Raw genomic sequence first — 72,089 nt, 5'->3', positions numbered from 1 at the left:
TACTAGTCAGGAAGTAGTAAATGCAACGTTACTGAAAGTATGGGAATGAGGCCCCTTCAGTAACATAGAGTACTAGTCAGAAACTAGTAAACAGAGCGTTACTGGAAGTATAGGAGCAAGGCCCCTTCAGTAAGATAGAGTACTAGTCAGAAACTAGTAAACGCAGCATTACTGGAAGTATGGGAGCAAGGCCCCTTCGGTAACATAGAGTACTAGTCGGAAACTAGTAAACGCAGCGTTACTAAAAGTGTGGGAGCGAGGCCCCTTCAGTAACATAGAGTACTAGTCGGGAACTAGTAAACGCAGCATGACTAAAATATGGGAGCGAGGTCTCTTCAGTAACATAGAGTACTAGTTGGGAACTAGTAAACGCAACATTACTGGAAAATAATCATGTAGATGCTTTATTTGGCTAATTAACGGGTTCCATTGGTCATTGCTAAACGAGGCGACCACTTTTGGTAGTCGCATGGCTCGGCTGTGATATGGTTCCTTGAGCTTAGCCTTGAAGAAGTTGGATCATTTTATTCTTCCTAAGCTCATCCCCGTTGGCCCTATCCTTAGCCCCTGAGCATGGGTAAAAAAGGATTGTGACATGAGGAATTGGTGATAAGAGATCGGCTGAGGAATTGGTGATAAGAGACCGGCTAAAAAAAGGTTGCACTAATTAGACTGGACATTCATTGGGCACGTCTGAGAGTAGTATGGCGAGGAAGTCATGATTAACCCAAATAATAAAAATAAATAGCGACCCTAACTAAGTGGTAAAAATGGGTGCTTTTAGGTTTACAGAACCCCTTGTTTCGAGATGTCACACCCGATTTATAAGAACATAAATCGAGCGATCATATATGCGCCAGGATCAAGTCACGCATATATACAACAGATTATCAAGATATCACAACACATGTCACGAATAAAAGCGTATAAATTATAAAAGGAATGTCTTTATTACAACTGAATCAAGAATCAGTTCAAGGAATGCGGAAGCGTAAAATAAATACATGAAGAGTGGGGCGCCACAGGGACGTCAACTGGGAGACAACACCTAGAAATCGTCGAGTCCGCCGATGTAGTCCTCCACGTCGCCTGGTACTGAGCAGCAGTCGAAGATATCCAAGAGAACAGAAGAGTAGAAATGCAAGAGTGAGTACAAACTAGTACTCAACAAGTATAACACAAACTATGAGGCTCTAGGTTGGCTGACTCAACTGCATTAGCTTTTAGCCTTGGCAAAGTTTTATTAATGCTGATTACTACAAGTGGATGAATTACCATAACCCAAGTTGCATAAGAAATTAATTAGTATTAATTAAAAACTACTGAGAACCATCCGAACCAAAACCACCCGGGGAACCTTCCCAATCAAAGGTTGATAACCCCACTAATCAAATGGAGGATCTGGGCTGCTCATGACTGTGAGCACAGCTGATATATCAGTTTTACACTCTCGAGAGGTTGCACAACTTTACTCACAAGTCGTGAGCTACGCTAGTTGTTCATCACACTTCCTTAGGTGAGATGGCTAGCGAGCACACTACGAGACCGTTACAAAGGATCACGTTGGTAAGGTGTAACCGCTAAGAATTCTGGATCAGCAACGATGGGGCCCACCTCCGGGGGTACAAGACACACAGCACAGACCAAGCCGGAGGAGCAGGGACCATTGAAGCTTACCACCCCTCTTGCCCACGCAGGTAAGTTACTCCCGAACCAACACGACCTAATTAGTAAGTCAAGACCGTCCCATTCCAGTCTTGTGGTTGCGCGGTTGTCCCAGGTTGTCGCTCTATGAACCGGTCCTTATGGAGAGTGGCCAACCAAGCACTAAGCACCGTGCTGGCCCCCAAAACCAAGTTTCTAACAAAACATCTTTTACGGAGACGTGAGCCACTCAAGCACACAGCACAGAGGGCCACGCTCAGGATTAAGTTGTATAAGACCATTAATCAAATTTAATTAAAAAGGACCAAGTTTGTTATAGCGCAGCAACCTAGCACAACTAACCAAAATGCAACCCAAGGATATATATATAGGATATAAAGTGGCTAGGAAAGTCCTTATAGGCATACAGTATTAAAATGCAGTATGAAATTGTAGTTAAAAGTGATAGGATGTTCATGTTATACTTGCCTTCCTCAAAGTTCTCCTGCTGCTGCTCAAAAGCTTCAGAAGATGGTGGCTCCAGGTACTGGTCCAAAGGCTCCGCGTCTACTCACGATCATCAAGCATGGTCCAGACATACACACATGCACAAACAATAGCAAACTATAAGAAAACAGTACACCAATACAATAGAACAGCATACAAAACTGGCCTACAACTATTCTACGCGTTACAACGATCGCGTGGACATAAAGAACACCTAAAACGGAGCTAAGACGCGAATTCTACGCTTGAAACAAGATCCAGGGACCTATCTGCGAGAAAAACTGGACTACAGGGGGGTTCTGGACAAAAACCAGGGACCTAAATATAAATAAAGGGTAGACACAGGGGCTAGCACGTGAAAACCAGGGGCTTGGACGGCGGGCACTAAAACTGGAAAGCTCAGGGGTCTAAACGAGTAAAATAGGACTAAAACGTAAATACTCTTGAACTAAAGAGTACTGCGGGTTGATTTCTCTAAAAGACAGGGGCTCTTTAACAAAAGGAACGGCTGAAGGGGTATCTCCAAATCTGGGCCCTTGGATCGCCATCTAACGGCTCAGATTAGATCTATTACGCGAAAGGGTACGCGCGGTCCTCACCCGTTGGATCTCGATCCCACGCCCCGGACTCTCTCTACTCTTGATCCAATCACGACCGCTGGATTTCAAACCGACCGCTCAGATTTAAAACAGAGCCGAACCGGTACCTCCTAATCAGGATCGTTGGATCACGGTCCGACGGCTCTAATCTATCACGGCTCGATCTAATCCTGTCCGCTCACCTCGCATCCTACGGCTCGGGCAGATGGGCGCGCGGGACGGCGGCGCCGGCCACCGGAGCTCGGCTCCCGCGGCGGAGGCTCGCGGGAGCTGGCCAAACTCAGCCCTCCGGGCTCGGTTTTGAATGACATCAAGCCCCAGAGGTAGAGCGCGACACGGAGAACTCGTCTAGGGGCTTGAGAGGGCTAATTAGGGTTTGGGTCAGAGCTCCCCACGGCAAGGGCGGCTCGGGATCACTGCGGCCAGGGGGACGCGCTCACGCGGAGGGAAAAGAAGAGGGAGGAGGGGCACGGTGCGGTCCTTACCACCCCAGGGTGCTACGACGATGATTTGCGGCCGAGGATCGGGAATGCTGAGGCGGAATCGGGGTGGCGCCGGGCTCGGTCGATGGCGGCAGCTCAAATCCGAGCGGCGCAAGGGCACGGGGAAAAACTGGAGAGGTAGTGGCGGCTGAGGAGGAAAACTCGAGAGAGCTGCTTCAGCTAAGAAGGGTGGGGGCGGCCTCGGCGTGCGGGTCGCCCGGCAACGGGTGCCGCGCATCCCGCGGGCCGTTGCGGTCCGACCTAATCCAAGCGCGGGCGGGTTTCTAGAAGGGGGAGAATGCTCGGTGCCGGCTAGTGGGACCTTGCGAGCGCGGGGGAGGGAGCCCGGGGGTGCTGCGGAGTGGCCCACGGTTAGCGGCAGAGCGGCCGGCCGGTGGAGGGAGAAACAGAGAAGGGGAAGGAGAAGGGGAGAGCGGGGGCGAAGCTGTCGTGCGGGCCCCGGTTGGCAGAGGGAGAAGGAGAGAGAGGGGGAAGAGCGAGCGCACGTGGGCCGGCTGTTGAGCACGAGAGAAAAGAAGGAGAGAGGGAGAAGGAGCTCGGGCTGGGCAGTTGGGCCAGCAGGGCCCATGCAGGGGGGAAAAAAGAAAAGGAGAGGAGTGGGCTGTGGGGAAGAGAGTCGGCCCAAGCGGGAGAGAGGGAAGGGTAGCAGGCCGGGCCAAGGAGTTTGGGCTGCCTTTCTTTCCTTTTTCCCCTTTTCTTTTTCTACACTCAAACCATCCCAACAATTCTATTTGAATTCAAATGAATTTGAATTCAAACCCTATACACTCCACACAAACAAAACCAATGCTCCAGCATGAATGCACAAACACTTTAATCCTATGATAAATTTTAATTACTTGCGTTTTAAAATTACTTTAAATACAAGGTAAATTAGAGAAAGCCCTGAAAAATTTATTTGAGCCCAAACAATTTCTTTAAAATTTTGGGAAAATTACATTAGGGTGTTACACGAGATATAGTCCGAAAATAATGGTTGAACCAATGAAACACCTAAAAGACCCTCAGAAAACCTCCTTGAATCGAGTACTTAATTTATATATAAATCATTATTCGGATAGTCCTATCGCCTTTCTTCATAATCTTTGTTGAGTGGCGGAGCTCTCAGGACCCTCCGAAGGGTTTGACATTCGAAAGTGGAATGCTTGCTCTTCGGGTGCCATGGGCATCGCTTGTGGAGAGCCTCCTCGAATCGTTCCTTCGAGCTGAGGGCTTTCTTTCTTTGGGTTGGTTGTTCCCCGACTTCTGGCTTGTGTTTTCGAATTGTACACAGGTAGTTGAGGGGGATATGATAGTTGGTGGGGCTGTAGGCCTCCACCTCATCGCACTCCTACTACCTGGCGATGATGATGTTGCAGGCGTCCTGGCCGTCGTTGATGATAGTGCGGAGGGCGCTCATGGAGCAGTTGTAGAGGTTGCCAGGCTGATGTTGGTGTTGTTCTGGTACGCGCTGCCTGCGCATAGCACGCTTGGCGTTCCTAAGCTTATGCCGCTCTTTTTGGACATCGTCTTCATCTTCAATCTTCACGGTTCCCACAATGTCGAGAGCATGTGCAAGTAGCTCGTGATGGGCGAATGCCCCCGGTGCATCTGGATCTGAAGCGGCTGTGTCAGAGATGTAGTCATCGTTATCGATGTAGTAGTCATCCAACTGAACATACTGTGATCCTTCCTCCCCCGCATCCTGGATTTCCTTGATGAACGCCATGAACACCTCTCGATCCAGCGTTGAGTGCTTGGTGGGTTGCTCCTCCTCTCCGTTAGAGGGATTGAGGGGCCTGCCTTCCTGGAACGGGAGCTCGTCGGTGTTGATGTCATAGAGAGGTAGGCTAATGTCGAATAGCTCGAAAGGTTCCGTGCCCTTCTGACGCATGAGCCCGCTCGACTAAGTTGATGCGATCGTTGGGCCTTGGCAGCCGCTTATTAAGGGCCTTGAGGAGTTATCGAAGAAGGGAGCCTGCTGGTGTACGATGGCTTCTCCTTCCCCAAGTTGTAGCGGGTAATCCAAGTCCTCCTCCAATTTGGAGAGAGGCTTAGTGCACGTGGCCTCGAATCGAATCGAATTGGGTCCAAGAGGCGGTAGCTCATCAAGTGCGTCGATGAAGTCATCAAGGTCACCATCGAAGATTGCCATGAACGCTTCCAACTCTTTAGAGTTGGAGTGCTGGAGAGTAGTTTCCGCGAGCTTGATTCATTTGGTGATGTTTCGAGCGACTCGATCGATTGAAGAAAAGATGTCACTAGTGTTGGTGAGAGGGTAACGAGGTGTTGTAGGGCGATTCCGGGTTGAGGGACCCGAGTTATCATATTGTTGGAGAGCAGCCTCCGCAAGCTTGATGCACCCGACAATGCTGGAGTCCACCCGATCTATTCCTGTGAGTAGGTCGCCGTCGCTGATCCGGGGATGAGAGATTGCCTTAAGGCGGTTTGCGTAGCTTTTGATTAGATCGAAAAGTTGAATTCTGCCAAAACCGTTAGTGATAGCGTCGATGTCTCGACAGAGTGTTGGAGCAGATGCCTTCGACTCCCTGGGCTCGGCGAGGTGGCTGTTGAAACCTCCACATCCATTGGCGATGCAGATCCAGGAGCCGAAGGTTAACATGGTGCCCTCATCGAGCACGACACTGGTGAAGTTGAAAAGTGTCATCGAGTTTGCCGGTGGATGCTCGATGAACACCCCTACCTAGCGCACCCGCTATCGGTGTTTAACCTCCAAGCCCACCGAAGGATACCCCCGAGGTGGTAGATTGTAGGTGGGTGTCTCCGAGATTAGAAACTCGAAAGTGCAAGGAATACGAAACTTTAGACAAGTTCGGGCCACCAAGAGTATAATAGCCTATGTCCTGTGTAGTGGTTTGTATTGCCTTAGATGATGTGTTGTTTGGAGGGGGTCCCTGCCCACCCTTATATAGTCTGGGGGATAGGGTTATATGGAAGTTCTAGCCCGATACTAGCTTAGGAGTCCTAACCGAGTACTATCCGGGTAGTTTCCTTCTATTCCGACTAGTCCTACTCCTGTACGAGTAGTTACAATTAGTGTAGAGTGTGGGCCATGTCCCACCTCTTATCCTAGAATATGTACGCCTTGTGCGTAGTCCCGTGACCCCGGGTATGACAAACACTTAATTAGAAAAGTTATGGATCCAATTAAGAGGTGATTGGGTCTATCATTGTGATAGACTCCTAAAAATGTACATTTTATAAATGAATCCTTATGTGAACCCATTTACAAAGGTGTACAATTCTAGCAAAACTTACTTTGTGCGATTGGTTCGATGTTTTAGTTCTTTTTTACCAATTTTGAACTTCCTCATAATGTATGGGGTCCATTCCTTTGCAGTGCAAAGTGAAATAACAACCTAATGGCAAAAAAGGGAATTCACACCCATAATTCTAATGGCTCTTTCAGGACCAACACGTTCAAAGTGAATCAAGTTATGAGAACCATATCTCAATGTCAATGTAGTCACAAGGTGTGACACCCAACCCAATTTAGATGTGGTTCAATAGTGCTCCATGAGTGGTGCATGTACATATTTAGTACCACCTTGCTAATTGAGTAAGCGTGGAGCTAACTTATAAGTCTTTGTCTTTCAGCCATAGCACCTTTGGGTTAATCATTTTACACAAAGCGATGATGAAAGCGTAAGTAGCGTGCTATGTGTATGCGTCCCTCGGAAGGGCTCGTCAGCGTGGCTTTGGAGGATAGGGTGTTCCAAGGTGTAAGTCTAGATAGCAATGGCTGATTTTAATATCTGCTTTCATATAAACACTACTCTTACTATGTCCTTGATCTTGTTGTTGATTTTTCTTAGTAGTCCTCCATCTATCTCGTCCTTGATGCTGCTATTGCATGATCCGGTATTCTGCCTGTTTATCCCCTCCTTTCATTTGCTTTTTGCCTCAAGGAAGATGGAACTATCTATACAACAAGTGTTATACATCTTGTCCCATCTCTGCTCCTTGTCACAAGTTTTTGTAAATATCGGGATGGGATTCTTGTTTAAGCGGGTAGTTTTGTCACATCCCAAAATATTTAATTCTGGGATGTGAGCTTAACACTAGTTAATACAACATTTTCTCATAATTTTAAATCTTTCTCAATATTTATATTAATTGTCACATTATTTAGTATAGGAAAAATAATTATATTCTAAGACTAAATTAATATTTTTTAGGGTGCTTTTGTGTGTGGTTTGCTTTCATTTGATTTGTATTGGGTGTTTCTTGAATGAATAGCTTTTAAAATGTGTTTATTGTTTAAGTTTCTCCAAGAATTTTCCATATTTGAATTTGTTCTCAATTCTCTAGAGCTAATTCAATATTTGAAAGCTTCTAGAAACCCTTTTATGAGCTCCAAATATTTTATTTGGACTTCTCGTGTCCCAAATCATCTTTAAGAGTTTTTTGAGATTTTTGCGGAATTTTTTTGCCGTTTAATTTTTTTGGAATCTTCTTGAATTGTTTTGGAATTGAAAATCTTTTGAAATCAATGTGTTTGCAATCAAGAATACTTCACGTTGAAAGTTCAAAATATATCGTGTTATGACTTTGAGGAATCAAATGAATGATGAATAGGAATTTGTTGACTTTGGTTTTGTGACATTCAGGTACTTAGAATTATAAACCCTAGAGTTTAAAGTAAAGTGTGCATGTTTGATCTTGTGTGTGTGTGTTCAAATTTAAGTGCAAATGGAAAAAGGGTATTTATGTAATTTTGAAAAATGTGGGCCCTTTAGTGTTAATTGGGTAAGAATGGGAGGTAGAATAAAAAAACATAGGAAGAGTGTGACACTCTAGGTGTCAAATTTGTATCACAATAAGAAAGAAATTGTAATAGATATGTTAAATTCTATGAAATTTGGGTGTCTATGTGAAAATAAGGACCTAGATGTGATTAATGCAAAAGTATGGGTCCTTTTAAGCAAAATGATTAAAGTATAAAAGTCACTTTCAAAGTTTACTTAGGATCAAAATGTAAGAATGCAAGTCATCATGACAGTGCATGAAAACTTGCAATTATGTCCAAAATTGCATGAAATCTACCTTAGTAAGGACAAAACTTATTTAAATACAACTTTGATTAAAATTTTAAAATTTAAAGCTGTGTACCCTGATTTTTTAACTTGAACTCTAAATCAATGTGGTAGGGTTTGAAAAACTCTACAACTTTTATTTTGGTCACTTCTTCATTAGAGTTTTAGATCAATGGAGAATTTTGCTTTACTGTGAGGTCCCTAGGATTTCTGTATTTTGCAACTAAGTCCTTGGAGAACCCCCCCCCCCCCCATCTCTTCTTCCTCTGGCACCCCTCTGCTCTCCTGCTCCTTACTGCCGCCGGTGCAGAGCACCTCCCCGCCGCCGCTATGCTACCGCTCCACCTCCTGCTTGGGCGGTCTCCACGCGTCACTCTTCCCCTGTCCCGGTCCTGTTTCCCCTCGGTGCTGTCCTCTTTCGCGCGCGCCACGACTACCCGAGCCTCCGCCGGCCGCCACCTCGCTGCCGCCGTGTTCCGCACGCGCGCCTGCTCTTCTTCTCTCCCCTTCTGCTCAGCAGCTCATACTCAATCCGTTTCCATCTCTTTTCCCTTGCCGTGTGCACCCCGAACCCCCGATCACCACCGCCGCCCGCTCCTCCCTTCTGGTGAGCCACTGGCCGCCGTGGACAGCCGCCGTTGACCGCCCATTGCCCCCACCGACCCCCTAGCAGGCTTCCTCCACCCCTGCTCATGCTCACCAGCCCCTAAACGCCGTCGAATTTCAGCCGGAGAGCCACTGCCAGCGACCGCCGCCCCCTGCTCGCCGTGGAGCACCCCTTCCCGACCCTCTTCGATTCCAATTGACCCTACAACTAGCTCCCCCACATCACCCTGAAGCTCCCCAACCCCTTCCTCGCCGCTCACGACCACCGGAGTGCCGCCTCTGCCGTTCTCCTCCGCCGCCGACCGCCTGCTCTCGTCGCGCCGCCGCTACAGGCCACCGCGACCCCAAGTCCGGACAGCCACAAGTGCGCAAGGACTTGGTGATGCTTCCCCGCCCCTCCACCCTCGCCGCCGGCGATCACCGTCGCCGGATTTGGCCGGTCCAACCCCTGCCCCCCCCCTCTGACCACGGCCAAGGGCCTCGGGTTGAAAGATACAAAAGCCTAGGAGGCTGTCTGCGAAGCTTATGACTCAGATGAATAGTGCCTATAGGGACCCCCTGTGTTATTTTTCTGCAAACTTTGAAATTCCATAGCAATTCAAGGAAAAATCAGAAAAATACAAAATAAAATTTGTTGGATTCCTTATTCTAAAATATACAACTTTCCTTACAGGTTGACTTTCAATTTCCAAGTAGTTTTTACTCTAATTTAAATGCTAAGTTAAGTAGTTATAGACTATGAAAATGCTTAGTAAATAGTAGAAAAATGGTAAAAATGTAAAACCAATTGAGTTAGTTTTGCTTTGACATGTAGTACCTAGGAAAAATAATTAAATTAGTTTTTATATAATATTTTATAATGTATGGGTTTAATCATGAATGATACTTGTTTAATCTTGTGTAATTAATGTCTGCAGTTCTAGATGTTTAAAAATTATGAAAATATTTTGTGGTATTGAACAGTAGTGTAACCTGTGCACAAAAATCTAGAACTAAATCTTGTGTGTATATACAGTTATAAATAATACTTAATATGTTAGTGCTATTGTTATTCATCCTTGTGGCCTAATTTTTGTAAAAATAAAATCTTGATAAATTTACAATGGCTCAGACATAGCTTAATCTATAATTTCAACCCCAGTGCTATGATAATTTATTTTGTAAAAAAATAATACATGTTGTCTAATGTAGCTAACTAGATTAGTTTATACCCGATAAATGACTGCCCAGTAAAAGAGTAAATGATACGTGTGATGAGTGGACTGTGTTTTCATTAGATTGCAACTTTATTGTGAAATAAAATAAAAGTATATGCATCCGTTAAACTACATCTCTGCATAACATATAGACTCAACTACTCTCGCCGACGGAGACTACGAACTGATCCCGGAATTAGACGTGGAAATTTCTGAAGACCCCGGGAATGTCGTCGGAAATGTAACTGAAGCTCCGAACCAAAGTTCGGAAAACTTTGACACTTCTGCCCCCAACCCCACACAAGAAGGCAAGCCCCAGTGCATAACCCAGTATTTCAATTTACTACAATCTTATGCTTATATATTATATCTTGCATTAAGTCTAAGAATCGAAATGGAACCCTAGATGCATTGATACTAGGAACCTATGTATTATGCCTGAGTCCTTATCGCATAGCTGCTATGCTAATAGGACCGGTAGAAGTCGAGTGATTTCCTGTCACTCGCGCGATATAGGAATTACTATGTTTACATTCCTGTAATCACTACAAGGATGATGGACAGAATTTATGTGAAGTATCATGGTTGAGATGATACCCCGTCTGTGTTGATGAATTTGGCTAAGGTCGCAGTGTGTGGTAGCAGTGGTTAAGCATTTGAAAGTACTAGCCACATGCCGTGAAATATGGTAAGCGGTAAGCCTAGTAACCAATCGGCCCGAGGAGTGGACATACCTCCCACCACTTATATTTGGTTTTTTCGGTTACTCGCTTCGACGTGTGGGAATACGTGTTGCAGGGCAACCAGGAGTATGGTCATGTAGTCGCGCTACAGATATACGTCCTGCACATTGGATGTGCGTATGGTCCTGCAGTCGCTTGTGGTGGATCTGATCCACGAGTCGGAATGAAAGGCAAACTGTTGCTTCGGAACAATTGTTGGATGTTCCAAGCGTGTGAGTTAGGTTTACCCTTGCAAGGTTGAAATTCGATTCAAGAATCGTCCGTTTCTCGCGGAGATTGAGACTAGTTGATCCCTTTGCCACATAGAGTAACAAGAACAACTTTATAGTTATCAAAGATGATATTTGCCTAAAGATTCTACCATGCTTGAGTAGTTATAGGTGCTTACCTAGAATGAATAATTAACTAGAACTTGAAAGCTAAAATTTGAAATTAAGGATCTACTCTTTGTTGCTTTTCAGCTGAAAACTTTACCCATAACCATTTAAGCCTTCATAAGTCTAGTTACATGGCTAAATATACCATGAAACGGGTAAGCCCTGCTGAGTATTAGAATACTCAGTCTTGTATTGTGACTTTTTATCCAGGTATTCCCCCTGAAGACTCTACTCTGCCTGTGCCATGGCCTTACACTCTGCCCGATGGTTGGTCCGTGGAGTGGGACCCGTCCCCGGCCAACACTGATCATACCAAGTGATATCATGCTAGGGCTTAGCATGATATCCGTACTGGCTACGTGTACAGTGGTTGCATTTAAAATTCCGTTGCCGTAATCTTGAAAACTTAAACCGGTTTGTAATAATTCCTATCAGTTTGAAACTGATACTACTTTTGACAACTCGTGTAATATGAATGCCCGTGATGTAAAATATGACGATGATTGTATCTCTGGACTCGCTTTCGTGCGAGGTACCTTGTTTGATCCTGCATCGGTGGTTTATCGGAACGTTACCCAACAGGCCAAGGGATTATACCGTTTGAAGTACGTTGGAGCCCTCAGAAGTGGACTCGCGTACTTGAGCCGGTGTAATTTAGGTTGGTTCTGCCACAGGTTTTTCTCCCCACCTACTTTCACATCCCAATACAGGTTTGATTTTGAGAAAACATATGTAGTTTGAACATGGAATACTGCATTTGGCTTTACTAGCTATCTCTGCAAAAGTTATGAGAAATTGAACATTAAAGATATTAGCATGTGAGAACCGCATGCATAAAAGAAATGTAAAGTACTCACTCCTTCCAAATTATAGGTTATTTTGATTTTTCTAAATGCATGACGTACATCTAGGTGCATAATAAATGTTGTGTATCTAGAAAAGCTTAAATGACCTATAATTTGAAACAGAACGAGTAGAAGACTATTAGTAAGGCCTTTCGATAGTGATCTTGTTAACCTCTAAAATGCTATTGAAATTTAAACAAAATTCTGCAATCTCTTCCATCCAACATTGTATTAAGCGATGTTTCAGAACAATCCAAGAAAGATGTAAATTTTGCAAAACCATCCCACTTTTACATTACTGCTTCATTTTCTAACCGCTACTGCATATGACAATTTTTGCGTGAAAGGAAATCAGTCTGGCCAGTGTCTGTTCCTTGCAGCAGACAAAAGTCAAAGAAGCGACTGATGAAGATGACAAGAAAAGCAAGGGGCGCCTCGTAAGTGTATCTCAAGGGGCAATTATTTGACTTGACAGAATGCATATCAGTATATACAACCAATCAGATGGATGCCGCGTTTGTTTGAACACTCCCCATGAGGCCATGATCTGGTAGAAATCCAGTCATAAATTAATCAAGGCTAGTCGGAATGCGTTTTTAGGATCAGGCTACAAATGATTGAGATTATAGTCGCAGCTTCACCGCCATACCTGCAAGAATAAATGTTTTCAGATTCGACGGTAGAGAATTCCCCTACCACAACGAAAAAGATCGCTTGTGCAGCACTTTGTTCATATTAAATGGACGTTGCGATTGGGATTCAAGAAAAGCGAAAAAAAAGCAGGAAAACTAAAAGACTGGCTGGATCCATGGATCGGTTGCTTTGGGCAAAAGCTAGGGCGGATCAGCTGCCAGCTTCAAGCTTTTTGTGGCCACGTTGTGCTCACATGTCTGACGACCAAACTCTTCCGACACCCCCGGATCCTTCCTCCCGTCCAATTGCGTCTAACTACTGACACAGATGGAACAGTGGGCACTTGTGTCTTACGAAATGCGTCAGCAGGACATGTGAGCATTAGAACCAGCACCATATAAAAATTTATCAGCAAATTATAAACTAATTCTCGTGCCAACCTCATCCTCATAAGGTACTATCAGTCTAATCCCTGCATATCTAAACATTCTGGATTTCCTCTCCATGCAACTTAACCTGGTCAGGTAGCTTATCCCAGATTTTTTTCTTGTTTCACCATGTCAGCCAAATTATTGTTTAACTAAATTACCAAAAAAGGACCTCTAATTAATGAATTATATATGAATAAAATACCACAAATTTCGGTAGCCGCTCACTAAAATTTATTTCCAGATCAAGCAATGGACCTACCACAAATTTGAAACCTTGTAAATTATGATCCTTTGACTGTTTTTCATGAAAAGAAAGGATAAAATATGTTACTCGTGCCCTAGCTTGCACAGTTTAAGAACAATTTGTTATACACCACTCTTAAATAAAGCCTGGTTATGCAACTCAATGCAGAGTAGTGGATAAAAAGGACATGGCGGCTCTAAGCTTAATTACGTTAGCTCGAGGAATAATCCTTGGTAAAAAAAATATGTCTTCCCTGGATTCGCTATGAATATCCTCCGGCAATATGGTTCCCCTTGGAACTAATTATAGTCAATGAACCTTTAAATTAAGAACAACACTTTGATGAAACATTATCAAATACAGAGAACATGCTCGCCGATTAATAAGATTATGGAATCGCAACAGAAAGACTATATTTATTTACATCTAAAATTTTATAGTTTTAATCAACCCCTCAATGATTAGTTTAGTTGTTCTTCTAACTAGATAGTTGGGTCACGTATGAAGCAGCAGCGTCCATATATCTTCATCCTGGCTGCAAACCTACCATAATGAACGACCTTTGCGGTTGCTGTCATAGTTTGTTGGACATTGTTTGTCTCAACAATGCGCGACCCGGGTTTGTTTCAATGGACCACTGATGTTGCACACTAGGAAGGCCAATTCAGGTCCACATCGATCGCTGTTGTGTTGTGCTTGGGCATCATGGTTTTGTGTTGATCGCCTTTGAACATACAGTTACATCGAATTTGCAGATTTTGTCTAACAAAGAGAAAAAAATCTGTGCCGTGTAGCGCGATCTAGTTGTTGATTGTTAATTACTACGTTTTTTCCCCCAACATGCAGGATCTTTTGGAGATGAGCATGGTCAGCAAGTGTACTGAAACACCTGCAACAAGTATTCATGAGAGCAAAACGTGCAGCGTACTGGCAAACAAGTTCATAAAGACTGCCCTGTTACACATGCATGTGCACAAGTCAAGATCAGCTCTTGAGTGAGCCGGATCACATTAATCTTCAAAGGCTAAACTTCACGGTAAAATCCAAGTTACAACACGGGCCCATCTCACTATTGGAATTTGTTTGCATCCAATTAACCTCAGACTGTGTTTTTAGCCAACCCATTGCCACTAATTCCAATTACTGTATTTGCATTGGTTCTAAATTAGTGAAGGGTAGTATAGTACCTAGCACTACACAATATACCTCTACTTCACAAAGGCATGCATGTAGGGTTATGAATCAGATCGGGAGGTGACTTCTGCAAGGAAGCAAAGCTGTGGCCTTTTTCATCTTTTAATCTCAGCTGGGAATTAAAAGGAAAAAAAAAGTTGACATTCCTTGCTGCCCCATCCATCCAACCAACCCTTTTGAATAATAAGAGTGGGGGAGGGCAGAGAACATGCAATAATCTTGCTTGCTTGCTGATCAGATGCATGTGAGGGACGGGTCATGTTGGGTCATGGCATATTATTTAGTGGTCATGTGCATGCTGGGTTGTGTACTAGCTGTTCCTGTGCCTATTCACTTCTCTTGACCAGCTGTCAAGGGATAGGATAGGAGATGCTCCTCTATTCTCTCCTCTCCTCTCCATGCTTGGTGACGAAATCTCCAAGCTGCAGGCCTTAGTGGTCATGGATGCTTTAATGAAAGGAGCACTGCACTGCCCACCAGTTGCTCACTTTGCTACAGGTGCCGGTGGGTACCATGGTGTGGTGTGCTGGGTTGGGCATTTTACCCTCCACATGCACCCATTTATACTTTACTTGTTCCTTAGTTATACCACCTTTGAAAGAAAGGGTGTGGAAACTTCCATGTGTCCAGCTGCAAGCTGTGATGTGTGTACTGTTCTTTTTTATTTCTTTTAAAAACCCACAGTATCAGAAAAGAGAAGTTGAGTAAAAGGTTTCCTAGCACGCGCTAGGCTATTATGACAAGTTGTGGAGGCTTTGGATTAGTGGGTTTTCTTCTACTTGGAAAGAAAATCATTTTATAAACATACATAAACTTCCTGAAATTTAGGTCAGTTTTGCTCTCCCTTGGATTTATCGGCTCATAACCTCCTAATCACTGTTTTAGATGCCGAAATCCAGTTAGAATTGAGGTTCTGGTTAAGTAGCATGGAGGAATGGCAGCGAATTGCATCAAAATAATGTTAGAAAGATGATGATTGGTCTGTTGGACCACCATTCAGTGACTAAGAAAAGGACTGAAAATATTCTAGTTTCAAGCTACTTAAAAAAGGAAGAGACGAAAATATCGCTTTTGTAAATTTTCATGACTTATGTAGGTAGATAAAGCAACGGTGTGCCAAGCATACATATGTATGCATTGCTTGGTTCCTAGGAATCTATTTCCAATGTAATTAATTCTAAAAATGAGTAAATCTTTTTCAAGCAACTTTGAAGGCTGCTGGTGTCTAGTCAGACAACTAGGACACATCAATTTTTATTTAAATTTTGCAGTTGGATAACATTGTTATCCTTGATGCACAACAACAAAGTTTGGTAATGCCATCACAGGAACAAAACCTGACATGTAGTTTGTGGGACCAAGACATTGGTGCCTCGCTAGTTGGACTCACTAGAAACAAGCTAGTTGACGAATAGAGCCACAATTTTAAGTCGATGCAACTCCCATGAGTCATCACTGTTCGTATTTTTAAGAAGAATAGTGCAACCGATGAAAAACTCCACACTCTGTCGGCACGGGCACGCAGTGAAGCACCGTTATGACTTAACACTCAATCTCTATTGTACCATCTTTGAAGGGTGTGTTGAATTTTTTTTGTGTGTGTGCCCGGCGAGCTATGCTTTTTTGTACACTTCCTTTTCCTTTTCCTGAAACGTTTTGCAAAATGTAATTAAGTTGAAGGTGCAGGACATAAATTTTTCGTACGAAGTTTTTCAAGAATAAGTTAGGACAAGTTATTAGAAGCTTTTTCATGAACACTCGGTACAAGAAGCTATGGAGTGTTGACCATTGGGTGTCCTTGGTTTTAATTTCCTACCGGACTAGTCATGCTTTCAAAGATGTTGTGGCTTTTATCAAACGGATGAGACAATTAACCATCTGTTCTTCGCCGCATTGTGCAGTCCATGATACAAGCTGGCTTCAAGACATTCTCAACCTTGTAATGTGTCACGTATGTTTGGAACTTGACTATAGAGAATTATAAAGAAATTGAAAATGTTAGTACTATTAGAGGCGGTTGCCACTTATTGCTGGATATGGCTGTGCATAAATAATACTTCCTATGTCCTAAATTATAGTCGTTTTGGTTTTTTCTAGATTTATAGGTTTTGCTATGCACCTAGACATAATATATACGTAGATGCATAACAAAAACTATGAATCTATAAAAGTCAAAACGACTAATAATTTGAAATAGAAAAAAATAACTCTTCTCCTTTGTAGTTATTTATCGATACATAGCCTCCATTCATATAGTCCTACGGAAGCCATCTTTGTAGGATACGGTTGTGATGGCGTTGCAACAGTGATGCAAGTTGCCAAGAAATTTTTACAAACACTTGTGCTATTGTCTAGTTTATTGTCTAGTACAAAATAGCTGAAAGTTTCAAATGTATTCTCTAGATAATTCAAGTTTCTATTTATGGGTGTATTGGAAATAATAATAATAAAATTCAAAATCGGTCCAAAAAATCTAAAACTTTGCATAAATTACTTTTATAGGTCAATAACCATGTCAAAAAAGTTTTGACTCCAATTAACAAGTTAGAATATACATGTTTCACAAATTGATGCATCTGTCACGTAGTCTCATAAACTTTAAGCCAAACTTCGAAGTTTATACATCTTATAACTTCCTTCTAGTAATTTACACGCTAAATTATTTTTCACAAGTAACAGACTAAATGTAAGTCTTGTTGTAGGATTCTCAATTTTTCAAAAACTTATTTTCTAATTTTTAGTGACTAATAATGTTCTTTCAGGTTCAACTAAATGCTTTGTGCTGCCAGATCACCCACGATACCACCGGTAGTTTGTGCTGGCAGGCGACATAAGCTTCCGGCCATATGCTCATTTATGTGGCCAAAACCAATTGCCAACGCTGTAAATGGGAGGCGCTAGCAAAAATCTTTATGTAGTAGTGAAAGGTAAAAAGTAAGCTAACTGTCCTCAATCAATGTGCCCAAACAAAGAATTAATCAACGGGAGGGGTCTGCACTAGATGTTACCCCCAAGATTATGTTGTTGTCTGGCTATAAACTCCGCAAAACTGATATTTGGTTCGAATGGTTTTTTTTTCCTTCAAGATAGTGTCACTTTTGTTACTTAACTTGTATGCCCAAGCAAATAGTACAGATGCAATTGGTTGTACACTTGTACGTCTAGTCAGCTAGATTTATGGATTGATTGCTCTTGGCAAACAGGAACTACTTACTGTACTGTACTATGCGTTTATTTATTGGGCTCTGAGCAAACTGAAAACTTCTCCTAACTGATCTAATCGCACTAGTAATAACAGCTTCTTATTCTATTTTGCAGACTTGTTAATCGTGAACCAAAGTTCCTTTAATTTGACAAACCACTATGTTCCTCGTGGATCAGGCTATGATGGTCATCATTTATAAATATGACAAATTTGGAATACCATATCCTGATAGACCTAGTCATATGAAATCGAGTTCCATGATAGACCTAGTCATTCTAAAACTTGAAAGCACAACGAGTTAAATAATAGAGTATTAGGTTTTTCTATCATAGTGCAAGTCTTGAGAGCCCATGGAAGAATTTTATTTCTTCCGCATAAAAATACCATCAGTAATTAAAAAAAGTTGGAGCTTATGATCCAGGAAATTTCTGGTGAACACTACACATGGCCCTTTTGATTGATAATTCCACAAGCTAGTGGCATAATGTGGTCCTCCTCACCCACATACATTCCAGGTAGTGTCCATGACTAGGTTTATTAAAAAAACATATAAGAAAGAGCAAAGCAGCAGCAAAAAAGAAGGGTCAGGGAAAAACAAAAGAATCATAGAGGTCAGTTATCCAGCCCATGCTGCATGGTGTATTCTGGTACAGCTAACTTTAGACTGTCCACAACCAAATCTCACCAGCAAGCTTCCCCTTGGATCATATAACTTTACTGCTGCAAGGAAAAATTAAAATAAATAAAAATTGTTCTTGACGCCACATGAGACTCACTAACCACCAGCTGCATCTCGATGTGAAAGTGACGGGGCACTTTTTTTCTTCACAAAACAATATGATAATGTCGATGTGTGTGAGAGGGGGCATCTCAGGTACACGTACCTGCTCGCCATAAACAAGGCGATCAATCCAGTCGCTGTTAGGGAGAGGTGAAGAGTTGGCATCACCCATATAACCCTCTCCCCCCTGACCAAATCGTGCACCTGTTTAAACCCATCAGTCCTACGCCTCTTCTCCGTTTGCCAATGGTGTGTGTGGCAACCGAATTGACGCCCCAGCTGCTTCTTGCGAGCTTGCTAGGAGTGTTGCTTCAGCTGTCTGTGTGCCATGAGTGACGTCGCCATGCTCATGCTTGCGTCTTGTTACTTCGTTCCGACTCCAACAAACGACACGGATAATCAGATATCTCCATCCTGCGATGGCAAAATTCTGTGTTGCCACAGGTTGCCATGTGTTTTCTACTTTGGTGAATGGTAGATAGAGTGGGGGTGAAGCTAGGGGGGTGGTTCAAATCAAGAGGGGGGAGATGGGGACTGCATTATTTGTTATGATTGAATGGAAAAAGTTGCATATCATGGAACGAGATTCTTCTTCGATCTAACGGCTTGAGTTAATGCTTGTTCTTCCTCAAAATTTCTTGTGTACTTTATAGGTTGTCGTCAAGCCTCAGTCCAAATGGCTTTTGTCGTTATTAAGCCTCGCGTATGCTAATATATCGTAGCCCATACTGAAATAGTGAATTCGAAAATAAATATAAATGATCATGGGAGATAATTTATTGTTCAATTTCAATCCAGAAAGTAGTAGTCAAACTTGTCGCCTACATTGATGTAAAATTAAAAACAAATAATATTAATGAACACATGGCAACCAACTTAGTCTTATTTACTGAGAAAATAACTTTAAAATTGAATCATAACTTGTTGAAATAGTTCTTTGGACATGCTCAATTGGTACTCATATTCTTCGCGATACAGATGGATAGCTGATCGATAGATCATAATCCAAACAACTAGTCTACCTAACATATTTATGATGTGGTGAGGATGAAACTATGAGCTTGGGTGAAAGGGCCAAGGTTTTTCGACTCTGAATAATATTTTTTTTTTGTTCTCTGTTTTGGTGAATGATAGAGTGAAGGTGAAGCTATAGGGAGGTCCAAGTTAGGAGGCCGGAGATGGGGACAGTGCTGTCTTAGCAGTTGAAGGCCAAAGTTACATGAAACAAGATTCTCGGATCTAACAGCTCGAGTTACTGCTTTTAATGCATGTTTCCCGCCAAGAAATTGATAGGTTGTCAATCCTCGTCAAAAACAGCTTTTAGCCCCCTTAAGCGACATAGAAAGGCGACGACCGATTCAACAATTCTGGTAGTTAGATCACCCTAGAACTATTTCATTTGGGAAAAAAACACTTCCACATTTGAACTTATGATGCTCGGTTGAATTGCTCACTAATAAATAATTCTTTCTTTTATTTTGAACTGCACAACTACAATTGTTTTGTTTAAGGGACTGTACCGATTTGATAATGTACTCATATTTGATGCATATCTGCTAGCCGTTGGGCACATTGAATCCACATGTCCAAGAAGAAAGCACAACAATTCCATTTATATATATATAAATAGTTCATGAAAATTACAGAAAAGAAATGTGAGTATGAGAGATAAAACTACCGTACATTGTGCCAATCCAGTCAGAAACAAAGCTCGCCCAACTTGCTGACTACATTGATGGCAAATTAAATACAGTGATTATTTTATTTCGCGGATGGGAAATAGCTTGCATTCATACTGAAGAAGAAATAAATCTCGGAACCAAATGTGCCCCTCCGGATCTACCCAATCATTGTTTTTATATTTGTGATGCAAATGGCTCAGAGTGACTGGGTGACACTTCCAAACCGAATCATGTCTGGAAAATGCACGCAGATAGCGGTATGACCCTGTTGGACAAAGCCAGGGGGCTGGGCAAGCAACGCAACAAATGGTTGGTACACCATGGAGCTATAATAGAAGTTATCCTAAGCCATTCATCTCATTTGGATCTACGTGCCATCTTGTCTCTAGTGCTCGTATTTTAATTGTATTTGTATTTTTCTTTACACCATACATGTAGGAAGCAAAGCAAAGAATTTTATCAGATTAATTTGACATAAAGAGAGTGGTTCCTGTGAAAAAGCTGTCCCGTGATCAGATCCGGCAGCCCAACTTTACAACTCATGTACTCCTCTCAAAATTTAAAAAATAACCGTTGCATGCCTCTGCACAATTTTTTTAGAAACTTTTATTATGGTATTATGCTGCTATTAGTACAAGAATTAATAGTCCACGAATATAAGGATAAGGTACCACGGTGATTTTGAATGTACAAAAACAATATACACCACTAATAACAGAATGTATTGTTTGAACATGCCGGTACACCATCAAAAGGTTTAAAATAGCTCATTGATATTACACAGTATAAGATATTACATGTATCAAAACATATAACACTTAATTTACATGAGTCTTGTACATTTATCCTAGAACATGTATATACACGAGATCTGGGCTTTGACCTTGTCTACCAAAACCTTCTAGCATTCACCTTGCCAACAATAAAAGAAAAGAAACGAAAGAAATTGTTTGCATCAATTCATGCATAGCCGGCTAGCCGCGGGCACAATCCCACAAGAAGCTGGGGGTAGAATCGCAGGTAGTACCAACCAGGACGAGAGGCCCATGAGCTCATTAAGAAAAGCACATCCTATTCCTATCCACTCACCAAGCTAATCTTATCATCAAGCACGGATGGCCGGATTGGCAGGCGAGCCGACCGCTGCCGGATTTGCCCACGCCTCCCGTCGCTGGTAGAGGCGCTCCACTTCGGCGCGCACCTCAATGAGGACGTCAGCCAGTGCCCGTCTTCGACGGCCCCGGCGGCGGCACACGGCTCATCGATGTGGACTGCATCGCGCGGCTCGATCCACCACGGCAGCGACGGCGATGCAGGTCAGTGAAGAAGGCTCCGCATGCGGCGGCGGCGTCGCCCAGGGAGAACGCCTCCTGCTACTCGATTCGGACTTTGCGACCGCGTCGGGGACCTCGTCGACCCGCGTCTCCGGCGGCGCGTTCAACGCCGCGAAGCTCACGCGTGTCGTCGATTGCGCCGGAACGGGAGCAGTCACCGGCGCCGCGGGCCGCGCCCCAGCAGCTGCATTACCGCCATCACCACCACCAGGCCACTCTGCGGGCGTTCCTCCCCTCGGTGCTGGCGGCGGCGGAGACGCACCTCGTACTCACGTACCCGCGCGTGCCCAACACCGCGCAGCTCCCTGCCTCGCGCGATCGAGGTCCGAGATGCCGCCGCGGGGTGAAGGCCTCGGCGCGACCGGCAGTGGGGAGGGGCGGCGGAGCCGGCTTGCCTCCACCTCACGCACCTCCGCCGCCGCTGCCGCGGGCATCAGCATCACCCCCACCGCCACGGGCATCGGCGCCGGAAGAGGTGTTCGCCGTGGAGTAGCACCGCGCGCGACCGCATCGGAGTACCGCCGAGCGCGTGGAACGCCAAGGTACACCTGTTGAAGCGGGGGAGCCGCCCGACCTCCACCGAGGACTTCGTCGCTCCCATCGTCGGCGGCAGCTCCGCCGTGGCCCATAGGAGCCCAGCGTTGGCGCCGGCCTCGCAGGACCTCGGCGCCTCAGATCCGGCACCACCATCGCCGGATCTAGCCCCGGCGTGGCAAGATCTTGTGGTTAGCTCGCCGCAGCATCTGGATCTGATCCGCCGGCGAGAGAGGAGAGAGGGAGGACGGACGGGAGAGGGGAGAGAGAGACGGTGGTTCAAATGATTTTGAAATGCACCCCGTCCTGACTCCTGCCCACCCATATCATGTACTGGTGTACTGCACGGGAGCCGAAAATACGTATGCATACGGTGGTCAAAAAGTAGCGTACATTGATGGAACATAATTCAGACCATAGAGGGGGTGTTCGTTTCCGGGTACCTAAATTTTAGAGGGGTCACATCAAAGAGAATCTTATCATTTAGAAGTATTAAATAAAGTCTAATTACAAAACTAATTGCAGAACCCTAGTGCTAATTCGCGAGACGAATCTAATGAGGTATATTAGTCCATGATTAGCGAACAATTACTGTAGCATCACTGTGGCAAATTATGGATTAATTAGGCTCATTAAATTTGTCTCGCGAATTAGCATCTAGCTGTGCAAAAAGTTTTATAAACAGATTTTATTTAGTACTTCTAAATAACAAGATTCTCTTTGATGTGATGGGTCTAAAGTTTAGATAGGAGGAAACGAACAGGCCCAGAGGTGGACAGATTCCATCCTAGGATCAGATCGATAGTCCAGATAAGACCTACCATGCCTCCATGGTGTATTATATCTTAGCCCCCTTTGGAATGGATTTCAGAATCTAAAAATCTGGGATTTTGTATATATTCTAAAAATCTGAATTCCAGATGAAATATGTTGGACTGTTTGGAGATCTGGATTTCAGTAGCTGATTTTGTAGATATCTATATATGCATTCCTTACATTTTTTTTTACCACCAACAAATGTAGTACTTCTCGTGCGAAGCGGTGTCCCCTACTGTTAACCGAGGTGTCCACTACTGTTAACCGAAAAAGACTTCTGCGGGCGGAGGTAGCCTCAAGGGTAGGGAAGTTATCAAGGCCTCATGGGCGGGAGGAGGATGGAGCAGCCGGGCAGGCGCCGGCGTCAGCGAGCTAAGACGACGGTCGCGCCTCCTGGCCGGTCGCGCGAGCATCCTGACCGACCGCGCGAGCCTCGCGGCGGGAGCGGCGGCGCCGGGCTGGCCACGCGAGCCTCACAGCAGGTGGCGGGGAGCGGCCGGGACAGCCGCCCGACCGAGGAGGGGCGGCAGATCGGCTGCCCGGCACGGGGATGGGCTGTGACACCCGCTTTATTTTGAACATAAATCGAGCAATTATATATGCGCTAGAATCAAATCACGCATATATACAACAGAATCATTAAGATATCACAGCACGTATTTCAAAATAAAAACGTATAAATTATAAATGAATATCTTTATTACAACTGAATCAAGAATCAGTTCAAGAAATGCGGAAGCTTAAATAAATACATGAGGAACGGGGCGTCACAGGGACGTCGGCTGAGAGACAGCGTCTAGAAATCGTCGAGTCCGCTGATGTAATCCTCCACGTCGCCTAGTACTGAGCAGTAGCCGAAGATATCCTAAAGAGAACAGAAGAGTAGAGAAGGCAAGTGTGAGTACACAACTTGTACTAACAAATATAACACGAATTATGAGGCTCTAAGGTTAGCTGTCTCAACTGCGTTAGCTTTTAATCTTGGCAAATTTTATTAAAGCTAGTTACTACAAGTGGATGAATTACCCTAACCCAAGTTACATAGTAATTAATCAAAATTAAGCATGAGACTACTGAAAACCAAGCCATACCACCAAGGTAAATACCCACTAATCAGACGGAGGATCCGGGCCGCTCATGACCGTGAGCACGGCTAGTATACCAGTTTTACACTCTCGAGAGGTTGCACAACTTTACCCACAAGTCGTGAGCTACGCTAGTTGTTCATCACATTGCCTTAGGTGAGATGGATAGCAAGCACACTACGAGACCGTTACAGAGGATCACATTGGTAAGGTGTAACCGCTAAGGTTTCTGGATCAGCGACGATGGGACCCACCTCACGGGGGTACAAGCACACAGCACAGACCAAGCCGGAGGAGCAGGGACCATTGAAGCTTACCACCCCTCTTGCCCACGCAGGTAAGTTACTCCCAAACCAAAATGACCTAATTAGTAAGTCAAGACCGTCTCATTCTAGTCTTGTGGTTGCGCGGTTGTCCCAGATTGTCGCTCTATGAACCAGTCCTTATGGAGAGTGGCCAACCAAGCACTAAGCACCGTGCTGGCCCCTAAACTATGTTTCTAACAAAAACATATTTTAAGGAGACGTGAGCCACTCAAGCACACAGCACAGAGGGCCACTCTCAGAATTAAGTTGCATAAGACCATTATCCAAATTAATTAAAAAGGACCAACATGTGTGAGAGCGCAGCACCTAGCACAACTAACCAAAATGCAACCCAAGGTTTTTATATAAAGGATAAAAGTGGCTAGGAAATCCTTATAGGCGTACAATATTTAAATGCAGTATGAAATTGTATTTAAAAGTGATCGGATGTTCATGTTATACTTGCCTTCCTCAAAGTTCTCTTGCTGCTGCTCAAACTGCTCTGCAGAAAGGGGCTCCTGGTACTCGTCCAAAGGCTCAGCGTCTACTCACAATCGCAACGCCAAAACATGGTCCAACACATACACATACATGAAACAAAGACAAAGCATAAGAAACAGTACAACATTACATAAAAATAGCACACAAAACTATGATGGAACTATTCTACGTGTTACAACAATCGCGTGAGCGTGAAAACCAACTAAAACGGAGCTAAGATGCGAAATCTAGGGCTAAACAGGGTCTAGGGGGTTTTCTGCGAGAAAACAGAACTTCCAGGGGGTTCTGGGAAAAAACTAGGGACCTAAATGTAATTAAAGGCTAGACGCAGGGTCTAACACGCAAAACTACTAGGGCTGGATTGCGGGTTCGATTCCAAAGAACTCAGGGGCCTAAACAATAAAAATAGGACCTAACTGGAATTATTTTTGAACTAGAGGTGGACTGCGGGTTGGTTTTCGAAAAGTGCAGGGGCTCTTTAACAAAACTGGCGGGCGAACCGGTATGATCTAATCTCATCCGTTGGTTACAGATCTGACGGCCCGTGGAGATTGGGGACGCGGGCTGGCGGCGCTGCGACGCCGGCGACAGATTCCGCGGCGGCGCGGCTCGGGGCTCGCCGGAGCTCGACGTTCCTGTCGCTCCGGTGCCCCAACCTTCACGACTTCAAGCCAGGAAGCATCACCGCGGCTCAGGGGATCGACCTAGGGCTACAGCTGGGCCTAGAGGGGCTCGAGCTTCGCGATCCACGGCTCGGGGCGGCGGACATCGCCGCGAGCAACGTTCCAGGGGCTAGGGCGGGTCCTAGGCTACAACAGCTAGCGCATAAACTTCGGGGAAGGGATGTGATGCTCACCAGGGGCTTGCGGAGGCTGGAGTTGCAGCGTAGGCTAAGGTCGACGACAGCCGGCGGCGAAGGAGGTCGGGTTCTCGCGGACCGGCGGCTACAGACGGGCTCCGAGGTTCAGGTCGCCCTAGATCGCTTCAGGAGGCTCCTGCGAAGATGACTGAGGGGCTAAGAGGGTGCAAAGATCACCGGCGGCGAGGAATTACCGAGGCGGAGCTCCTCACTCGCGACGACGGTCGTGGCGGAATTCCGGTGATGCCGGGGTCTAGGGCTCCAATGCTGGGCCCGAGAAGCTTCCAGGGGTCGAGGTGAGGTGTTTGCGAGGGTCGTGGTGGTCTGGGGCGCAGCGGAGCGGCTCAACCACGGCGAGGCCGAGGATGCAGCGCGGCGGAGGAAAAGGGGCGGCGGCGCTGGGGCTCCGGGGTGTTGCAGGGCTAGGGTTAGGGCACGGGGTGATAAAGGGCCTCTTTTGTAGGGCGGCGGGGTCACATTGGCGTGCGGGCCCGGGAGAATAGCTCGCTGGAGATCTCAGGTGGGCGATGCGCGTCGGGGGAGAAGGAGAGAAGGGGGAAGACGGGGAGCTGGTAGGTGGGGCCAAAAGCCAGAGAGAGGGAGAGGGAGAGGCGCGGCTCGGGCTGGCCGATGGAGATGGACTGGCGGCCAATGCGAGGTGGGGATCGGCCGATGGGAAACGAAGATCGGCCGATGGAAAGCTGGGATCGGCCGATAGGAAGCGGAGATCGGCCGATGTGGAGTGAGCTGGGCCTCGGCACAGGTGGAGCTGGGCGGCCGATGTGGGTTGGCTGATTTCTTTTTCCTAATCTCCTTCTCTTTCCTTTTCAAGCTAACTCCCTTCTACTTGAATTCAAATGAGATTCGAATTCAAACTTAACCATTCAAACAAAACAAAAGAGATGCACCAGCATGAATGCACAAACATATTGACCCTAAAATAAATTTTAATTACTTGTGATATAAAATTAGTTTAAATGCGAGGTAAAATAAGGAAAACCTGGAAAATTTACTTGAGCCAAAGTAAATTCATTAAAAATTCAAAAAAAATTACATTAGGGTGTTACATGGGCTGTCGGTGGGGATGGCCGGGCTAGCCACGGTCTAGGAGCCGTGCGCGGGGCGAGCGGCAGGAGACACGGGGCACGGCGGCCACGGGCCAGGAGCCGCGACGTCGAGCATGTTGCTAGGGAGAGGGTGGGGGAGCAGCGGCGAGGAATCACTACACCAAACCAGCTCAATTTTGTGGGCCACATCTAATTTCGTCAGCCCAATGCAAGCCAACGAAAATTACATCTAATTTCATCGGCTCAAATCTGGCCGACGAAAATAACGATGCCCTAAGTATCTGCCTCCCCACGATTTGGTTGTCTTGCCTACACGAGCCGCCCCCGCCCCAGCGCCCCGTCGCTGCCGCGGCCGCGCGCCCCCGCCGGCGCCCCCGCGGCCCCCCGCCGCCCGCCGCCGCCGGCCCCGTGGCCCACAGGTATGTCTACCCATTCTCTTTCCTGCTAGTTTCGAACTGACCGAATAACTATTAAACTTAGTGATGCATTGTTGTCCATTATTCTAAGGCCAGAAACTGTATTACTCTAAAAAATTTATGTTACGTATACTTGATAATTTTTGTTTGCTTAATATCACTAATGAAGTAACATTTCTCACTTTCGTTATGAAGTAGCTAGTTTGAGAAAATGAGAGATGATCGAAGTTGGATATATGATGGTTGGAGAAGTAACGGAATGCCTACGCGAGAGTGGATGGTCAACACACAAGCTTTTGTTGATCATGTATTTTCCTTATCTCCTAGTGGTGGTTTGGCAAAGTGTTCATATAACAAGTGTCAGAATTGTTCTCATCAAGTCAAGATTGATATGGAGCGTCACCTATGCAAGTTTGGTTTCATGCCGAATTATGAGAGGTGGTACGAGCATGGGGAGTCATAGGAGTAGGAGCCAGACAACCTAGTTGATAGCTTTGAGGAAAATGTAGATAGGATGGATGCAATGATGGTGATTTTGTCCAACAGGTTGAGAATGCTGCTGAGGTACCGAAATATTTTGGTCTATTTGCGTCATCAAAAGAACCATTACATGGGGCCACTATTTCATCACAGCTTGCTGCTGTGATACGGTTAATGGCTATAAAGTCCAAGTACAACTTTTCAGTAAGTTATTACAATGATCTTCTTGACTTAATTTTGGACATGCTTCTGAAACCTCACAAGTTTCCGAAAGACTTTTACTACTCAAAGAAGTTGTTAGCTGGTTTGGGGATGTCGTATCAGAAAATCCATGCGTGTGAGAATAATTTCATGTTATTTTGGAAGAACAATAAAAATCTCAAGTACTGTTCATTTTGTAAGAAGTGCAGATACAAGAAGGTGGTGAACAAAGATGAAAGTGTGCAGATAACAAGTGTGTCTGTTAAGGTGTTACAATACCTACCTTTGAAACCAAGGCTTCAACGGTTCTACCTATCTCAGAAGACTGCAAAACATATGAGATGGCATAAAGAGGGAATTCATAATAATACAGGATGTATGAGTCATCTATCTGATGGTACGGCTTGGAAGGCCCTCGATCATTATGATCCAAGTTTTGCAAGTGACCCCCGGAATGTGCATGTTGGGTTGGCCACTGATGGCTTCACTCCCTTTAACTCAAATGTTGTCCCCTACTCATGTTGGCCAGTGATTACAATTCCATACAATCTTCCACCATCATTATGCATGAAGGATGAGTATGTGTTCTTGACGCTCATTATACCTGGGCCTGACAATCCCAGTAAGCGTTTGAACATGTTCATGCAACCCTTGATTGATGAGCTGCATGACTTGTGGAATAGAGTTAGGACGTATGACAGCAGTAGGAAGGAATACTTCAACATGCGAGTAGCATTTCTTTGGTCTATTCATGATTTCCCTGCATATGGAATGTTCTCGGGATGGAGCACGCACGGTCGTCTATGTTGTCCGATATGCATGGGTGATACAGATGCTTTTCATTTGAAATATGGTGGCAAATTCTACTTTTTTGACTATCACCGTCGGTTCTTATCTCATAATCACCCGTTCAGGAGTCAAAGAGATGTCTTTCGCAAGGACACAATCGTTACTAAGGGTCCACCCAAGCGTTTGACCGGTCAGGAGATTGTAGCAAGCCATTGTCGGTTAATTGCCACAAATGATGGGTTTGAAGGGGTCAAAGAGGAGCATAATTAGACTCATATAGCTGCCATTTGGAGCCTTCCTTATGCTACTGCTCTGATCCTTCCACATAATTTAGATGTAATGCATCAAGAGTGCAATGTTGCAGAAAATATAATTAGTATGGTTTTTTATTTCAAAGATAAGACTAAAGATAATTTCAAAGCTCGGCAAGACTTAGCTGAAATATGTGTTCGGCCAACCCTTAATCTGAGACCCAATCAAGCTGGCCATACGGGGAAGCCATGTGCTAAGTATTATCTTAAGCCTGCAGAGAGGAAAGAGGTTCTTTTCTGGCTCAAGAACCTAAAATTTCCTGATGGATATGTAGCTAATCTGAAACGGGCGGTGAACATTGTAACTGTAAAAATGAATGGTTTGAAGAGTTATGATTACCATATCATCATGGAAAGGTTGTTGCCTGTGATGCTGCGTGGGTACCTCCCTGAAAAAATTTGGATAATGTTGGCTGAGTTAAGTTTTTTCTACAGGCAATTATGTGCAAAAGAAATTAACAAGAATACAATGAGAAAACTGAGTAAGGAAATACCTATCTTAGTATGTAAGATGGAGAAGATGTTCCCCCCGGGTTTCATGAATATAATGCAACACTTGTTAGTGCATTTTCCTTATGAAGCTGAGGTCGGTGGCCCCGTACAATACAGGTGGATGTATTTTGTAGAACGAGACTTAAAGAGGCTTAAAGCAACCATCGGAAATAAAACACGAGTGGAGGGATGCATTGCCGAGGTATTCTATCTTAAGGAGATCTCATACTACACGCCCACATATTTTGTAGAAGAAAATAACATTAATGCTCATATACCACGCTACCACACCTCACATGAGATACCGAGGAGCAATCTCAAGTTGTTTCAGTGGACTGGTAAGGCCGTCGGTGCTAGTTTGGTTTATGAAATGTGCATACAAGAATGGAACACTGCATTGTTATATATGTACACAAATATGGAGGAGATGGACAAATATTTCGTGTAAGTACCATCATATATCTCATATGTGATTCACGTTTAGCGATGTACTTGTGCTAAATAAAGAATATGTAGGTTGTTTGATCAAGAACAATGGAGATATGCATGACAACCAACTGCTAAACAGCTTGAAACCTTACGGCGTGAGGGTTTACGTGGTGGTCCCAATTTTGTCACATGGTTTAGAAAACGTGTAAGCCTTGCTACTCTAACTACCTTATTTATATAACTCGTTATGAGTTAACAAAATTTTAAAACTTGTAGTGCATGAAGGATAGCAGTGTCCATGATGATCTAAGATAGCTTTCACATGAAAGCACGACTGAAAGGAGTTATGGTTGTTATGACATAAACAGATTTCGGTTCCGTTCAACCAAGTTTGAAGCAAAAAATCCACATGCCGCCACAACAGACAATGGAGTTGTGACCACCGCGAGTGCCTCAGATGGTTCTATCACGGAGTATTTCGGTGTCATTCAGAATATAGTGGAGCTGAAGTTTGAAGGTTCAAAAGATTTAAGAGTTGTGTTCTTTTATTGTGATTGGTTCAATAATAAATTAGGTTCTGGGGTAAAGCATAAAAAAAACTTGGTTTAATGGAGGTGAATCATAAATTGCGACTTTCTGGTTACAATCCATTTATCCTCACACATCAAGTTGAGATGGTCTATTATATGTCGTATCCATGCCATTCGGAAAGTTTAGAACCATGGTGGATTGTTCAAAAAGTATGTCCTCCTGGTCGATTGCCAATTCCTGGAGATGAAGGTTAAGATGAATGTGAGCTTGATCGTACTATTCCTAAAGCATTTCAGGAAGATGAGTGTAATGGACCCTTTGAAGTTGATATTGGGATGGCACTTAACAAATTAGATGGTGACACCGGTGATGTAATAGTTTCTGAGGTCCGAAAAAACCGGCCACGTCGTGCAACCAAAATAATGTTGACAACATATGAAACGAGGCATGGTACTAGTCATGGTGACTCCATAACTGAAGAAGATGACCCCGAGGACTTTTAACATGTAATGTGATGTAAAAACTAGTTTTTCTTAGTAGTGTATTATTTGCTAATTGTTGTTATGAAACTTGTTATCTTCTATTTACCATTGCTTTATATGATATTAACTATCCATATTCTATTTTTTTGAGGATGAGGTCATTTGTGCACTCTCTAAAGGGAAAGAAGGATGTATCCTCATCTTCAAAGAGTCAGGCAAAGAAGAATGATGGCTCCACATCTTCGGATAGGTCTTCTCTCTTTAGATGCAGCAGTTCTCACCTAAGCCAAAGAAGTGCACTTCAGCGATGTCTAGACGAGGCTCAACAAGTAAGTCATATTTAGTTTGCATATGTAATTTAATTTCTTTAATCACACTAAATATCTACTTGTCTTTGAACAGCAAGAAGGGGAAGGTAGGGGTGCGGAGGAGGAAGAACATGTCGTGAATGTGGATGGCGATGGAGATGGAGGTGGAGAGGGAGATGGGTGCGAGGACAGAGAAGAGTGCGAGGAGAGAGATGGAGATGCAGAGGAGGAGGAAGAAGAGGATATCGCTGCTCAACCTGTGTTCAGTTACTTATGATCATTTCATGAAAAATTTTATATGAGCTAGATAACTAATACAATATATTTATATTTAGAGGCAACAATGTGATGACTCCTGCAGCAACCAATCCGGCAAATCGTCGACAGATTAGGCCACATGGGGATTGGTAAGTAATCTATTTTATTGTTGTGATTGTTTCATTTAATATATTATATAGTTTAAGTAAGAAACATGATGGATATCATGTTCTAATTGTAGGCAGTGGGACGACATTTGTTGAGAGCGAAGAAATAGGTTAAGACCTGTGAATGCAACATTGGGAATATTTTGTCGGTTTCACTACTCAGGAATGGTCACTATTGGAGGTGTGCTTCAGCCTGCATTGAAGTGGGAGCACTATAAGCTGCAATCGGATGATCAGGGCGTCATGGCTGCAGCGAGGGTTTGGAATGAGTTCTGGGTACTTTTTTATCATAACTTGTATAACTTGTATAACTACTATCTATTTGATTCATTTATAAGTTGTCTAACTAATTTATTTTTCTTTTTAGAAGAGGTATCGTTTGCCGGAGGGGGAGGAGCAGGGCCTACAAGCTAGGGCTCATTCTGTGTTTGACAAGGCAGCGACGAAGGTGGTTAGGGACATGATGTCCAATGCTCGTATACAGTGTGTTTGCTTACACTACAAGAAAATAAAGCTGCAAGATATGAACAAGAAACTGGGTGCTTCTGAGATATATCTCCAAGAGGATGAGTATCTTCAAGTTGATATTAGCGGTTTGCCTTGGTTGAGAAAGTGTCCAGATGCTTGGCGAGCACTTTGTGCTTATTGGGCTTCACTCAGCTTTATGGAAAAATCCAGAATGAAGAGAGCTAATCATCAAGCAGGACCATGGGTTACACAAAGATATGGGGCCGATGGACACCTTCGTTTGGCTCGTCGAATGGTAGGTGTTTATTATTTCAATTTGATTATTATGTACTTGCTTGCAATATCACAATTTCTTCTTTGGCAGGAGTTGTCATATTGAGACATACATTCAAGGCCACCACGATGCAGATCCTACACAGCCAGAGTTGCTTTGCAGTGAGAATGCCACACAGACTCTGGTTAGTAAAATAATTTGATTTCAATTAAGCGATGATTCGAATATTATCTTATTATTGGTTGCCTGAATGGTAGGTGAGATATGGTGATTGTCGGAGGATTTCTCCAGCCGAGTTGCGGAGTGCACCCACCTAATCCTAGCTTAGGATGAGTTTGGGGGTAGTCAAGGAATGCTCGATCTGGAGGCGTATGAACACGAGTAGCACACACGGGTTTAGAGTGGTTCAGGCCGCCTGAGCGTAATACCCTAAGTCCACTTTGTGATGTATTGTTTGTAAGTTTGGGGGAGGAACTCCTGGCCCTGCGTGAGTGTGAGCCCTTGTGTGTGTGTGTGTGAACTTCCCTTCTAACGTGCGTGCTCTCCCTTTTATAGGCTCAAGGGGAGCGCGTACACTGAGCGGGGCCCCGACAGGTGGACCCGGTGATATATTAAATAACGTACACATTGGAGCCTTAAATGCCTTAGATCCGGAGATCTTCCTCATCGGCCTCCGTGCGTATCCTCCGTTTGGATTCGGTCTTGTGCCGTCTTGCTAGCACAGGGTCTGCTGCCGCTGACATGCATAGAGGGAGTCGTGCTGTCGATGTAGAGTCAGCTCCCGCTGATAGGCGAAGGGGCTATACTGACTTGTCGTGATGTAGCCTTTGCGCACTGTAGCAGCGCACGTTGTGGCCTTCCTGCAGTAGGTCATAATAACTCTTCGCCCACGCACGCGGCGCTGTGATGTGACCACACGTCCCCATGTCTTGCGAACCGCCTCGGTAACTGGCGGGCCGCCTCGGTAACTAGCGGGCTTACCGTGCTGTCACCCATACCTGCCCATCATGTCAGAGGTCAGCCCATGCCCTGTCTTGGGTACGCGCACCCCAACCACCCGCATTTAATGCGGTAGTTGGGCTGGCTTCTCGCAGAAGGCTGGAATCCACCGGACATGTGGCGGTGCTGGTTTAGCGGCCGCTTCCTCAGGGGCACGTGGCAGCACCGGACCCCCTCCCTGGTGGGATGGGAGGTCCGGGCCCCCCTAGCTAGCCCAGGCGCCCAGGCCCCTTGGGGGTCCAGCTTCCACACGTGGGGGCCCAAGACCATCCCACGGTGGTCCGGGCTCGTGGTAGCTGTTCCTGAACACTTTGTCCTTGTAGGCACGTGGAGGCACCAGACCTGCTAGTACGTGGGGGGAGGCCCGGAGACCGTGCCCCAATTGTCAGGCCCGAGCCTTACGCCCTGTCGCCCAGAGGCTTAGTGCGAGGTTACGGATAACCTCGCACCCCTCGGGCTGGACACACTAGTAGAAGGTACCCCTTTCTATATGTACCGATAGAGGCCCCGGGCCCACCTCGGGTGAGGTACGAACCCGCAGGTGGGGCCATATTCTTGTGTTGCGCTGGGTGGACTGGTTGCTCCCATTGCTAAGGGGCAAGAAGGACTTTCCCCTCCGGCGAGATCTCCGAGGCGACGTCCACTACCCGCGTTCAGCGCGCCTGATGGTTCAGTTTCCGTCTTATCCGTGCACGTCCCACTGTACTTGCGGTTCAGATTCCACCTTTTCTTCCCGCCTCCAGCGACCATGCCTATGACTGGCGGGCCCAGGCCCATCGGTCATAGGGTGTAAGAGGCGGGCGCTTGGTGCGATCGACTCTTCGGGTTCCTCCCGGTCACCGTGGAGTTCAAAGGGGGAACAGCCTTATTAAAGGCATGCGCCGCAGGAATTGGCTACCTTTTCGCACTTGCCTTCTCCAGACGCTGCTGCGCCCTTTCGTCTTCTCTCGCACCTTTGCGATTTGCTCTTTTCGCTCGGTGCCTTTTCCCTTCATGTTTCTGTACGATCCTTTCCCTCGCATCTGCGGCAATCTCCACCATGTCTCCTCTCAGCCATCCTCGCCGCTTCCAGCGACTAGAGCAACTTGACTTGGTGCGCCGCCTCCTTGGTTGGACCGCGCCAGAACTTGCTGGGAAGATCCGGGCAGGTTTGAGTTCCCTCGATGACCTGGTCATGGAGGAATTCATCCTCTTCAACTCGTATATCACCTGCGGACTAGCCCCTCCGATCTCCTCCTTCTTCCTTTTGCTTCTGGAGGAATTTGGGCTTCAGCTGCAGCACCTCACCCTCCACTCCATTCTCCTCGTGTTGGTGTTCATCCACTTCATGGAGATGTTCGTGGGAGTCCGCACCTGTGTCACCATCTTCAAGCATTTCTACGCCCTGGTCGGGTCTGGGAGAAGCAGGTGTGCCATCGGCGCCTACTACTTCCAGCTGCAGCATGGGATGTCCAGCTCCTACATCAGCGCCTTCTCTAGCGCCAAGTGGGAGGACTGGTGCATGGACTGGGTCATCGCCATGACCGACGCTAACGACCGCCTCGAGCTGCCGACCCAAGGACCCCTCCTCGACCGCAACAGCTGGAAAGCCAAGCCATCCCAACCGGCAGAGCTCGGCCCAGTACTAGACAGGGTCAAGATTCTGGCGAGGGGTAGCCTTACATCAATGATGGTGCTGGGCGACTTCCTGGGGCACCGTATTGCTCCCCTGCAACAGCGATCCAGGATGGTCTGCATGTTCATCGGGGTGAACGACTGCAGCAGAATTGAGCACGGGGCCGGCACGGATCTGTCCGACGTGGAGCTAGAGGTCCTGATCTAGAGGATGACCGGTGAGGCGTACTCCCCAGAGCTGCTGGTGCTCCTGAGAGGGATCAACACTCTGTGTGAAGACCAGGGGATGCGGACGGAGATCCTGGCGTCTCTGTGTACCCTCGATGATGGTGGCCTAGCGATCTGCAGGTGAGGGGTGACCCCAATCGCGGCATCCGGATCCCTGGCGCTTCGCCCGACAGCCCCCGGCGTGTCGATCCAAACTCCGGCCAGTACAGCCACGGAGCCTCGGCACCCTCCGGCAGAGGGAAGGAGCTGGAGGTGGCCAGCTCTCGGAGCAGTAGGGACCGCGAGGAGGATAGGTCACGGAGGCTCCACCGCGGCGATGGATCCTTTGTGGGGGAGCTGGCCCCCAAGCGCCAGAAGACAACGGAGTCAGGGAGCAGAGTAGCTCCCGGGCTCCACGCCGCCGCCCCATCGCCAGCAGCAGCCACAGGGGAGGCCTGAGGAGCCGCGGCGATTTCTGCCACAACAGCGACCACCGCCACTGCCGCCTCAGCCCCCACAGCAGCGCTAGGCACCGGTCCGGCCGCAGCCCCAGCAGCAGCAGCAGCAACAGGCCCCGCCACCGCCACCACCCCAGCGACAGCAGCAGGCCCCACCGCCACCACCGGAGACGCCGACAGTGGAGCTGCCCCGCCGGTCGCCTGGGGCGCCAGCCTCAGGGAGGAGGCAATCCCCATTCTTCCAGGCTGGATGAGGGGTACGGAGCTCCACGTGAGTGGTCAATTCCCCTTGTCCTTTTTTTATCCTTATCTTGATGATGCTTGCTAGGACTACTCGCCCTACCTCTTCTTTTGCTTCGACCAGTGACTCCTCGGCCGGCAGGTTCGGCCTCCAGTAGGCTTCCTCCACAACCACTGCTGAGGGGTCGGCAACTCCACCAACAGCACCTCCAGCCCCGCCCGCAGCCGCGGAGGTCCGGACCGGAGCTCCAGTGGCTGAGACCGCACCACGATTGGAGGCGACCCCTCCAGCCACGGCGGGCGGAGAGGCTACTCCGGCGGCTTCAGTAGGAGCCACGACGGGGGTGCCCTCTGTAGAGCCAGCTGCGGAGGAGGTTGCAGTGGAGACACCACTAGAGGCGCTGACTGCGGGCACAACCACAGTAGAGGTACCCCCGGCAGCGACCATGACAGAGGCACCCCCAGCAACTGGTGCGGCAGAGGTGCCCCCGGCGGTGGTCGCAGCAGAGGCCGGAGAAGCAGGTGGTCGGAGACTCGATGTGGGTGCGCCCAGCTTCGGCCCCCAGCCCGTGTAGGGGGATGAGCCGGGGGTGGTGCATGGGAGGCACCTCCTCCCGAGCGGGTGATGGAGGAGGTGGAGCGGGCTTCCGGCGGGAGTGGGAGAAGCTCGAGGCAAAGCATCTTCGGCTCTCTGACTGGGAGCACCAACGGGGGAACCGCATCCAGGTGGTGTCCTCCCGCGCTGCCGAGGAGCGGGCCAAGTTCGAGTAGGAGCGCGAGGCCCTCCATGAGAAGATGCGTAGGATCATTAACCGGGAGATCACGGTCGTCTCCCGGGAGAGGGCGGTGGCCCGGAAGGAGAAGGAGGTGGAGCTGAAGGAGCGGATGGCTCGTCACACCATCTACACTGCCAAGGCCATGGCAAAGATGATTGACGACGAGCAGGCCGCCCTCAACCACCGAGAGTAGGACCTGTCCCTCTAGGAGGTGGCCGTCAAGGAGGAGGAGGCCCACCTCTCCGCCCTCCAGTCAGACCTGGAGGCCTAGACCCAAGCCCTCGAGGGCCAACGCCAATGCCAGGAAGAGGAGAGCCGATCCCTCTCCCAACGGCTCTAGGCGCTCAAGCGCCGCGAGACCGAGGTAGAGGAGCTCTTGGTTGAGCAGCGCATTGGGGTCCAGCGGATCGCCAACTAGGTTGGTGAAGCAAGTACTGCCCTGGAACCCCTTGGGCTAAGTCCCATCCAGGTCGCAGAGGCCCCTTCTTCCATCAGCTCCGTTCTTCCAGCGCTAGAAGCCGCTGCCGAGCGTCTGCAATGCCTGGAGTCCACCCTAGTTGCTCGCCTCGAGTGCAAAAGGTGGGAGCTTGCTCAGATGGTGGTAGACCACATCTTGACCTGCTTCCGGAGCCACGACCCCGCCATCTCCTTAACTCCAGTTCTCGCGGGCCCAGTGCCACAAGCAGAGGCCACTGCCCGGGAGGGAATACAAGAGGTCGTGGAGATCGTGGCCTCCCGCTTTGAGCGCAACGTGGAGCCGGACCTGTAAAGGGAGAGGGCCACTACAGAGTAGGAGTAGTTTTTGTTGTTTTTCTATACATTGTATCTATACAATATGTAATATAAAAACCCGGACTGAGGGGCGACATATAACTTAGTTGTTTTTCCATTTGCTTGTTCTCCCTTCTGTCATGTGCTCTCTGGCCCCGAGGTCCCTTGGCCCCCTGGGAGGTAGTCGCAAGGTATTGGGGCTAGCTACCATGAAAACGAGGTTTAGTCCTGCACATGACTTAGTATCAGTGCTAGCAACATTCCCACGGGGTCCCGAATCTCGCTAGTAAGAGTCCTTTGAGATGTAAAACTAGGCTTAGTGAATCAGAGCACCAGGACCCAACCTTTAGGATTGAAGGGATCCGGACTTCCGGATCCGCAGTTCTAGGTACTACAGTACTTATCCTAGGGAGGTAGAGCATGCAGGCTTAGAGTACGGAACCAGGCTAAGCAGCTGCACGACTCCGGCCCCCCTAGAGGACAAGTACACTTCCCCGGAGCCGGTCCCTAGAAGATCGGACCCCTCCTTCCTGTGAAGGAGGGGTCTTGGGCGGAGACACAACCCAGCAACTCAATTCGGGCCTCAAGTACGGCACAGGAATAAGGGACCTCATGGGGGTTAGGGTAAGCGGTAGGCAAGAAAAAGAACTGAATTGCATCAACCTCAAAGATAGACTGAGAATAAATTTTCCTTGATAAGTTGGTACAGATAGAATGTGCGATGAACGCCAGGGGCCGGATTTACGAGGGCAGACCTGCACCGCTCTGGTCCGCACGGAGGTGCTACCATATTATAAAGGAAAAATTTATTCTTGGCTAAGCCCCTAAGGATAAAACTTACGGAGGTGCTCAATGTTCCATGGATTGGGTAGTTGCACGCCCTCCTCCGTAGCTAAGCGAACAGAATCGAGTCGGCACACCTTTGACACCTTGAAAGGGCCCTCCCAGCTGGGGGAGAGCTTGTGGAGCCCCTCTCGGTTTAGGATTCGCCGCAGGACTAGGTCCCCGACCCCAAGCTCCCTACTATGCACGAACCGTTGATGGTAACGCCGGAGTGCTTGGCTATACCGTGCATTTCGGACCCCTGCTCGCCATCTTCACTCGTCGACGAGGTCTACATCTTGACGACATTGCTGCTCCTGCAATTCCTCATCAAAAGCTTGGACTCATAGCAAGCCCATAGTGATCTCCGGAGGAAGGCATGCTTCGGCCCCGTAGACCAGGAAGAAAGGGGTCTCCCCGGTTGCTCGGCTGGGTGTGGTCCGGTTCCCCCATAGTACGCTCGAAAGCTGATCGACCCATTTCGCACCATGCTTTTCGAGATCATTGTAGGTGCAAATCTTGAGCCCCCTGAGTATCTCAGCATTAGCCCGCTCTACTTGGCCATTGCTTCTGGGGTGTGCCACAGAAGCGAAGCAGAGCTGGATGCCGATGTCCTCGCAGTATTCTTGAAAGTGCCGGCTCTTGAACTGGGTCCCATTGTCAGTGATGATTCGGTTCGAGACTCTGAACCAGCACACAATTGACTTGAGGAATGCGATAGCAGATGCTTTGGTGATGTTGACCACAGGGGTAGCTTCCGGCCACTTAATGAACTTGTCGATGGCAACATACAGGTACCGGTACCCACTAACGGTCCTAGGGAAAGGTCCCAAGATATCCAACCCCCATACAGCGAAAGACCAAGAGGGTGGAATCATTTGCAGAGCCTGAGCTGGAGTGTGTATCTGCTTTGCATGGAACTGGCATGCTTTGCAAGACTTTACCAGCTCAGCTGCATTCTGGAGCGCTGTCGGCCAGTAAAAGCCATGCCGAAAGACCTTACCGACCAGCGTGCGGGATGAAGAATGACTTCCACACTCGCCTCCGTGGATCTCTGCGAGCAAGTCACAGCCTTCTTCCTGGGTGATGCACCGCATGAGGATGCCATTGGCGCCACGGTGGTAAAGATCCCCTTCTACCACCGCGTATCGCTTAGCGAATCGCACTATGTGCTCAGCGGATACATGGTCTTTAGGAAGGATGTTGTCTTTCAGGTAGTCCCGGATCTCGGAGATCCATGTATCGGGACCCCCTTGAGAGTTTGGATGTGGCTCCTCAAGGTCTTCAGGACCCTCGAAGGTACACACAATCCTTGGCGGACCCCACAGATGGAGCGCCACCGGGACCGCTAGCTTCGAGGTGCTAGACTGACCCCCTTCGCCCAGTTCGGCAGGCTGGGCGGATGGCTTCAGCAGCCCTTTTTGAAAGACTCCCTCCGGCACAGATGACTGAGTTGATGCCCTCGTGGAGAGTGCATCTGCCACCGAGTTGTCTTCATGTGGAATGTGTTGCAGTTCCAATATGTCAAAATCCTTCTCCAGCTTCCTCACATGGATGAGGTATGCTGCGAGCTGGGGTTTGTTGCAACTGCACTCCCCCCGGACCTGCTTGATGACGAGCTGGGAGTCTCCCTTGACCAGGAGCTGCTGGACCCCCAGGGATAGAGCCACAGTCAGTCCAAAGATCAGGGCCTCGTATTCCATGATGTTGTTGGTGGCCTCAAAGTCGAGGAGCACCATGTATTTCACTTGTTCGCCATTTGGGTCGATGAGGACCACACCAGCTCCAGTCTTTTTGTTGCATGTGGACTCGTCGAAGAAGAGTGTCCAGTGGGGTCCGGTGAACACCGGAGCCCTGGCTTCTGGAAGTGGGGGGCCCGAACCGTGGTCTGTATCCCTAGGAAAGCTTTGTGTAGGAGTCCACTCTGCAACAAAGTCGGCAAGGACTTGATTCTTGATGGCGTGGCGGGGCTGGAAGTCGAGTTGAAATCTAGCAAGCTCTGCAGCCCACTTGGCAATGTTGCCCGTGGCGTTGGAGTTGAGGAGAATGGCCCTTAATGGATAAGAGGTCACCACCACAATTCTGTGGGCCTGGAAATAATGGCAGAGCTTCCGGGACCCAATGAGTATAGCATAAAGAAGCTTATGCATCTCGGAATACCTAGCCTTTGCTTCATGTAGGACCTCGCTGACGTAGTAGACTGGCTTTTGGACGGTCTTGACATTAGCAGCGGGACTGGGCTCTTCTCCCTGAGCTGGGGATTCTCCGGACCCTAAGTCTTCCGGCTTTTTCTACAGGGGTCGGTTGTTACATTGGTGATTGTCGGACCACCACTTTCTACAGAGGGGACCTCGGGGGGCCCCTGCATGAGTTGCTCAAACCTATTTGCGACCAGCACCATGCTGATCACCTCAGTCGTCGCTGCAAGGTACAGAAACAGCGTCTCGCCCGGCTCCGGAGCTACTAGTACTGGCAGGGAGGTGAGATACCACTTCATTTCTTGGAATGCTTGCTCTGCCTCCTCAGTCCATATAAATGGACCGGACCCCCTCATCAACTTGAAGAAGGGGAGAGCTCTCTCCGCCAGCCTCGAGATGAAGCGGCTGAGGGCTGCAAGTGACCCCGTTAACTTCTGCACGTCCTTGAGTCGGGCAGGGGGCCTCATTGCTTCGATTACCTGGATCTTGTCCGGGTTTGCCTCGATCCCCCGGTGTGACACCAGGAACCCGAGGAGCCTCCCCGCCGAAACACCAAAGACATATTTCTCGGCGTTAAGCTTCGTGCACGTCGCGCGCAGTTTGTCGAAGACCTGAGCTAAATTTTCTAGAAGGGAATTCGCTTTTCTAGTCTTGACTACGATGTCATCAACATAAACCTCAACTATCTCTCTAATCAAGCCACCTAATATAATGTTCATTGCGCGAGTAAAGGTGGGCAAGGCATTAAGCAGTCCATATGGCATTACAACATAGCAATAAAGATCATCCACTGTTACAAAAGTTGTATGCTTCCTATCTTCCTTAGCCATTTTGATTTGATAAAAACCAGAATAGGCATCTATGAAGGATAGCAAGTCGCACCCGGAGGTGGAATCAACAATTTGATCTATACGTGGAAGTGGATAGGGATCTTTTGGACATGCCTTGTTGAGGTTGGTGTAGTCGATGCATAGCCGAAGTTTCTCGTTGGCCTTTGGGATGACGACCGAATTGGCCAACCACCCGGGTGGTGGACCTCTTTGATGAAACCAGCTTGTAGCAGCTTGCGGACCTCTTCACGGATGAAGTTCTGCCGCTCGATGGACTGTTTCCATGGCTTTTGTTGCACCGGCTTGGCATCAGGGTGGATCTTCAGATGATGCTCAATCACCTCCCTGGGGATCTCGGGCATCTATGACGGCTCCCAGGCGAACACGTCAACATTTGCCCGGAGGAAGGCAATGAGCGTGCTTTCCTATTTCTCTCCCTGGTTCCCCCCAATGCGGGTGGTTTGGGAGGGCTTCGCTCCAACTTGGATAGTTTTTACGGGGACATCATCCATATCAGACGGACGAACTTTGGGCGCCCTGCTTGGTGCCCTAGCGCATGAGGATGAGGGCTCAGACCCCCTGTGCTGGCAGCTGGGACAAGGCCCGTGGCCAATGCATGTAGTTTCTCAACTGCTGCTACAGCAGCGGTCCGGTCACCCTGCACGGTGAGGATTCCTGCAGGGGACGGCATCTTGAGGACTAGATACCCATAATGGGCAACGGCCATGAACCGGTACAGAGCCGGCCTGCCAGTGATGGCATTGAATGGGAGGTTCACCTCCGCAACATCGAACTGTACGTTCTCTGTGCGGAAGTTTTCCTCAGTCCCGAACGTGACCGGCAGGGAGATGGTCCCCACCGGGTAGACGGGATGTGGGCCCACTCTGGAGAATGGGCGAGATGGGTCCAGCTTAGACTCCGGGATCTGCAGCTGCTTGAACGCTGCATAGCTGATGACGTTGAGGCCGGCGCCTCCATCGATCAGTACGTGGTGGAGCTTGATGTTGGTGATGGTGGGGGCGGTAACAAGTGGTAGCACCCCGGCCCCCGCCATGTTCTCCGGGTAGTCAGATGGCCCGAAGGAGATGGTGGTGCTCCTCCACCATTGGTGGGGTGCCGCTTTCAATGCCCCTGGCTTCACCAAGAAAACTTCCTAGCGAAGAGTCTTGACGTCTCTCTAGGAGACGAGCTCCGAGCTGCCACCGTACAAGACGTACAACTTCTTGCAGCGCTCGTCACCCCGGACTCGGAGTCAGATGGGGCGTAGAGGCCCTTAAGGTCCTTCTTTGGAGTTTGGTGCCCCAACTCCTTCTCCACCACGACAGCGTCGGCGTCGGAGACCTTCTCCTTACCGGACCGCCGTGGCAGGGAGGAGTCATCCTTGGAGGCCTACTCGCGCCTCTTGCTGACGCGCTTCGCGAGCTTTAGGATCTCGCGACATTCGGAGGCGCTGTGATGGGCTCCAGGATGAACAGGGCACGACCCAGGGTTGCCACGCTGCTGGCGCGGACGTTTGCCGCGCGGGTTCTGGCCCCCGGCCGTTATCGCTGCAGCGACCGGAGCTCCAGTCTGCGGCTTGTTTGCGCCACAATTCTTCTTGTTCTTCTTCTTGCTGCCACCAGGGGCAGCGACACTGGAGCCCCCCGTCTGGGTGGGCCCTCCTTGAGGGGCTGAGTGCCATGCACGGCCCTCAGCAGCCCTGGCGCACTTATCCGCCAAGGCAAATAAGGTGGTGATGGTTTCCACCTAATGGGTCTCCAGCTTCTCCAGCATCTTCTCGTTACGGATCCCCCGTCGGAAAGCCGTGATGAAGGCCCGGAGGGTTTCCCCAGGTTGCTGCCTCATAGCGTGGAGGTGGGCCTCCACACCGTGCTGCTGGTATGCACTAGCGAAGTTCGTCGAGAACAGCGCGCAGAGTTCTCCCCAGGATTGGATGGATCCCCAGGTGAGATTCATGAGCCAAGTCCGGGCTTGCCCAGTCAAGGTCACGTGGAAGTAACTTGCCATTACGGCGTCATTACCCGCAACCGCCGTGATGGCGGTGATGTAGACCTGCAGGAATTCTGACGGGTTGGTAGACCCATCGTACTTTTCCAGCAGGTGGGGCCGAAACTTGGACGGCCGGGCCACTGCTAGGAGGTGGTCTGCGAGCGCTGCGCAGCCCACCCCAGCCACCGGGGCCTGGACGAGTCCCTGCGGCTTTGGTACTGCCGCGTTGAACTTGGCATCAAGTTTCCGACCCTCGATATTGAGCCGGCGCTCACACGCCCGCTCCATGGTGACGCGGGCGTCCTCTCCTGCACACCTGCGGTTGAGTTCCGCCCGCAGATCCTCGATCCGAGCACTCCTCACTGTTGGAGAGTGCACAGAGCCGGATGTGCCGCCCTGATGGTGACGCTGCCTGGACGTAGATCCCCCCGCCGAGTCTGGGGTGACCTGTGCCAAGTTGAAGAGGCGGTCGACGTCATCACGCCATTGCCTCAGCACGTCGGGCGAGGCCGCCGGATCCGGCGGGTTGCAGAGCAGCTCCCTGGCTGCCACCAACGGTCCGTTTGGTGCTAGCTGCATTGGTGCCTTGGAGGCCTGCTCTGCAGCATGCTTCGGTGCAACGCACGCCACAACCCTCGATGGAAGACGGCGAGAGGCATGCGGCGCAGATGACGCCACTTCCTCCCCCATCGAGTGGTCATTGTGCTCGACTACCCGTGGCATTGTGATCTCGAGCCTTCGATCAAGCGTAAAACAAACTTGTCCCCCTACCTGGCGCGCCAAATGTCGGAGGATTTCTCCAGCCGGGTGGCGGAGTGCACCCGCCTAATCCTAACTTAGGATGAGTTTGGAGGTAGTCAAGGAATGCTCGATCTAGAGGCGTGTGAACACAAGTAGCACACACGGGTTTAGAGTAGTTCAGGCCGCCTAACCGTAATACCCTATGTCCACTGTGTGATGTATTGTTTGTAAGTTTGGGGGAGGAACTCCTGGCCCTGCGTGAGTGTGAGCCCTTTGTGTGTGTGTGTGTGTGTGAACTTCCCTTTTAACGTGCGCGCTCTCCCTTTTATAGGCTTAAGGGGAGCGCGTACACTGAGCGGGGCCCCGACAGGTGGACCTGGTGATATATTAAATAACGTACACATTGGAGCCTTAAATGACTCAGATCCGGAGATCTTTCTCATCGGCCTCCATGCATATCCTCCGTCTGGATTTGGTCTTGTGCCGTCTTGCTAGCACAGGGTTTGCTGCCGCTGACATGCATAGAGGGAGTCGTGCTGTCGATGTAGAGTCAGCTCCCGTTGATAGGCGAAGGGGCTATACTAACCTGTCGTGATGTAGCCTTTGCGCACTGTAGCAGCACACATTGTGGCCTTCGTGCAGCAGGTCATAATAACTCTTCACCCACGCACGCGGCGCAGTGATGTGACCATACGTCCCCATGTCCTGCGAACCGCCTCGGTAACTAGCGGGCCGCCTTGGTAACTGGCGAGCTTACCGTGCCGTCACCCGTACCTGCCCATCGTGTTAGAGATCAGCCCATGCCCTGTCTTGGGTACGCGCACCCCAACAACCTGCATTTAATGTGGTAGTTGGGCTAGCTTCTCGCAGAAGGCTGGAATTCACCGGACATGTGGCGGTGCTGGTTTAGCGGCCGCTTCCTCAGGGGCATGTGGCGGCACCGGACCCCCTCCCTGGTGGGATGGGACGTCCGGGGCCCCCTAGCTGGCCCAGGCGCCCAGGCCTCCTGGGGGTCCGGCTTCCACACATGGGGGCCCAAGACCATCCCGCGGTGGTCCGGGCCCATGGTAGCTGTTCCTGAGCACTTCATCCTTGCGGGAACGTGGAGGCACCGGACCTGCTAGTACATGGGGGAGGCCTAGAGACCGTGCCCCCAGTTGTCAGGCCTGGGCCTTACGCCTGTCGCGCAGAAGCTTAGTGGGAGGTTACGGATAACCTCGCACCCCTCGGGCTAGATACACTAGTAGAAGGTACCCCTGTCTGTATGTACCGACAGTAATGAAATAGTGGCACGTCATGGGGAGGAGTACCATTGGAGGAGGAGTGATGTGGATGTTGGTGCCTTATACTCAAGCGGGGGAGGGAAGAAGCATGGCAGGTTTAGCATGTTGAATGGCGTTATTGATACAAGTGGTGCTTTGAGTGAGGCAAGGTGTTCTCAATCCTCTCAGAGTTCTCGGGGCTACCAAAGGAAAAGGGAAAGTTGACTGCAGGAGGAGATAAGCAGCATAGAGAGGCGATGCAGAGGCAACAGGAGTGGGCAAGGCAACAACATGAGTACATGCAAGGTTTTTTCGCTCAGCAAAGACAGCTTCAGGTACTATGTAAGTTTAATATTTTTTCAAGTCCCTGTGCACTTTTCACTGCTATAAGATACTTGATCTATTATCGGTTTTTAGAAAATGTTAGCGACTACATTCGGATCACAATTTAATTTGCCACCTCTTCCTTCGCCTCCTCCACCACCGCCGACTTTTGTACCATACGTGCATCTACCATCTCTACAAGTGTTAATTCTTTCGTATAACTGGCAATGCTCAAATTTTCTTATATATATATGTACTATATAAATTTAACTTTGCCTATAATCAGGGTTTGACGAGTAGTCATCCTCGAGGAGTTTCTGGCAGCCCGTTCACGCCACCATCGACAGTGCGTAACATTTCTGGAGGTGACGGCGGCAGCGGACATAATATTACCCCTCATTGATTTGTGTTTTTGCGTTTCGTTGACATATATATGTCATTTAGACTATGGATTTCATGATTGCACTTATTAGATGTATTTGATGATTGTGTGATGATGTATTTCATAATTCTGCTTATGGATATGTTAATTAGTTGCTTATGAATGCTTATGGATGATTGCGTTTCATGATTGCTATTATGCAGCTGTTTTTTTAGCAGGCGTCAGGTGGCCGACGAAAATACTGGAGCGTGTCCAGTATTTTCGTCGGCTGGTGGAGCCGACGAAAATATCAATCATTATTTTCGTCGGTCTTCGAGACCGACGAAACAAGCTGTATCGATTTCGTCGACTGGATGGGTTGACGAAAATACGTTGCACAGTTTCATCGGCCTCGCTGGCCGACGAAAATGCGTTCATTTTCGTCGATTTTATTCCGTCAGCCTATTTTCGTCGGCCGACCGATGAAAATACATATTTTCGATGGTTTTTGGGCTATTTTCGATGATTTCTGGCCGACGAAATTACTTATTTTCTTGGAGTGGATGGAGCAGGGGGTGGCGGAAGAGGAGGATCCGCCATGACTGAATTGGACCAGAGAAGGGAGAGATGGCAGGCTGGTGTAATTGTTTGGAAGCCATAGGCAAAATAGTAATTTCACCACCCAATAGCTGATAGAATCAACAAGTTCCAGCTCCCGGGATTTCCAAAATCCTGGAATCTTGATTCTAGAATCCGATCCGGAACCAGCACCGTTTGGAAGGCTATAGAGATTTCAGATTTTGGATTCACAAAATGTAGAGGCATCCAAACGGGCCCTTAGTTCCCAGCAACGTTGCAGCATGACTGACTGGACACATGGTTTGGAGGATTGTTGCGTTTGGTGTGCGTGGCTTGTCTTGTCCCACTGTTGTGTTGCCAAGCTACAGGTTGCCCTTGTCCATCACAATTTACAACCAGCAGCAGGTGCCAGTTCTGGCGCCTCACTGACTGACTGACAGGCACTAAATCGGAGCAAGAGCAGATTTTTTTAGAGAAAAGAATCATAGTAACGGTTAAAAAAACTGAAGCCAAAAGTTTGCAGAGCTACTGATACATCTCCAGAGCAATTAGATTAAGAAGGTACTACATGCTCACTGTTCGTTCAGTAGTAACCTCATAAAGGTTTTTATAAACCTGCATAGCAGCATAGTTTTTATACTCTGTTTTTTATGAACCAAAGTATGTGGTGGTCAAAAACTGTAAAAAGATGAAATCTGCAGGAGTTACGGCCTGAAGTCACATGAAGAAGGGAAAGAGAGAGAAGGTCGGTCAATTCGGGCCGGTGGTAGAGTAGGGTGGGGTGCGGGTCACTGACAACCAAGAAGATGCCACGTCCTTGTTGCAGCGGACGAGCAGTGGTCGTAACAATTCAGGCTGCAGCTGTGAGCAGTAATCACTCACTCACCTTCACCGAAAAGGAAGGGGGGCAGCTCCTCTCTCCTCTCTCTCCGTCTCCAGAGTGATTAGCAGCAATGTTAAACAATGGCGATGGCAATAAAATAAAACACAAGACAGGGGCAGCCCAGGCCCTCACCTACACACACTCCCTCATCTCCCTCCCTCCCCTTGGCTTTGCGTCTCCTCCTCCATTTCCACCCACCACCAAACACCCCAAGGATCCCCCCTCCTCCCTCCCTGTCCCAAGAACACCGCACCGCCAGGGAGGAGGAGAATTAGCCGGCAGGAGGATCCGAGCAGGAGGAGCAGCGGCATTTGTAGGCTCAGGTGCTCAGCTCAGCTCAGCCCAGCTCAATTGCGGTTGCGGTTGGATCGGCGGCGGGGAGGAGTTGCCGCCGGTGCTGGTGGTGGTGGGAGTGGTTGCAGAAGTGACGGTCAAGTTTTCCCCGTCCGTTGCTTCGCCAGGCCACCACCAACATCTCCACCTGAATCCATCTCTATCTACCCCAGCACTCCCCCGACTCTATCCTTCCTCCTACCTCCCCTGCACCGCACCCGGTCAGTCAGTCAGGCAGAGAGAGATCCAGGGGGAAATTGCAGTGCAACCCAAGGAAAGGAACCATGATGGTGTGGCAGGCGGAGGAGGATCATTGATCGATTTCATCCATCCATTCATCGGTGGTGGCGCTAGTGCCTGCTGTTACTCGCCACTCACCATCCTTCCTCCTTTAATCCTTGCCTCACTCCTCCTCCTCTCTCCCTCCCTCCCTCTCTCTCTTTTCTCCCCGGTCTTGTTGCCCTCCCCCTGTTCTTGCATTGAGGTGAGCAAGGAACAGCGAGTGCTTTGTGGCCAGCAGCTGTCGTTGTTGCATGGTCGTCGGTGGGCACCATGACCATGGAACACGGCGAGGATTGCTGCGTCAAGGTGGCGGTCCACGTGCGCCCGCTCATCGGCGACGAGAAGCTGCAGGGGTGTAAGGACTGCGTCGCCGTCGTGCCGGGCAAGCCGCAGGTACGGAATTGGACTGCAGATTGTTGCTTCTTGGCTGGGTGTGATTGTGATGGATTCTGCTTTCTTGCCTGTGTGTTCCCTGTTTATCTGGGAGTATGCATGACCCAATTCAGACTTTGGGTTGCCTTGCTTGTGTGCTCTTTCTTTTTCTTTTTTTAATTGGCCCCCTGCCTTGGTGTTCTCTGATTATCTGTCTGCTATGCATGGCTCAATTCAGGCTATGAATTGACTCCTGCCAAACAATACTTTCAGAAATCTGGCTGTCCTGCTATTTTTTCCTGTTTTCTAGTACAATTTTCAGAGACAGTTTGACGCTGTCTGCAGATTTTGAGGATGATTATTCTATTCCATTCTATTTTGTACCAGTCACTCTGCTTCGTCAAGAACAGCAGAGCAGAGCAGAGATGAACTGACCATCTCGAAAACTTCCCCCTATTCTCGGAAAAATCAAGATCTCCGTATCTATGTCTAGCAATTCACACAGAGCCAAGAAAAATACACTAGCACCCTGTGAAATTCAGGAGGAATCTAGGTTGCTTGCGCTTCCAGGACCCTCCTCCCTGACTCCGACAGAGATGCCCACAAATTTCTTTTATTTCCTCTCGCTTTATTTCACTAATTCAGTGTTAGGAAGGGGGAAAAAAGTGTCGGCAGGGCCAAATCTTACACATTTTTGGTGCGAACTTGTGTCTAGTCTTGCTAATGTTCTTGCTTTCCTTTATCTGGGCTGTGCAGGAGTCCTGTCAGCATCGCGCAGTTATGTATCACAACCCTGATTATTATTTTTTTGGTGCCAAATCTTGTTGATCCAACTCTCCACTTCTCCCCACCAACACTGCCTGTTTCCTTTTCTTCTTTCTGCAAAAAAATATTTTTCTAAAACAAAAGATGTAATGTTTACTAATCCTCCACTAAGTTGAGGGATTAACCCTAGATCTGCTGGATCAGATTTTACATTTGCTTTGTGATTCTCTAGATGCTCTCCATTTCCAGCTGCCAGCCAGCCAGCCAGCCTTGTTGGAGTACCCTTCTTTCTTGGGTTCCTCACCATATCAATGATCTGTCTCCCTTGATCTTTGTGAATGATCGTTTTTGGCTGAGGCATTTTTGGGTGAAGATGAAAAGTAACTTTCATTCCTTGCCTCCCATACCAATGATGATGATGATATGCAGCACATGTGTGGGCTTCCCTGGCTTTGTTGTTTTTCTTTTACCAGTCGGGTTTCTATCTACAGTTTGCTCACCATCATTAGACAGGCATCGGATTTGACCACCGTTTCGCTGAAACTTCCGTTTTGTTGCCATCGTGCAGGTCCAGATCGGCAGCCACTCCTTCACCTTCGACCATGTGTACGGCAGCACCGGCACGCCGTCGGCGGCCATGTTCGACCAGTGCGTGGCGCCGCTGGTGGATGGCCTCTTCCAGGGCTACAACGCCACCGTGCTCGCATACGGCCAGGTTGGTGGTAATCTTCTCCTTCGTCGCCGCTGTCGTCGTCGAGCACCACGCACGCCCTCGGGTCTCCCTCAATCATTTGGCTCGCATCCCATGTGCCATTGATGCGGCCAAAAGAGATGAGAAGCTTGGACCACCACGTTGGGGCCTTGCACACGGCAAAAGCCAGCAGCACAGCATGTGCCCTGGTGCTGGGATGGAACACCCAATTCCTTGCCCTTTTTTCCTTTTTTTGCCCCCTCCCCAGCTGTGTGTGTGCCATGATGACGGGGTCGAGTGTCTGCTCCCGAAACCCCAAAATGCTCATCATTTCAGTTTCATGATGCTTTATTAATATCGTTTGGATAGAGGGGATTTGGATCCTAATCAACCCTAGAAATCATGATGCTTTATTAATATCGTTTGTTTTTTCCTTTCATGTTTGTCTCAACAGACTGGGTCAGGGAAGACCTACACCATGGGGACTGCCTGCAAGGAGGGATCACATATCGGGATCATCCCACGAGCCATGGCTGCACTGTTCGACAAGATTGAGAGCCTGAAAAACCAAGTGGAGTTCCAAATACGCATCTCATTCATCGAGGTAGAACAATTATCCCATATAAATGAATGAAATGTGGAAATCATTTTTAGTAAGATCATATATGTGACACTTGGTGTGTGTGAGTTGGGGTGTGTGTGTGTGGGGGGGGGGGGGGTTATACAGTATATGAAACTTTCTTGTGCGTTTATTTTCCACAGATTTTGAAAGAAGAGGTGAGGGATTTGCTTGACCCTAGTGCTGCTACTGTGGGCAAAATTGAGAATGGCAATGGGCATGCAAAATTATCTGTGCCAGGGAAACCCCCTGTCCAGATTCGAGAGGCGTCAAATGGAGTCATAACGCTAGCTGGATCGACCGAAGTGCATGTTAGCACTCAGAAGGAAATGACTGCATGCCTGGAGCAAGGTTCCCTGAGTCGCGCAACTGGAAGTACCAACATGAACAACCAGTCAAGGTTAGCTACATCATTCTAAGTCTTTATGTTTTGTATAATGGAGAATATTTACTAATTATAATCAATGACATATGCACATCACTAAGACTGCAAATGTCATAACCGGTGAAGGAGAAATTATGCATTCTTTGTTTTGTTTGTTTACCTCTATGTTACATGTGTTAATTCGCTCGTAAAAAATTTGCTCTTCTTGAGTGCTTTAAAGAACATTCCTTGATATTCTGTTGCTATATTTTACTTGTTTTCAATGAAACCTTATACTCTGGTTTCGCCATGTAATAGTCGTTCCCATGCCATCTTCACAATCACATTGGAGCAGATGCGCAAATCAGATCCCATCATGACTGCAGATGGAATGCCCATTGAGGAAATGAATGAAGACTATCTTTGTGCCAAACTTCATTTAGTAGATCTTGCTGGATCAGAACGGGCTAAGAGAACTGGTTCAGATGGCCTTCGTTTCAAGGAAGGTATACTCGCTTCTTGTTTATCAGAACGCTTATTCGAGAATTATTTCTGCTCCAAATTGAAGGCAAGTTATGCCTTGTGTCATTAGGTGTTCACATCAACAGAGGACTTCTTGCTCTCGGCAACGTCATAAGTGCTCTTGGAGATGAGAAAAAGAGGAAAGAAGGTGCTCATGTTCCTTATAGGGACAGCAAACTCACTCGTCTTTTGCAGGTATGATTTTCCATCTATGCAAAAATGTTACTAATTTCATTAAGCATTTCATAGTAGTGCTTACAATATAGTCGTGCCAACCCATCTTTTAGTAGTTCATCTAATAGAAAGCTATTGATATTTATATAGAAAATTAATGGGTCACATTACTAACTACTCCTGTATCATCTACTTTGTCTATCACAGGACTCTCTAGGTGGAAATAGCAAGACTGTAATGATAGGTAACTTATCTTGTCAGAAACTACTACAGTACTACATTATCCTTTCATACTACTTGAAACATATTTGTCAATACTGATTTTTAGTGATATTGCAAACTGACAGTCACTGAATGCCTTGCTTGGGTTACAGTGACCTGACTTGAATATGTCCTTTTCTCCTGCAGCCTGCATAAGTCCAGCAGACATCAATGCTGAAGAGACATTAAACACTTTGAAGTATGCTAACCGGGCACGTAATATCCAGAACAAACCAATTGTGAGTATATTACTTGGTGTCTCCTCAGATTGTTTGCTATTCCAGGATACCGATTTCTCTTCTTAGTTGATTCTGGTATGTCGTTTTTGCTACACTTTCAGGTCAACAGAAATCCTATTGCAGATGAGATGAAAAGGATGCGCCAGCAGATTGAGTATTTGCAAGCAGAGCTTGTTTCAGCTCGTGGAGGAGTCGGATCAGATGATGTTCAGGTAAATGTCCCTGACAAACTTGGATTGCAGAAGGCATTCACTCACACTATGAATTGGAATAACAAGGCTTGAATTTTCAGGGTCTCAGAGAAAGGATATCATGGCTTGAGCACATAAATGAAGACCTTTGCAGGGAACTGTATGATATTCGCAACCGTTCTCAAACTGATCCTTGTGAACCTGAAATGCAAGTATGTTGCTGAGTCCTTGTGCATGCTTTTGGATGTTTAACATTTTAAGACAAGCACATGACTTGCAATTCTTGCTCTTTCCCCTTACATGCAAAAAATGAGAAACATTGACGCAACACAGTGCCGACTAGGGATTTCTGTTTTATATATAATCATTCTTGAGAAGTGCTAGAGCTAGACCACAACTAATTCTGATCTTTGTTTCAGAAAACTTTAAATGGCTTTACAAAAAGTGAAGGCCTCAAAAGAAGCTTGCAAAGTACAGATCCATTTGATGTCCCTATGACTGACTCAGTAAGAGGTAACTTCTTAGCACCTCTTCAATTTTTTCATCAGGTATTCAGATGCTTTTCTTTCGTTTCATTGAGACTGTAAACATCAGTAAGAACAGCCCAAGTACATTTTTTTTTTCACATAGTTATTTGATTTCTGAAATATCTCACTGATGTTCCCTGCCTGCTGCAGCCAACCCTAAAGATATTGAAGATGAGGTAGCTAAAGAATGGGAACACACAATGCTGCAGGATAGCATGGGCAAAGAGCTGAATGAATTAAACAGACAGCTAGAGCAAAAGGAGGTATTGGACATCTAACAATAACAATTATGTTTCCTGATCACCATGTTTGGCCTTGTAAATGACTAATACAAAAGCCAGTATCCATTATTTGATTATACATTTATTCACTTCTGCATGGCACATGTCTAGTCAATGTGCGTAGGCTTAAATGGTCTGAAAAATTTACCTAAGTTTATCAAACATTTTCAGTCTGAGATGAAAATGTATGGATGTGATACTGTTGCACTTAAGCAACACTTTGGGAAGAAACTTATGGAGCTTGAAGAAGAGAAAAGAGCTGTACAGGTCTGTCTGTTAAATTGTTTTATCTACCATATGAGATCATCCTCCGGTCATATGTTCCTTGCCCATGCACATGAGTATTTTTGATCTTACAAAAAAAAATTCTGAACAATTTCAGCAAGAGAGGGACAGATTGTTGGCTGAAGTTGAAAGCCTAAATGCTGATGGCCAGACACATAAACTGCGAGATGCCCAACTGCAGAAACTGAAATCCCTTGAAGCGCAGGTGACTAGCATTTCATAATGCATATGAATAAATTTTACCTTCTTTGAGATTTTTTACTAAACAAAAGCATTGGATTGCAGATCCTAGATCTTAAGAAAAAGCAGGAGAACCAAGTTCAGCTTTTGAAGGAAAAGCAAAAGAGTGATGAAGCTGCTAAGAAACTACAAGAAGAAATTCATTTTATTAAGGCACAAAAGGTTCCTTTCCTTTTCCCATCTCGTCTATAATCTTGGTAAACACTTGTATCATCATACGTGATAATAATAACTCAATTACATTATTTCAATTGTCATGTTGTCAGGTTCAACTACAACACAAAATCAAACAGGAAGCAGAACAGTTCAGGCAATGGAAGGCTACCCGTGAAAAGGAACTTCTTCAGGTATGAACAACCAATTGTAGTCAGTAATGTTAAATGCAAAATTATTATTAAAAATGTATAATCAATCAACATAATTATAAGGTTAAACTGATTTGACCATATGTACTTCGATATATAGACACTCTGAATGAGAGATGTCTCAAATAATTTAGTAATGGCTTGGATTGATAGTCTCACTAGCTGGCATCTTCTCTTTGTACAGCTCCTGTTTCTTTCTTCCTTGGAACCTTATTTGTACTGTTTGTTACCCTTTTCGAATATAATACATATAAGATGAAGTAAGATCGTTTTGAGAAGCACGATCCTCATATTTTGTTCTGTAAACAGTTGCGCAAGGAGGGACGGAGAAATGAGTATGAACGCCACAAGCTTCAAGCGCTTAATCAGCGGCAGAAATTGGTCAGTTTCTCTCCTAAAGTCATGACAAAAGAAATACATTTCAATGAAATACCGTATAAAGTCACGACAAAAAAACTAATTAGATTTTAGGCAATATTAACCAGACCATTGAGACTAGTTTAAAGTTTAAAGTACTCAACCTTTACTTTCTACCGTACTTGTTTCTTTGACATAGCTCCCTTCTAAAACCTTTTCTTACATATGTCAAAATTTTCAACTTTTTTATTCTAAATCTACTTCTAAACACTTCAAATTTCCATGTTTTTATTCTAACTGCCAGAGTCCACACTTTTGTTTATAGGTTCTGCAAAGGAAGACTGAAGAGGCTGCCATGGCTACCAAAAGGCTGAAAGAGATACTAGAAGCTAGGAAATCTTCTGCACGTGATAATTCAGGTAGCTTTCTTTGCATTGTGATATGTATATTTATGTATGATGAAATACTTCCAATCTAACAGTTCCACTGTTCTCCTTCCCTCCAAACATAGCTGGCACCAATGGGGCCTCTCCAGGCTCTAATGTAAGATTTATTCATACCTAACCTTCTTATGTTTATTTATAATTTATTGCTAAAGCCATTCTTGATATGAAACAGATGGGTGAGAGATCGCTGCAAAAGTGGTTGGATCAAGAGCTTGAAGTTATGGTGCATGTGCATGAAGTCCGAAATGAATATGAAAAACAAAGCCAACTGTATGTAACTCTACTTTTTGCGGTCAAATGAAAACATTTAGGGTTATTTATTTTTACTAAGAAGTAACAAAAAATTTGGTTATTGAAGGCGCTCTGCACTTGGTGAGGAGCTTGCCATTTTGAAACAAGAAGACATACGGGCTGGTGCATCTAGTCCCCAAAGAGGGAAGAATGGAAATTCTAGGTAATTGGTATCTCCCTTTTTGTTTAATACTTGAGGTATCCTTTGCTTGCAACTGATTCACATAAGGAAAAAACACACCATTACAGATGTCAAGATGTCCAATCCAGTAATCCAGTCCTCTAATAGGATTCGAACACATTTTTTTTTTTCTGAAGTACAATTAGGGCGTGCTACATCTGCGCCCGGGTGTAGTGAAAAATGAGCAAGGGTCTTCGCATTTCTCTCGACGGGTGCGAAGGGTAAGGAAGCTAGCCGAGCCGATTAGGATTCGTCTAGGTAGTTGGAACGTAGGGTCTCTAACAGGTAAGTTAAGAGAACTAGTCGATGTAGCAATTAGGAGGCGTGTAAATATTCTATGCGTGCAGTAGACTAAATGGAAGGGCCAGAAGGCGAAGGAGGTGGAGGGTTCTGGCTTCAAGCTTTGGTACACGGGGACAACTTCGGGTAGGAATGGTGTAGGCATCTTGATCGATAAGAGCTTTAAGGATGGAGTTGTAGATGTTAGGAGGCAAGGCGACCGGATTATCCTAGTGCGGTTGGTCATTGGAGATTTGGTTCTGAATGTGATCAGTGCCTATGCTCCTCAGGCAAGTCTTAGTGAGAGCTCCAAGAGTCAGTTTTGGGAAGATCTTGATAGCAGGGTTAGTACCGTGCCTATCAGTGAGAAGCTCTTCATAGGAGGAGACCTCAATGGCCATATGGGTGCGACTAATGTAGGATATGAGCGAGTACACGGGGGTTTCGGGTATGGTAGTAGGAACGAGGGGGGGAGGATGTTTTGAATTTTGCGTTGGCCTACGACCTGCTGTTAGCGAATACCCTTTTTAGAAAGAGAAAGTCCCATCTAGTGACCTTCCATAGTGGACAATACTCGAGCCAAATCGGCTTTATCCTCGCTAGGAGAGAGGATAGACGTGCCTGCTTAGATTGTAAGGTGATACCTGGGGAGTGTGTTGTCCCCCAACACAAGCTTGTGGTGGCGGATTTTTGTTTTTGGGTACGTGCCCACCGGGAGAAACGTGCCAAGATTGCGAGAACGAAGTGGTGGAAGCTTAGAGGGGAAGAGACACAAACGTTTAAGGAGAGGATGCTAGGCGAGGGGCCTTGGGAAGAAGGAGCAGATGTAGATGATATGTGGCTAAAGATGGCGACATGTGTTCGGAAGGTGGCCTCAGAAGTGTTTGGTGTGAGTAGGGTTGGCAAGCAGGAAGTGAAAGAGACTTGGTGGTGGAATGACGAGGTGCAAAGGGCTATTAAGGAGAACAAGGAGTGTTTCAAACGCCTTCATCTCGACAAGAGCGCAACCAACATCGAGGGCTATAGATTAGCTGTAAGTGTAAGTGTAGCGAAAGGTCAGGCTTTTGATGACCTTTATCAACGGCTAGGTACGAAGGAAGGAGAGAAGGACATTTATAAGATCGCTAGGACCCGCGAGAGGAAGATAAGGGACATAAACCAAATCAAATGCATCAAGGATGAGACAGATCGACTTCTGGTGAAGGATGAGGAGATCAAGGACAGATGGCGAGAATACTTCGACAAGTTGTTTAATGGGGAAAATGAGGGTCCTACCTTCGAGTTGGATGACTCATTTGATGATACCAACAGACGCTTTGTGAGGAGGATTCAGGAGGCAGAGATCGGGGAGGCTTTGAAGAGGATGAAGGGAGGTAAAGCGATGGGTCTTGATGGCATCCCCATTGAGGTGTGGAGATGTCTGGGCGAGAGGGCGGTAGTATGGTTAACTAAGCTTTTTAACCTAATTTTCGGGTCAAACAAGATGCCGGAGGAATGGAGAAGTATATTAGTACCAATCTTCAAGAACAAGGGAGATGTTCAAAGTTGTACTAACTACCGGGGGATTAAGCTGATAAGCCATACGATGAAGCTTTGGGAGAGGGTTATCGAGCATCGCCTAAGAAGATTGACAAGGGTGACCCAAAACCAGTTTGGGTTCATGCCTGGGAGGTCGACCATGGAGGCAATTTTCTTAGTACGACAGTTGATGGGGAGATATAGAGAGGAGAAGAAGGACTTACACATGGTCTTTATTGACCTGCAGAAGGTGTATGACAAAGTACCGAGAGATGTCATGTGGTGGGTCTTGGAAAAACACAAAGTCCCAACTAAGTATATTACCCTCATCAAGGATATGTATAAGGATGCGATGATTTGTGTTCGAACATGTGATGGCGATACCAGTGACTTTCCAATTAAAATAGAACTACATCAGAGGTCAGCATTGAGCCCTTATCTATTTGCTTTGGTGATGGATGAGGTCACAAGGGATATACAAGATGATATCCCTTGGTGTATGCTCTTTGCTGATGATGTGGTGCTAGTTGATGAGAGTAGGGCAGGGGTTAATATGAAGTTAGAGCTGTGGATACACACGTTAGAGTCGAGGGGGTTCAGACAGAGTAGGACCAAGACCGAGTATATGATGTGCGATTTTAGCCCGACTAGGCATGAGGATGGGGACGTTAGCCTCAAAGGTCAAGTGGTGGCCAAGAAGGATACTTTCCGGTACGTAGGATCAATGCTTCAGAAAGATGGAGACATTGATGAAGATGTTAGGCATAGAATTTCAGCCGGTTGGTTGAAGTGGCGGCAGGCTTCTGGCGTCCTCTATGACAAGAAGGTGCCATAGAGGCTAAAAGGTAAGTTCTATAGGACGGCGATTCGCCCGGCGATGCTATACGGTGCTGAATGTTGGCCTAAAAAAGGCGACATGTCCAGCAACTGAGTGTAGCAGACATGCGTATGCTGCGTTGGTTCTGCGGGCATACAAGAAGGGATAGAGTCCGGAACGAAGAGATTCGAGATAGGGTTGGGGTGGCACCTATCGAGGAGAAGTTGATTCAACATCGGTTGAGATGGTTTGGACATGTACAACGGAGGCCTCCCGAGGCGCCGGTGCGTAGTGGAGTTTTAAAGCGGGGCAGTAATGTAAAGAGAGGTAGAGGTAGACTTAGACTAATTTGGGACGAGACGGTTAAGAGAGACCTTAAGGGGTGGAATATCGCTAAGGAATTAGCTATGGATAGGAGCGCTTGGAGATTAGCAATTAACGTACCTGAACCGTGACCTTTGTTAATTTTTGTTTAACCCCTAACTCTTCCTTTGTCTTGTGCCCTTTTTGTGTTTTTTATTCTTGTTTTCTGTGGGTTTCATCTCTAGCCTACCCCAACTTGCTTGGGACAAAAGGCTAAGTTGTTGTTGCTGTTGCTGTTGTACAATTAGGGTATCTAAATACTAATGTATATTTGACTGTAATTTTATTTCTCAGGCCAAATACCTTGTCACCAAATGCAAGACAAGCTAGGATAGCATCACTTGAGAGCATGGTGACAATTTCTTCAAATACTCTTGTCGCAATGGCTTCTCAACTCTCAGAAGCTGAAGAACGAGAGCGTGCCTTCTCTGGGCGCAGTCGATGGAATCAACTGCGGTCAATGGGGGATGCAAAGAGCTTACTGCAGTACATCTTTAATGTTGCTGCTGATGCAAGGTTACCTTTATATTCTTTTGGTTTCATTTAATATTATGATTTCATCTATCCATCACAAAGTTCTCAATCAGTAAAGCCTGGAACTAAAATAATCTTCCCATAAAAGAGAAAAGTATGAAAAACAAGTACCTGATGTTTTTTCTAAGAATCTGATACCACATTAACAGTAGAAACAGAGACATATTCTGTTGCTTGTGTTTAATATTATAACAAGATCACTCTCATGTCTGGACTTGTCTATTAACAAAACTAGACCTTAGAAATGCTACAAGCAAAAGAGAGATGCTTGCAGATTTCATTTTGGTAGAAGTTGATTAAAATTTGCAAACATAGCTCCTTGGCTCAATCTTTTTTCCCTGAAAGGAGTGATTCTTGCAAAATCAAGTCCTTGCCATATATTTTGCCTTGAAACTGATAGTGATAATCCTCAACTATTCAAATGATTCAGATGTCAAGTAAGGGAGAAGGAAGTGGAGATTAAGGAAATGAAGGAGCAAATGACAGAGCTTGTGGGTATTCTTCGACACAGTGAATCGCGGAGAAGGGAAATGGAGAAACAGCTCAAGCAAAGAGAGCAGACTGCTCCAATGGCCACTACACCTCCGGTGCGATTTCTCTCAGCATCATACATGAAAAAACTCGTTATCATCAGTTTCAATCAATGTGAACGTGTAATCACTATTTAGGTGAAAAATCATTGCCCGCTCTAGGAAACAACAGATGGGCACACTGACATAACATTGACTCACTTATTCCTTACAATACATTACAAAACCAACACTGAAGATATGACATCCATGTTACTAAGAAAAATTCAATACTTACAGAGAAGTGGAAATGGCACCGCGAAGCACTCTGCTGATGACCCCAGCACACCACTGTCCCCTGTTGCCGTTCCTGCACAGAAGCAGCTCAAGTATTCTGCTGGAATTGTAAATAGCCCCAGCAAAGGGATTGCTGCATTAAACAAAGAGCAACTTAAGGTTCTATCCAACATCTCATTGTCTGTGATCATCATCATCATTGCATCTTAATTTTCATCTATCTAATATCTTCATTGACAATTTTGAATGCAGATGGTTCCTATAGCACAGTTGTCTGCGGGGAAGAAAATTTCAATAGCAGGGCAATCTGGAAAGCTATGGAGATGGAAAAGGAGCCATCACCAGTGGCTGCTGCAGTTCAAATGGAAGTGGCAGAAGCCCTGGAAACTGTCTGAGATGATCCGGCACAGCGATGAAACTATCACGAGGACTAGGCCCAGACCTCAGCTTCTTCCTCCTAAAACCCATAGAGTGATGTGAAACAGACTTTTCTTTTTGTCTCAACATGAACTGACACGGTTTGCAAACCTACACAGCTAACTACCTGCACAAGGTAACACTGCAGCTAAGACTCCATGGGATCTCCTTCGTGCTTGTTTTTACTTGGCCACGGGATCGACAAGTATGTGTTGATAGGGTGACTCTTGTCGTTGGATGTAAATTCCCTGGGCGTACAAAGTGGGATGTCAAAGTAGTGACAAAAATTAGTGAGTGGGTGAGTGTGAGCAGAGTGAATGAGCATTCTTTCATGCAAATACTGAGTACAATGCTTACTGTTTCAGCCTTCGCTGATGGTGAGATGTCAATAGTTGGTGTCCATCTTCATAAAGAAATCTGTCGAAGGAAAGCGCCTTGTAAAGTCTTTCGGTGCTGTTGTGCGACAGATTTGCGTGAAGGGTGGCTGAAAGTTAAATGTTTTTTGTGCTTGAGTGGTGGTCCTTCCCCCCCCCCCCCCCCCCCCTCTTTTGTTTGTTGATACTAAAGATGAGAGAAATCAAGTGACATTGGTTTGGTTTGCTAGGAGTATTGTGATGTAATATAGAAACTTGTTCCACTATATCAATCCACTCTTTCTATTGTGTAGTACTGATAGCTGACCAAGTCTTAAGCTGTTCATCTTCCATAAGCAATGTCTCTGAAATTTCAGCAAGAATAGTAGCAGTCCTGTTTGTCGCAACACACATACCTCCACATGTTTTCATGACTCATCCAATAAGATAATTGTTTGTATGTCATATCTGCAAAAGTACATCATAATATTGGAAGAAATGTTTCATTGTTTAGCTTTGCAGACACTCTCCATGTATCTAACACATACAACAAGCAATGTTTGCCATGTCTCCTAAAAAAAAAATGTTTGCCATGTCTCATCAGTACTCCCCCATTTCAAACGTAGGAGATTTTAATTTTGTCCTACGTCAAACTTTTATAACTTGAATCAAGTTAGTAGAAAAATGCACCAACATCCGCTGAAAGTTTCACTAAATCACCAAAAAATGTCTTGATAATATATTTATTTTGTAAAATATATGTTAATATATTTTTTATAAACTTAGTTAGAGTCAGATAAATTTGACTTATAAGAAAACCGAAACATTGGTGGCAGGACCGGCGGAGGTCACGACAGAGCGGGCGGCGGCGATGGAGAGAGCAGTGGCATATCTACAGGGGGGGCTAGGAGTCCCCTACTGTACTGCCTAGGAGTCCATGGATCCCCCCTCTAAATTTTTAGACTCCATGGATGAAGAATGGGGGGGCCTGAGGGCTGCTGGAGGTAGAAGAAGAAACCCCACCCCCCCCCCCCTCGCGACATGGGCCAGAACAGCCAGTAACCAGACCTAAAATTTAAGGCCCGCGCCTGCCCAGGCCGACCGGCCCAAATCGCCCCCCGCTGGCCCATTCAGCCCACCCACCACTCAACTCCAATTCCCCAATCCCCAATCCAAATCCCTAGCTGCAGGTTAGCTCGGTCGGCTCGGCTCCTCGCGAGAAACTGGCGGCGGCGGCCTGGTGGTTGACGAGCGGACGGCGGCAGACCGGCGGGCGGGGGTGGCTCCGTGGCAGGGGCTCGGTCGCTCGGCCGCGCACCCGCGCCGCCGCACGGACCCGCGGTCCCGGCCCACGGAGGCGGAGCCGCGTGCGGCCGGGCGCGCCGGAGTCCGCACGGCCGGAGGGCGGACCGGCCGAGGCGGAGCCGCGGAGGCTCGGCGGCCGGCGCGACAAGGCGCGGCGCACGGTCGTCGTGTAGCCTGGGCGCTGGCAGCTCCGCCACAACCGCCACTCCGCCAGTGACATCTGAAGTTGAAGAAGGGTATAGATAATGAAACCAGTTCCTACTTCTGACCCCTATTCCATCTATCTTGCAATGAATTTCAATTGTTCAAGAATTAAATCTGCAATGTTTGTCAATAATTTGTAGAGCTGCAAGATGTCGAAGAGAACATTGCTCACCTATTTTTCAAGCAGCAGCAGCAGCACTCCTCTAGAAAATGCAAGGCAACCAAAAACCCAAAGAGTAGAGTTTTGTGCCTCAGATATCATTAGTGATCCCGGAACGCGCAAACCAATTGACGAGTACCCATTTGAAATTAGAGATCAAGTAAAGAGGGCATATGCTTTGAGGGGCCCAACTCAACAATCAGTTGGTTTTACATTTCCTCGCACCTGGCAAAGTGGTGAATGGAGATCTTTTCAGCGGCATTGGTTTGATACTTATGATTGGTTGGAGTACAGCGAGTCGAAGGATGTAGCATTTTGTTTTTATTGTTACCTTTTCTTTGAGTCAGGAAAGTCCGACAAATGGGGGAGTAATGTCTTTGCAAAGGTCGGTATAGGAAAATGGAAGAAGGCCTTGGAAAAATTTGATAAACATGGTTCTTCGCATTCTCATTGTAATACAAGGCTGAAGTGTGAGGACTTTATGAATCAAAGAACAAGTGTCTCTCAGAAATTTGTAAAGCATAGTAAGGAGGAAGAAATTCGATACAAGATTCGCTTATCTTCATCTTTAGATGTTGCAAGATTTCTCATAATGCAAGGTGATGCTTTCCGTGGACATGATGTCCTCTACTTCCTTGAACAAGGGTACATATAGAGAGATGATTGATTGGTACAAAGACAAGGTTGAAACAGTTAAGGATGCATATGATAAGGGTTTGAAAAATTGCCAGATGTTAGCTCCTTCTATTCAGATAGAACTTTCATATTGAGATAAACTTTCATGTGTAGGTTTGTGAATGATAAAGGGAAGGTGATGGAGAGATTTCTTGGGCTTGAGCATATTGAAAGAAGCTTTGGTCGGTATGATTTCTAGCCACAAGTTAAGCATCAATATGATTCGTGGGCAAGGTTATGATGGGGCTTCCAATATGAGAGGTGAATTTAATGGGGTGCAGAAATTGATTCGTGATGAAAATCCTTATGCCTTCTATGTGCATTGTTTTGCTCATCAATTGCAATTAGTGGTTGTTGCTGTTTCAACTTCTACTTCGGCTATTGCAGATTTTTTTAAACTATGTTCCTTTAATAGTCAATAAAGTGGGTGCATCTTGCATGAGAAAGGATGTATTGCTTGCAAAGCACCATGACAACTTATTAGAAAAGATAGAGAATTGTGAGATTGCCACCGGAAGAGGTTTAAACCAAGAAAGTAGCTGATGAGGATATCCCCATGCTGGATACACGCGAGATTTGGTCTTCTACGAGGTACAAGTCGTCACCAACTTGGTCTTCATATCCGGTTCGGACTCAACCGACCATCCTGAACGGAAACGCCGATATCTCCTTCATACGACGTCGAAACGAGGCGTTCTTTGATGTGTTGGAAAGAAGACAATAAAAGCTTTTTTTTGGTTCTAGTCCGAGCTTCAGAAGTTTTGTGGATCATTCTATGTGACCACGACAAGGTGTTGCGTCACCTATTTTGGATTAAGTCGGCCTTGTATCGTATTGGGCCTTAAGCCCAGGTTGAGGGCACCCCACCTAGCCACCCTCAACCCTAGGACCTCCCCCCTTCGGTATAAACTCAGTAGCAGCTGCCACATTAGGGTTTGAATTTTGTTTAGTTCTAGTTTTCCATTGAGAAACAAACATCTTCATTGTAACTGTAACGTCGAGTCCTTTTGCTATGAATCAGGGTCCTCGTTCTTGTTCTTCACCACTGTGGTATTGCGATTAGTCCTTTTGTGATCAAAGATTGAACCCCATACTTGTCTTTGCTTCATACACGTGTGCAATTTCAGATTGCGTGCTTTTACTTTCTTGGTTGTGTTCTTCGATTGGCTTGCAGGATTAGCCTTCTTGGTGAGGTCAATCAAGTTGTGCTTGGTTGATAACTAACGGAGTAGCGGTGTTACGGTTGCAGGGGTTCGAATCATGTCTGATTAGAAGTCCGGATCGCCAACGTCGATTCTCCAATCGAATTACCCATACCTATCGGAAGATTGGGCCAGTGCTATATTAGTAGCTTTGCTAGGCTTGGAGATACTAGATGGGGCTCATATCTTAAAAAATTGCTTCGTATTATGGTAATGTGGGAGGCTATCTTAGAGGTGCTTGAAATTGTGAAGAAAGATTCAATTAAACCGACATGTAATGTTGGTGCCTATGGTTTAATTGGTAAAATGGAAAGCTTTGATTTTGTGTTCATCCTACATTTGATGATAGAATTACTAAGCACCACATATACTTTGTCATACTTTGTCACGTGCTTTACAAAGAAAAGATCAAGATATTGTTGAAGCAATGCATTTGATCATGTCTGTTAAGGAAAAGATCAAGATATGAGGGAAAATGGATGAGAGCCATTATTCAAAAGAGTAAAGTCATTCTATGATAAAAATAAGATTGAGGTGCCAAATATGGATAAGGAAGTCAATGCTAGAGGGACATCTACACGTAGAAGGCAAAAGGTGACAAACATGCATTTCTACCATGTTGAATTTTTCTTTTCTACCATGTTGAGATTTTTCTTGCTGCTATTGATGCCATTTTGTCTGAGATGAATCATCGATTTAGTGAAGTTAGTTCAGAATTGTTAGTATGCATGGCTTCACTTAATCCAAGAAACTCCTCCAATTTTGAGGGGATAAGCTTGTGAGACTTCTGAGATATATGCTCAAGATTTTGATGTCGGTCATATTTTGGTGTTACCAAGTCAACTTAGAGAATTTCACCTTCGTGTTAAAAGAAATAAAGAGTTCCTTGGATGTACAGAACTTTCAAAGGTTGCTGAAATTACGGTGAAGACGAATATGAATAAATCTTACCCATTGGTTTATCAGCTTGTTGAGCTCACATTGATACTTCCGGTGGCAACTGCTTCAGTGGAGAGGGTTGCTTTAGTGGAGAGGGTGTTTTCAGCTGTCTCTTATAAAGATAGATTTGCATAGCAAAATGGGGGATGAATGGCTCAATGATTTGATGATACGCTATGTTGAGAATGAGATATTTAGAAGCATTGGTAATGATAAAATCATACAACATTTTGAAGAGATGAAAAAACATCTTATGCTAGTGCCTCAAAAGAATGTAGTGGTATGATTAAATCTCTCTAAATTTGAGATCTTTTTAACTTTTCAGTTATTATTTGCCCTGTCACTAATTTAGTGTCCTTTGTGTAGATCACTCCTCGTGAAGAACACGACTAATGAAAACAGGCGTGGCATGTGGTATGAGGCAAAATTCATATTTGTTATTTTTACTCTTTCCTATGATGTACATTTTCTATGATTTCACATGAAACTATTCTAAACTATTACGTTGGCATAGTTTGGGAATATGACATGTGTTGATGAATTAGTCTAGCCCCCCTCCCCCTATTTTTATTTCCTGGATCCGCCACAAGGAGAGGGCGTGCGGCGGCGAAGCGGGTGGTGGCGATGGAGCGGGCCGGCGGAGCTAGTTCGGGCTGGCGGAGGGGGTGCGCGGCAACGGAGCTCGTCCAGGTTGGCAGCGGCAGTGGCGGCGGAGTACATCTAGGTCTAATGGAGAGGGCGTGCGGGGCGACAGAGGGAAAATAACAGCGAAGGGGTAAGCATTAAGGATGGCAAGACGGGTAATTTTGGTGAAGTTTTGGAAGTCACAGCCGGTGGAAGCACCCTCCTAGGTGTTGTGGCATTTACATGGACTTGAAAGCAATTTTAGTTGAAAGTAGCTTGTGGGGACTCCACCCCTTTGGTTGGACTTTTGGCTTTTTGAAGCAAAAGCAGCTCCAAAACCCCAACCAAAGGGACACTTAGGGCCTGTTAGGTATAGCTCCAACTCTGTCTGGAGCAGCTCCACTCCAAAACTACGGCTAGAGCTGGCTCTGGTGGAGTTGGAGCTGGCTGGATTGGGTATTTAGCATGGAGGGTGCCCCGGCTCCGGAAAAGATGGTTTTAATAGTGGATTGTCCTTTTTGCCCCTGGTTTGATTGACTGTACCAATAATGAGAGAAATTGAATGACTACAACTACTTTTGCCATACATACAAAATAAAATGTTCATGAATAAAATAAAATACAAGTATATTATAAGTCTATCATCTCCAACCAAATATTTCATAAATTATAATACAAATATATGGTAGGTCCGATGTTGGCACCTAAATATTCCTTAATAACATGTTCATAATAATAAAAATTATTACACTAATTCCATGCAAGTGCAACCAGGCATGTAACGAAAACTACGTCGCGGACTTTTACTTTTCCTGCAAGGGATAGTGCAGACCGAATCAAGTTGATGTACGGACTAATAGCGGATAAAAAAATTGATGCAAAAATATCTAGAATTCAATCTACACGGAGAAGAGGATAAGCATGCTTAGTAGAACTGGCTGCAGCCGACGGACTCATGCGGCACGATGCAGGCCTTGCAAACCTATAGTTGGCCATTCGGGCCGGTATGGCCCTGGTCCGACTCGGCCCGGCACGATTAGGTCCGGTCCGATTGGCCTGATTACTTATTCGTGCTGTGCCGGACCGACCCACGAGGCGTCGGTCCAGGCACGGCATGAAGGCCTGTTATCCATGCCGGGCTGGCCTGATAAACCATATGGGCTCAGTGTGCCGTGCCGGCTTGTGGTTCGGTATCCTATCCGCCACATCATCTTCACAGAATTTAACCAACTTTTCCAATTTCACAAGTAAAAATTTAAAACATCCACACATTCAAAACCTACACGTACTGACATACACATAGATAGAAACATACACATCCAAACATTCAAACATACACATCCAAACATTGACACACACATTGACAAGAACAACCTATATTAACTTAGCTGTTTTATTTGCTGCCTCATTAAAAACTTTGATAGGTAAAACCTCACACCTTGTGAGGACAAAACCCTACAAATGAAAAAAGAGTACAACCAACTCTAAATTGTTCAATTACATAAGTTCAAGTTCAAGTTTTGGACCATATGTCTACACTAGACACCAACATACCACACTACACATATTCTTCATCAAGAAACAAGTTCTGAAAAGAGTCTTCACGTTCTTGATCCTCCACGGCATGTCGAAGTCTTGCATCTCCTAGCTCCCAATCCTTCACCAGAGCTAGCATCTCCACCATCTCAGGGCCGAGACACTGTCACCACTCCTCGATGATCCTGCCAGTCGCACTAAAAGAAGATTCTGATGATATTGTAGAAATAGGCACAGTCATAACATCTCTAGCTAGGATGTATGATAGTTTATGCTCATGCTACCAGTTCAAAATGTTGAATTCATCATCGTACTGGTTAACAATATCACTATCTAGGTATGCAGAAAGTTCAGAAGCAGCAGCTAGAGAAGCACCAGAAGTAGCAGCCTGCAGCAAAGCACTAGCAGATGATCTCCTATGCAAGGAGGAAGAACCACCAAGACGAGCATCAAGACCAGTAGCACTAGTAGAACTAGAACCAGCAGCATCACCCCCAAGGATCTTACCCCAAGCAGCCATTTTCTTACCTGTAGGGTTTGGTTGTGCAGCCCTTTGCAACCTTATAGCACCAAACTTGGTATCATACTTAGCAAAAACGATAGATAGTTCAACCCTGAGGTTAGTTCAACCCTTACCTCAGTTGAGTTGCAGGAGTAATCATTACTATTAAGTTGAGATAAAAGTCTAAGAACATTGCTGAAACCTTTCATCTTAGCCCTAGGATCCAATATAAATGCAAAGGCACAAAGTATATGAATGTCACACCAATTTTATAAAAACTTATCTTTCATGAGAGTAACAATATTTCTTAAATCTCTGTCATTTTCATAATTATTTAGATGGCTAGTTATCTCAAGAACATGATGCAATATTAATGGTGATGTGGGATAATAAACACTAGAGAAAACACCAGTGAAATCATAGAACTGTTCAAGGATTTCAATTTTTTTCAGCCACATACCAGTGTTGTTCTGTCAAGAGTGGCTGGCCATCAATCAAAGGATGGTTAGTAGTGATAAAAATAGAGAATGAGTTCTTGTGGGGGCAAGAGATGTTTTAACATGTGATACGTGGAATTCCATCTCACATCCATATCCAAGCAAACTTGCGAGATCTTGCATTATTAGCAATACAATATGATTTATATGCAGCAATGTGTTGGTTAGATGAATTTAAAAATGATATAGCAGTTCTAAATGCAGACAACATAGGTCTAAACACATCAAGCCAGCCTTAACAATAAGATTGATGATATGAGCATTGTCCAATATAACAGAGAATATTTTATCAGTTAATCCATAATCAGCAAGAACAGAGGTAATACGCTCAGCAATATTCTCAGTATTGTGAGACACATCAATCATCCTGAGACCTATGATTCTCTTCTCTAATTGCCAATCAACATTCACATAATGAGCAACCACACTACGATAATCCTCTTGCATTGCCAGACCAGATATCAGAAGTAAGAGCAGCAGAGGATACATATTTCAAACTCTTAACAAGCTGCGCACGACGATCATTAAAGTACTTAGCAAAATCTCTAGTGGTTGTTTACCAAGAGACAAAATCTAGGATTAGAAGCAGCAGTAATGTACTCTTCAAAAGTATCAGTTTCACCAATGCATAAAGGCAGATCAAGATGTGCAATCAACCTACACAACTGAGTACAAGCAACATCTGGACTACAATCCCAAGTGTGAATAGAGCCATCAGGATTAAACTTAAGCTGAGATTGAGCCATGGCAGAACGACCTTTCAAAACAGGACATATAGGAATATGTCTAATCAAGTGGCCAGTATCATGGGTGGATTTACCAGTGAAGTCCTTACAATGCCTACATTTAGCACCAGTTCGACGTTCCTTACCGTCGATTACCTCATAGATCTCCTAAAAGTCCTTCCAAACCTTAGAGGTGGATGCCCTCCTCTAACCGGAAGCGCCACTGCCACTGGCAGCGCTGGTACTCACGCTCTCAGACCCGGCCTACCCTGTGGAAGTCCCTGGATATCTGCGTCAAGGTCAATGGCCGTATTGCTGCCAAACAACTCCTTTGCATCCGCAGCCAGGTCATCCTCATCATCTCTGTGAAGACCCATCGCCCGCAACTCATAGTTGTGAGACGTAGGGTCATCGCCATCGGCCATCGCCATCCTCCGATCCCTCCACGGCCTGCGCAAGAAACTAGTGAAGCAGAGAAAGAAACAAGTCAGTAACAAAAAGGGAAAGAAAAGAGGAAGGCGAGTAGAGGGGGACACCGGAGTTACCTTTGGCCGGAGCTCCAGACTTGCCATCGATGACCTCACCGGAGACTAGAAGAGGGATATGGGGATTGGAGAATAGGAAGGCGAAGAAGGTCGAGAAGCAACAAAACAAGGGAGGCGGAGCATATCTGACGGCGAGCAGAGGAGCACCGGAGGCCGGCGAGCAGAGAAGGCAACCAGACCTAGCATCGCTGGTTCACGTCGCCGCCGCTCGGCCTTCCCCGCCTTCTCCTTCTTCAATCCCCATCACCGGCCACAGGAGATGAAGGAGAAGGGCTGTTGCGTCAGATCTGGCGGTGCGTGAGGCGAGGAGGACCGCCGAGGAGCTAGATTTGGCGAGCAGAGGAGCCGAGGAGGCCGACGAGCAGAGGAAGCAACCAGCCCTGCCATCGCTGGACGTTAGCTCGCGTCGCCGCCGCTCGGCCTTCCCCGCGGCCCTACCTTCCCCTTCTTCAATCCCCATCACCGGCAAAAGGGGAGGGAGGTGAGCGGCTGCCGGCGTCAGATCTGGCCAAGCCGTGGCTCTGGAGGCGGCGCGGGAGGCGAGGAGGATCACCGAGGAGCTAGATCTGGCGAGCGGAGGGGGAAGAGAAGGGAGGGGGACACCGGATCTAGGCGAGGAGAGGCGGAGGAGGTGAGGGGAGCGGCGGATCTACGCCGGCGACGGCGGCGAGGCTAGGGCTTCGGGGGTTTGGGGGAGGTGCGCGCGGGGAGCGGGGGAGGTGAAGAGGCGGCTGTCGAGGCGAGTGGGAGGGCCGGAGGGGAGAGGCAAGGCTAGGGTTTAGGGGTCGGGCACCTCGCGTTATATACATGGAGGCATCGGGCTCCCGGGCCGTAGTAGGCTCCCGTGCCTAGGTCAGCCCACGTGCTTTGTCGGGCCGACATCTAATTGTGCCGTGCTGGGCTGGCCCACGTGCTGAGGCTGAAAGGATCTCAAGATGCCTAAAGGGGTGGGTGAATAGACTAATCTGAAACTTAAAACACTTTAAACACTGTTAGTAACACATATGTCCGGATACTCCCGATATATGTTCGGATATTTCGGGTTTTGTGTTCAAAGTTTCTGGAAATATTATCTAGAGAGTCCGGGTATGAAACAATGTACACACTAACAAGATATTGATGTTGCAATTTAGATCGAGTAAATTTAGACAAGCTAGTGGTACCTTTAGAGCGTTTCTTACCGGTTGTCTTGCTCTAGAGACTATTATAATTGTAGCTCGGCCTCAAACCCTAGAGAGTTAGTCTCACAAGCAAATAACTAATAAAGACAAGTAAGGAGCACAAGAGAGAGACAGAATTTATTTCCTGAAGTTCACTCCCAAAGGAGCTACGTCTCCGTTGAGGAAGGATTCAAGAGACGGTGCTCAAGAACCCCTATGCTCCTCTTCCAAGGGTGAGACCAACGCTCAAACCCAAGGTTACTTACGATGTGTTCCTTCGGAAGGAATGATGATTACAAACTTCTTGTGTTGCTCACAACTTGCTTGAGCACTCACTAGCGACGCCTAGCCGTCTAGGAGCTTGAAGCTCCAAGAGTAATAAACTTGAATCCACCGGTTGAAGCTCCAAGAATAATAAACTTGAATCCACCAGCTAGACAAGGATGTTGTGCTCAAGAGATGGAATGGAAGCTTACTAGCACAAATTATTGCTCTTGCAACAATCTCACTTAAATCCCTAAAGAAAATTACTCAAGAATGAATGAGGGGAAGTGAGAGAGCTCTTCTTTTGCTTGCAAGTGTTTTCTGGTTGAAATAAGCAAGAGAGAGTTGAATGAAGGGGCATGGGGGGTATTTATACCTCCTCTCATAGAAAACTAGCCGTTGGGTAAAGGATACCTGGATACTCCGGGTATATGTCCGGATACTTCGGATACTGGGGTCTGGAGACTCCGGTCTTAGAGAAACTAAGGATGGGGAACAGTTACCCGGAAATTCCGGGTTTTTATCCGGATACTTCGGAACACTATGTCTGGACATTCCGGACTATGAACCGGACAATCCGGGTATACCAGGGAATTTCACACGAAGCCTGTTTATAGTGGTAGGTTTGATTCTCATGGTTTTTTGTAGGTTTTCTTGAGCACAACTACCATGTTAACACCTATGGATCAAAGTCCCTCTTGATAGTACGGTGTTCCTATACTCAATTTTAAAAATAAAATCTAATTCTTCAAGTAAATTTGAGACACCGCTTTTCATTTCCCTTTTTAGGGGTCATGTTTTGTAATACGCTTTGCTTCATCACTCTTAGCCCCTGCACACATGCTCGATAACATGATTAGATGTACATGTGCTTTGTCATCTACCACCAAAACCTACTAAGGGGCCTAGATATCTTTCAATCTCCCCCTTTTTGGTGATTGATGACAACCCACATGTATCTCATTTAATAATCATAAAGATGTAAGCTTAAGCATATAAAGAGCTCCCCCTTAATGTATGCCATGAACTTGAATTTCAAATTGACTTCTCAAAAGTTAAAGTTGGCACATTATGAAGAAAACATGAAAAACTCTTTATACATTTTACAGTGGGGTGAGCACATGTGTGCTAATACAATATGTGATGCAAATGACAGGTTATGCACTCAGGAAAAATTTGTGTTGGCTGACAAAACCCGGAGACTCCGGGTATATGTCCGGAGTATCCGGTACGTAACTGGAGTATCCGGACCTTCTGCACACAACACAAAAAACAGCAAGTCATCACAATTTAAATAAGCATCACACTATCATTTAAGCCTTAGAACAGTTTCAAATGTGACAACCAAACAGTTTTAAACATAGAGTAGCACGCATTACAAGTTCAATACAATACAAGCCCGAAAGAGTACATAAATGGTCATTTTCACTCCCCCTTTGTCATCAAGTGCCAAAAAGGGAATGAAAAGAGCAAACAGGTCTACTACTCATC

General features: G+C 46.5%; 1 protein-coding gene and 1 long non-coding RNA gene across 3 annotated transcripts; both read left to right on the top strand.

Annotated features, from left to right (window-relative positions):
- Positions 1-47,558: 47,558 nt before the first annotated feature.
- LOC112880032 (kinesin-like protein KIN-4A) lies at positions 47,559-60,616 on the top strand. Of its 2 annotated transcripts, XR_003226228.1 has the most exons (26): positions 48,273-48,395; positions 49,708-49,854; positions 50,285-50,434; positions 50,593-50,849; positions 51,132-51,319; positions 51,406-51,530; positions 51,717-51,753; positions 51,918-52,009; positions 52,111-52,221; positions 52,302-52,412; positions 52,620-52,713; positions 52,878-52,990; positions 53,180-53,275; positions 53,391-53,498; positions 53,579-53,695; positions 53,800-53,880; positions 54,208-54,279; positions 54,581-54,674; positions 54,767-54,798; positions 54,874-54,971; positions 55,060-55,155; positions 58,445-58,666; positions 59,115-59,271; positions 59,494-59,649; positions 59,743-60,043; positions 60,273-60,616. XR_003226228.1 is itself a non-coding variant. In XM_025944487.1 (25 exons), exons 1-25 carry the CDS (start codon positions 48,273-48,275, stop codon positions 59,968-59,970), a joined length of 3,105 nt encoding a protein of 1,034 aa, XP_025800272.1. In that variant the 5' UTR covers positions 47,559-48,272; the 3' UTR covers positions 59,971-60,582. The 2 variants fall into 2 exon arrangements, 1 of the variants encoding a protein (XP_025800272.1); XM_025944487.1 differs by having other exon boundaries at positions 47,559-48,395; positions 59,743-60,582.
- A 688-nt stretch (positions 60,617-61,304) lies between these two features.
- LOC112883501 lies at positions 61,305-63,693 on the top strand. Its single transcript, XR_003226856.1, has 2 exons — positions 61,305-61,801; positions 61,910-63,693. It is a non-coding gene; the product is annotated as an uncharacterized LOC112883501 (long non-coding RNA).
- Positions 63,694-72,089: the final 8,396 nt, after the last annotated feature.

This window comes from Panicum hallii, chromosome 2, assembly GCF_002211085.1.
Source record: "Panicum hallii strain FIL2 chromosome 2, PHallii_v3.1, whole genome shotgun sequence".
Classification (NCBI taxonomy): Eukaryota; Viridiplantae; Streptophyta; class Magnoliopsida; order Poales; family Poaceae; genus Panicum; species Panicum hallii.
This window is presented reverse-complemented; position numbering and strand designations above follow the sequence as displayed.

Coding starts and splice junctions, on each gene's coding strand:
- LOC112880032 (XM_025944487.1), top strand. CDS start 48,273: ATGACCATGGAACACGGCGAGGATTGCTGCGTCAAGGTGGCGGTCCAC. Junction 49,855..50,284: donor CCGTGCTCGCATACGGCCAG/GTTGGTGGTAAT, acceptor TTGTCTCAACAG/ACTGGGTCAGGGAAGACCTA. Junction 54,675..54,766: donor TTCTGCACGTGATAATTCAG/GTAGCTTTCTTT, acceptor CTCCAAACATAG/CTGGCACCAATGGGGCCTCT.